Source organism: Diplotaxodon limnothrissa, linkage group LG12 (genome assembly GCF_057381915.1).
Source record: "Diplotaxodon limnothrissa isolate DT_005_m linkage group LG12, D_limnothrissa_male_GT1.1, whole genome shotgun sequence".
NCBI lineage: Eukaryota > Metazoa > Chordata > Actinopteri > Cichliformes > Cichlidae > Diplotaxodon > Diplotaxodon limnothrissa.
This window is the reverse complement of record NC_140607.1, coordinates 20,603,359-20,675,022: the sequence shown is the minus strand read 5'-3', so window position 1 is coordinate 20,675,022 and position 71,664 is coordinate 20,603,359. Positions and strand designations below refer to the sequence as shown.

Genomic DNA, 71,664 nt, shown 5'->3' with positions numbered 1-71,664 from the left:
CACAATTCACCAGTGATACTGGTTTACTGACAAAGTTATTCTCTGTCCTCTCTAGCTTCATCTACTCTGTATTGATCATAGTCACAGCTGCTCTCTACCTGTCTGGCATTAAGGCCTACGTCTCTGTCATGGTGTTTGCACTCGCCCTGGGCTGGATGAACACACTTTACTTCACCAGGGGCCTGAAGCTCACGGGCACCTACAGCATCATGATACAAAAGGTTAGACTGTGAAAATGGACAGCTAATTAAAAAAATGCAAGACATCCAAAGGCTTGTGTGTGTCTTAACATTTGTTTTCTTCTTAGATTCTTATCAAGGACCTTTTCAGGTTTCTGCTGGTGTATGTGCTCTTCATGATCGGTTTTGCATCAGGTAAGCTACCGGGACAACAGCACCTTGAAAAAAATTATACAATCGTCACACTTTTAGTAACTGCTTTCAATCCTTATGATAATCACACATTCTGCTGGCTGTAGCATCATATTTATAATAATCAGACTGGTAGAACTTGCCTCTCAGGTTAATGTTCATGTAAGTGCTCACAGACTCTTAGCCAACCTGCCTTTTGTTTCCATCCCACAGCCTTGGTATCTCTGCTGACAGTGTGCCCAGTGTGTAACGGTAGTTGCCCAACCGACCAAACAACCTACCCTGCATGCAGGGACAATAACACTTTCAGCACTTTCCTTCTGGACCTCTTCAAGCTCACCATTGGGATGGGAGACCTGGACATGATCTACAGTGCACAGGATCCAGTCGTCTTTCTCATCCTGTTAGTTACTTACATCATTCTCACCTTCGTGCTGCTACTCAACATGTTGATCGCTTTGATGGGAGAGACAGTGGGTCAGGTCTCCAAGGAGAGCAAAAAAATCTGGAAGCTTCAGGTGAGTCAGTTGTTTGTGGAAGCCGACGAAAAACGAGGCTCATTTAAACATATAATTTAAATGGAAAAGAAATGAAAGCCTTATAACTGCCAGCAGGGGGCGACGCTTCTGCTAGCATAAACGAGTTTGATTACATAGAAGCCAATGAGAAAATAAACTTCCTGCACTCTGGATTTTTGACTTTCCTAACACATTTGTGGTCTCAGTGTCTACTGACAAGTTTTATTTTAAAGAGCATGATGATTATTTAAAATTATAGAACCATAACTTACTGTAATACAAAGCACCTCTGTCTGTGTCTTTCTTCTTTTTATTTTGTCTGCCCGCTCCTCCTACATGATCAACCAGACTTGAGCACAGGTGCATCTTAGGCCCCTGAAGGTTCTTATCTAACTCAGCTATTAGCACAGCATCATGTTGCCCAGTATCTGCCTAGCAACAGACTAAAATGCTTTCATTTCCCCCGTTTTTTTTTTATTTCTTTCTGTTTGGACTACTGTAGCTCACTTTATGTGGGGGTCAGTCAGTCGTTGCTCTCACGTCTGCAGCTGGTTCAAAATCCCGCAGCACAACTCATAACAGGAACTTGTAAAAGAGAACACGTAACAAAGTACTGAGATCCAGGAGGAAGCTCAGAGCCTTTTCTATTGTTGCTCCTAAATTATGGAAAAACTTGCCCTTGCACATTAGAGCGGCCCCTTCACTGTCCACTTTTAAAACATGTCTTAAAACCCATTTTTATTCTTTGGCTTTTGACCGTAGTGAGACTTAGTTGTTTTTTTTTTTTGTTTTTTTTTTTAAATTAAACCGTTTATTAACTAACTAGTTAATTATTTTACCTTTTTTCTTCTTTAATTTGGCTTTTATTTTTATCTAATGTAATTGTATTATTTAGTAATTTAGTACAGCACTTTGTGTCAGCTGTGGTTGTTTTTAAAGTGCTTTATAAATAAAGATGATGATGATGATAAAATAACCTGTTTTAGCATTTAGGCACCTATAACACCTTATATGACCATTGTATCATTTTTCATTTCACCAAACTAATGTCATATTTAAATCCAGAAAATGGTGTATATTATTACACCATCACTTTACTTGGCAACCACCTAGCAACAAGCTCACACCTGTTTTTTGGCTTTAATGTACCTACAACACTTGATGAAAGCACTGAATCGTATTAAATTCACACAGTAACGTCTCATTCATATCCAGAGAAGTTGAATTATACATGCATAACAACCACCTAACAACGGCCTAAAATGACCCATGTTTAGTGTATGAACACCTGCCACCCGTATTTGGTTACGTTCCTCGTTGTGATTAAACATATCAGTATGCCAACAGCACAAACGGATAAAACGACACGGTAGCATGGGCATACACTGGTGGAGTCAAATAGATGACAGAGTTCAGAATATGACTATGTTGTGATTAAGAGGGCTGCAGCATCCCTCAAACGTGTCAGTGAGATCAGGCTGCAGTTCATCCTGTGGAAATCTTCAGTTTGTGAAGCATATAGTTGCCAAAGATTTATTCTCTAGACATAATGATAATAACATGTACAAATTTTTTATGGCAAACTATCAAGAACTTCTTGATATTTATTTATACATAAAACAGGGACAATAGATATTAACATTGCTTTAAACAAAAATGCAGCTGATGCAGGAGTTCGCTAGTTTGCAGACCTTGTCCCTGGTTAGACACAATATGTCAATACAAATATAACTCAAAAAGCAGCAAATAATAATAATATTGATAATAATAACAGACAGCATCTACTACAAGTAAATCCAGCATTTAAGAACAATTAACAGTGATAGAAGACCCATTTCTGGGATCCCAAATGTACTTTTTTTAGGCTATAATTTTACCTTTACTTTAAAACTTATGAGATCAGTTCATGTTGTTATTTTTGGTGGCAAAGTGCTCCAAATCTGTGAGTATTTAACTGTAAACGAGCACTGACAAAATGTTGTGTTATATTTCCCTAATTTACAACCACCAGTAATTAAGCTGCCCTTGTGGTTACAGCTTTACTGCTGAATTTCAAAATCTGCTTTGTTATGATAGTTTCTGTTTACTTCAAATATTTTTCATAATTTGTACTCCCAGTGGGCAACGACTATCTTGGACATCGAGCGCTCGTTCCCGGTCTGTCTTCGCAAGTCTTTTCGAGTTGGAGAGATGGTGACGGTGGGGAAGAACTATGATGGCACATCTGATCGGCGCTGGTGTTTCAGGTGATCTGTCTGATTCGTAATCTGTGCCACTCAACAGCGCCGGCGCTACAACTAAGAAATCTCATTGCTAATGGGGTCCTTTTATGTAATCAGGGTGGACGAGGTTAACTGGTGTCACTGGAATCAGAACCTGGCGATAATTAACGAGGATCCAGGAAAGAGTGATACCATCCAAGCCAACGGGTTGCAGCAGGGCGTTAGAGCTTTGAGGAGAGGTGAGAGATTCTCGTTGCATTCTCGTGGTTAAATAAAAAGACAGATACAATGTACACTCATCTGGACCACACATTCATTTAATCTTCCTTGTTATCGGCCTTAGATCGCTGGTCCACAGTGGTCCCGCGGGCGGTGGAGTTGAGCAAAGGCTCTCAGTCTCATGATCTCGCGGTGGAGATGGAGCCGCTGTCACCCAGGCACTGATTCCCGCAGATGATGAGTGCTGTCCTTGTGATGAGGAGACAGCAGAAAGCCATCAGCATCAGTGAAATCACTCTGCAGGGAACGATTTGGCCAATAAGTGTACTAATTTGCACGCGTCTCCTGTGCCTTTTGTTCAGAAAAGCTGTCGCGAATATAAAAGCAGCACACTCTGTGTAACAGGACAGACGACATGCAGAGACACTGGATAAAGAATTGCCGAGTTAAAGACATTAAATGCTGTTAGAAACTAACCCTGAGACCAAAAAAGGATAACAAAAAATGTGTTTTGTAAGCAGGGAGCTGTAATTTGTTTTGTACTTGTCACATAAGAATGGAAAATCTCAAAAAAATGTACTGTACCTCCACTTTTCAGACATCAGTGTCAGAATACTCAGGGATATAAGAAAGCGAGAATATTTCAGCATTTACAGTGCCATATACTTTCGAAAACACAATCGTAGCAGGCTAGCAGAAGCATAATTACAATATTATTGCATTTTTTGTGATAGTAATAAAACTTTGCACCTATATTTACAATAAGAGATACTTCTTTATGAAAACATATCAATAAATATTTATAGACTTATAGAATAGAACTTTTTCACTTTTAATTTTCTTACTGTGTTTTGCAAAGTCCTCCCCCGTGTGTTCTTAATTACGCTCCACATGCTGATTTAAATGTTCATTTTCTAAAGTGTAGGGGAGCAGTGTCTGCAAAGAGGACACATCTATTATAGAAAGTCTATTTCTTTCCATTTTTATATGATATTAATTAAATAGTTTCCAAACTTTGACAATCTCAGGCTAGGAATTCCAGCTTAGGCAGACACAGCCGTCATTTGGACTGAAACACTATTTACATTATTACACGTATACAGAGACATTATTCTGAACATGGTGGGCATGATGAGCAGGTTATAGTTGTCAAGCAAGTATGCAAATGGAAGACAATAGCCTTCCGTGTTCTTTTGCAGCTGGGGTATTTGCATAATCAACTCTCAGTCCCTCCATTATGTACTTCCCCTTATTTGCTGCAGTGTTTTCATTGCAATTGGCTCCTTGCCCTATATAGCTTGTTTTTAAAAACACTGCTTGTTTGTGTTACTGCATTACACAACAGCTGATGGGCTGTACATTTCATTTTCACTTATTCATTACTGTTAAAAGTCACATTATGTTTACATTTCCAATCTATGACTGTTCATTTTTATACTGTTTGTACGTTGCTGCACAGAACAGTAAACACTGACTGTGTTTTATATGTTGTTTGTCTTTTGGGTGCTTTTTCTACAGAAAATACTTTCCAGTTAGGTTTTGAATGATTAAAAATCCATGTTGCTATTTTACTCCCAAAGGTAAATAAAACCTGACATTAGACCACAGTGAGTGAGACGACGGTCTAATGTGGTTTAATCCATCTGAGGAAATGCTGAAAGGATTCCTTTTCTTCTGTGCCAATAATTGCTATCAGTTTATGACTTCTGTTGTTTAGTTTGCATTTAATAATAGTCCCCAGCCACTTTATTAGTTACACCTTGCCAGTACCTGATTGGACCTCTTATGTCTTCAGAACTGCCTTAATTTTTAATGCGCAGTTTCAACAAGGTAATCTTCAGAGATTTTGGTCCATGTTGATATGATAGCATCACACAGCTGCTGCAGATTTGCCAGCCGCACATCCATGATGCAAATCTCCCAAAGGTTCTCTATTAGATTGAGATCTGGTGACTGTGGAGGCAGTCAGTAGCATAGTGAGCTCATTATAATCCTCAAGAAACCAGTTTGAAATGATTTGAACTTCATGACATGGTGCGTTATCTCGCCGGAAGCAACCATTAGAAGATGGGTACACTTTGGTCATAGAGGGATACAGATGGTCAGCAACAATACCAAGGTAAATTGTGAGGTTTGAACAATGATAAGGAGTTCAAAGCATGCCAAGAATATATCCCCACCCCATTACATCACCAGCATCAGCATGAACCATTGATACAAGGCAGGATGGAGCCACGTGTTCATGCTGTTTATGGTAAACTCTTATCCTACTATTCAAAGGTTGCTGCATAAATTCAGACTCATCTGTTTTTGCAATCTTCTTTTGTCCAAATTTGGTGAGCCTGTGCAAATTGTAGCCTTGGTTTCCTGTTCTTAAGCTGACAGGAGTGGCACAGAATGCGGTCTTTTGCTGCTGTAGCCCATCTGCGTCAAGGTTTGACGTGTTGCACATTCAGAGATGGTATTCTGCATAGCTTGGTTGTAATGAGTGGTTATTTGAGATAGTGTTGCCTTGCTATCAGCAGGAAGCAGTTTGGCCTCCTCTGATCTCTGACTTCAAAAAGGCATTTTCACCCAAAGAACTGCCACTCAGTGGATATTTTCTTTTTTCTCTTTCCATTCTCTCTAAACTCCAGAGACGGTTGTGTGGGTTAATCCCGGTGAATCAGCAGTTTCTGAAATACTCAGACCAGCCCGTCTGGTACCAACAACCATGCAATGTTCAAAGTCACTTAAAGCACCTTTCTTCCCCATTCAGATGCTCAGTTTGAACTTCAGCGGGTCATCCTGACCATGTCTGCATGTCTAAATGCAGTGAGGTGCCGGGAGGTGACTGACTGATTTGCATTAATAAGCAATTGAACATATGTGCCTAACAAAGTGGCCAGTGAGCATATGTAGTTAGGCTATTATCATAATAGTTATAAAGAATATTCCCTTTCTTTCCATGAAAAAAATACAATTCTACAATCTAAGATCTGCATTATCTACAGTGTTTTAAAATTACATAAAATGTATACAAAAGTCAAAATGAACCTTAATTTTCATAAACTCATGCAGTATTCCTGACCTCTGCAATCCTCATCTGCATCACTTGCAGTTCCTTCTCTGGCCTGCTGATGGCTGCAGAGCTCTAAATTCCTCTACCGCTGTTGCAAGTTGAGATTCCAGTTGACAGAGTGTTAGCCATGTCTACCGTTGTGACTCTAGGGCATCTATATATAGTATATTTTAATTATAGCTGTAAATAATCAATTGTGAGGGCTAACTGTTATAAAAACATATGGTAAAGTGAACAGAATGCGGTTCGCCAATGAAATATATTTTCCCACTGGACCTCAGGTCTTATTGATGCCCTTGGAAACACCTGGCCAGTGATTATGGGCTTTTGCCTTCCTAATGAAAGCACAAGCTGGCAACAATTTATGGACTGGTTCATTGCCTTTCACATTTCATCGTTACACCTCACCTTTCCCTATTTAAAGAGGAGCTGGAACGGCAATTCTCACTAATGATAACCAAAGCCTGACTGGACACCTCTTGTCCTTCTCCTCTCTCTCCTCGCTCACTGAGGCCAGCAGCGCTGAAGGACACAGGGAATCTCTCGCCACCTCAGAGAAGAGGCTAATCCTCTTTGCCCCAACTTTAACTGGGCCACTAATCCTCCAGGTTTATCTAAGCAGTGAGCACCTAGCGCTGCTGACAACTTGGCCTTCCCTCCTCTCTGTAGCCTGTTAAGTAGGGCAGGGCTCGGTCCTGCGAGTGTCACTGTCAGCAACTCTAGAACCGCACACTTACACAGGAAGTGTGAACTGTTAACAAAATGGCTCACTCTCTTGCAGCATGTGCATGCTTGCTGCCACAAATGTGTCTCAACAAACCAAGTGACAGCCAAGAAGGATCATGTCGTAACTGCCCTTCATTTAGTAACCACACAAAAGGAAAAGTTGCCAGTCTCAGCAAAGTTTAAAGTAAACTAACCACCTTAGATACTGGCAGAACAAATTGTTCCGCTATTGTCTGGCCAGTTAAGCTTTAAGGTGTTCAGGCTGATGAGTGGATACTGAACTGGACTTGGGCCAGCTCATTCTTTCATCACCAAACAACAGCCCAGACTGTCTGATGACTTAAAGTACAACATTAATTGTCTGCCTGAGGTCCAGCAGACCAGCACAGAGAAGAAAGCTCATATTGGTGACACTCCCACTAATCATTTCTCCAACTTTCATTGCAAAAGAGATGATAAATCGTTACTGAATGACGCTCTACAAGGGAAGATTATGTCAGGCTCAGACCTGAGAGATAACTCCAGGAGCACATTTTCTGCTGTATTCAGCCAGTGCTAATTGTCTTTTCGAAATAATTCCTTCCATGATCCCCAGTGAAATATTTCACCGCAGTGGGGTGCTTCTAAACGTAGCGAGCAATCACTTGACGCACCGGGCGATGAAGAGGAGGAGCCAGGAACATACTGGTTAGGCGGCGTGTGAGATGACCTTTCAGTTCATCTAAGATGAAACGAGGCCGCTGAACCCGAAATGATTCAGAGTGTCTAAACTGACAGGCGAGGGCATGGCCATGGCAGAGTTTCAGCCGGCTGCCCGGCCTCCACAGGCATCTCTCATGATTTATTGTGAAATTGCCAGGGACTCAATGTGGCGTGCAGGTGAATGAGTTTTGCTAATAAGAGAAGCATTTCTGCTCCACAGAGCTCTTTTTCTATCTGAGCGAGCGTGTATGAAATCAGTGTGCAGTCTCCCACTACCACACGCTCTGGTGGAGGCAGCTGGCTCATCAGTCTACGACTTATCTGATGTTTTAGGTGGGTGGAGAGGCTGGCAGTGAGGAGAGAAAAGAGAAGAAAAGTGTCAATATTGAGGTGTTGAAGGTACCTGTGTTGTTCAACATTTAGATTAAGTGTATGCTGAGTTACTTCGAGTGCTGGAAAATTCTCAACACACAATTCCTATAGATGAGTTGATATTAGACTGTTATATAATATAAGCGATGGAGTTAAATATAGTGAAAAAAACAAGTGTAAATGGTTTTTGGTGTTTTAACTGGAGGGAATTTTTCAGTGGTTATTTTATAGGTCTGTTCTTTCATTATGCCGCAGCTTGTGTGTCCAACCATCAAAGGAGATGCTTTCACTTTGAAAATTTGTGTATACTGTGACTTAGCCTGCATTTGTCTTTGCTTGAGAGCAAAAACATAAGAAAAAAAATCAGGCAGTCCCACATTATTAAATTACTGTTTCCTTTGTGTCCCAAAGCTTGCCTGGCAACAAAAGCACAAACCACACATGCGCCATGAACTGCGAGGCCTTACCGATGCTGCAATAGACTGCTGTAAAGGTGAAAAGGATTGTCGCCGCGGCATATGGCGGTGATGCACAAAGTGAATCCTAAGACTGATATGCTTATCTTCATTACAGCAAGGTCTTCTTCAGGGATTTTAAAAATTGTTTAAGAAAGAAGGAATGAAAGTAAGGAGTAATGCGGATAACAGGACAGACATAGAAGTCATCTGCTTTATTTACTTATGTCAAACAATAATACATAAGAGACGAGAGGTCAAAAGAAAACCAACCATCTACATTTAAAATAAAGAAATTTCAGTCCTGAGATTGACAAAAAGCAGGGAGAACAGACAAAATATCTACTGTGATCGTTGGGATGGAGGAGGGACAGTGGCAGTTTCAGCAAATTGAAGATGATGGTTGTGGGGAGATTAGGGGGAGATTGCAGAACTGGAGAGGGTAAGCAATCACTGGGATGCTTGGCTGTAGGCACATTCAAAAGTTGAAAACCCCACTACTAAAGGATTTTACAGCTTTTTTTCTTTTTTCTTTTTTCTTTTTAAATATTCAGACTTCTTAGTTCAAAATCTGAGTCTCATATATTATAATTTTTCCAAAAAAGAAAAAAGGAAGATATTCTTTACATATTTTCATCCTGAGGAGACAAAATCATTTTTAAACATAAATACAACACTGCAGGGAGAACAATAAGAGAGATGCTTTATAGATTTCCCATTTCCATATATATTATTTTCTCAAGGTTACGGCACCCTCAGACTTTGGCAGCGTTGGTGCATTTGAGATCGTTCGGGAAAAACAGCCCTGTTTGTCCACAGGAACATTCGGAGAGCCTCACAAACAGTGAAAGGAATCAGGAAGAAAATAAGCAAAATCCCCAGACTTTTGAGTTTTGATTGGATACAGCAATATCCCCACAGCGTAAACAAGATGAATATTTGGAGGCCATAAGCTTTCTCAGCTGAACATACATACTTGTGGCGCTGAAGAAATAAAAACGCTCTTGGAATTATGCCCCGCTGCATTGCCTTTCAGAAAAGGGCTCCGAGGCTGTGCCTTTTGGGATAAAGATCCTGATTTATTTCTTCATCTGTGCTGATCTTTTACCTTGCGGTGCATTTAACAGGTGCTGAAAACAAAATTTAAATTCTACGGCGCTCACATGTGACCCATCCAGTTCTATCAGACAGCACTAAAGAGACAGCAGTGTGCTCAACGTTTGTGACAAAACACAGAAAAATCTTTTAATGGTATTGTGCAATACAGCAATAAGGCTGGTGGATTAACAATACAAGCCTCCTCAAAACCAACTGAACTATTGATTAAGGTATTTTCTTGCTAGGTAGGAGCCAAATGGAGAGGAATGGCCTTGTGGATGTAACGTTAAGGAGGGATGCTGGGAAGAACTCTGAGATGAGAGCCCCAGGGGCCCAAGGGCAGCCAGGGGACATGACTGAGGTTGACCAAATCATTGTGGAAGTAAGGGGGTGGGGGGGCGCTTGGGCCTTCTCCCCCTCCTGTCATCTGTAGATTAGAGCAGCGCCAAGACTCTACAGAGTGAGCAGCTGCCTATATATTTTTTTGTCCTTCCCTCCCCTCCCGTTCCCTCTCTTCTGAGAGTGAAAGAGCTGACCCTGCTTTGAACGACCCCGTCTGCTCTCTTTTCTTCTCAGCAGTATTTAAGACGCATAATATGCAACTAGACCTTTACACTGGGTAAAGGTCCTCGTGGACTTATTGGGATTTACTAAGGGATTTTTACAACCAGCATAAGTCATTTCACCTTCGTTCTGCCCTCGGGCCATTCGTGAGAGCATCTCTCTGCCCTTGAAAATGTGTTAACAGTCAATATCGGTCTGTTGCTACAGCGATAAATTACAGATCCAAATGTCCTCATTCAGACTGAGATTTCTGTGTCATTAATAATTTCCTGGACAAAATATTTGTTGAAGTGTTAAAAAGTTTAAAGTGAAGTTTTTGTTTGTTTGTTTTTTTACTTAGGAAAATCAGATTGAGGCTCAATAAGTCTTTCAGCCAGAGAGGTGATTTCAGTTGGCCTTCAATCTGATATGTGACCGCAGAGCCAAATAGGGGAAGCTTCAACCAGGCACCAGGAATATGGCAATTATCCTGATTACTGATGCTTCGAGGCTTCTCTGGCCCCCAAATCCTTGCCCACATCCTTTCCTCTCTCCAAACCCCCCTTTTTTGTTTTTTTTTTGCTGAGACCTGTCACATTGCACAGGACCCATCAGCCAGGCAGAGAACAACCATATAACCATATATAATCCAACAGAAAACAAATCCCCTCGATCAAACACAGCCCAGCCTTTAAAGCAGGCCTCTGAGCCCAGGTGCCAGGGTGCAGTGCTGAGGCCCTCAGAGAAGCCGCGGAGGCTGTGATTTAGCAGCCTCCCCCCACCCACTCACCCACAGAAAACCATTCTATCCTCCTCTTTAACGCCAGCCAGCCAGTCCTAACCTTCAGTTTGTTTAAGCACTGCTGAACCCAGTTGGCCCCGGACAACGGGAGGGTGGGCTTAGATAATGACATGCCATATGCCACTCTGCCTCTGCAGCTGAGTGAGCCATGGCTGGATCAGCCCAGGCACAAATCTATTTGAAATTTAATTCTATTATCCTAATATGGGCTAAGCGTCCATTGTCCAAATCAGGAACAGAGGAATGGACCACAGTTCCAGGGATAAGATGCATCCCATCAATAGAAGCTCATTAATGTGTGTAAAGGACCAAGGGGACAGACAGTTTGGAGCCTGTACATAATGAACGGTGGCCACAAAGGCACAGAGTCACCTTTCGCTAAATAAAACTGTTGTTGTTTTTAACTTTGTATTTTTCTAAATGACAAATGATCGTATTCACGTGGATTTTTTCTGTTTATTCGGCTGAAGTTGGCTTCAAATGGCCAGATTTCTCTCAGTATCTAAGAGGAAATCCTTTACTATTTGAAAGGTGTTTGATTTCAACCCTTTGACTGAATGAATACTCTCTGCTGGCTGTGTCCTGTAGCCAGACGTCACCCAATATTCCCATTAGTAGAGAGGCCTGGTGCCTCAGACCTCCACTTGTGGGAAAGGCCAGACACTAGAAGCTCCACTGCCTCAAGTGTCTCCTCTTCACTTCAACATCATGTGACAGGGTTTAATGCTTGGATGCCGAAGCCAAACGGAAGGGATTTTGGGAAGGGATGTATCTGTAAATCTGTCAAAATATTTCTACAAGACAGAAAATATGCTGGAATCAGACCGCGGCTGGGGCATTAAGCTGTTGAAACAACATGAAAAATTTCACTGGAATGTTAAAGAGGCTTACTGTGCAAATTTAAGCCAAGGGGCTTGGTACTCTTTAGACTGGAATCTCTGTCAGCGTTCAGATACAGTGGCATGCCTACGAACACCATTACCTCAAAATTTAAGGCTCATCGTTAATAATTAAGGGAAAAGATCAAATCATAACGATGCTTCTTCTTCTTTTAAATATCCGTCGCATTTCAGTATTAACGGTTAATGTTTTTCAGCAGTGCTGTCTGTCCCGTATCTTTGGATGGCCAAAGTGTAAACATTTAAAAGACGATCATCTAAATGCACTGCTACTACTACGTTTATCATTACAGCACATTATCCGAGCGATGTCACACACCGTATTCCACTCTGGGTCTCACAGAGCTGCTGTAACAATATCCCAAGCTTCCCACTGCCTTTTAGAGGTCACATGTTAAAAAATAATCACAGACTTCAAAGCCGAAATGTGGCTTCTGAATACATTTTTAAAGAAATTTATTTTACACCTCAAAACAAAAGATGGATAAGGATTAGGGATGTGGTACATTGGGAATGTATTGACAACTGTAGTTTACATTTTTTTTGGTGTAAGCTCAGAGAAAAAAAATGTTAATACAGTCATAATAATTGCACTTCATAAATCTAGACTAATGCCAGTATTTCCCCACAACAAAGCTCTGGTTCTTTCTTCCTCTGCAGTTAATAAATTCAATTTACTACTCAAATTTGACTGACAAAAGAAATGCTAATTTAAGACCAGAGGACTGCTGCACTGATCCAATTTTTCTCTTTCACTTGAGTCCCACTAGGCAATAAAACATCGCAGTAATTTAAGTGCAGTACATTCAAGGGAATCTCACAGTCATAATAAATATTTCACTGCTCTGAATCATCAAGTTAAGACTGGCCTCGGCTAAACGCATCCCAACCAGGGGCTGAAATGGACAATGAAAAGCAGTGAGCTTTGAGTCTCATTTCATCTGATGCCAGAGGACAGGGCATGATTGTTTTCATTTGTTTTTGTTTGCAGGATTAGGGGTGAATAGCACCCCGAAGATATGATCTCCATTTGTTTCCACCACTTTCTCATGATGATAGCACCTGACAGATGAAGAGGCTGTAGTGCTGTAAATACAGTCATAAAGGAGTCACGTGAGAAAATGCTCTCTAGCTCCACTGAAAATCTAAAGCCTCCGAAAATAAAAATTAAATAAGAGGGGTTGAATTTGCAAACCATCTCCCGTACATTATGCAGATATAATGTTTATGGGACCGGTGACTCAGTCTTTCGGTCTTGGTGGTAAAAATCTTGTAATGACAGAATTTGAGAAGAAGAAGAAAAAAAAAAGTCTGAGGATTTTGAAGAACACAAATTTAAAAAAGAAAAAGACAAAGCACGCACGCATGCACTCAGCCACATACACGCATTAACATACATGTAAGGTTATGCAGATAACCTCCCAGTCACATTCTTCATTGTAACAATTCTTTTTCTTGTAATGTTTTTTTTTTCTTTTTTGCAATGTTTTCTTTTTAAATAAGTATTTATTGTATTGTATGATTCCAGTGTTGGTTAGGAAAAAAAACAGCTCTCCAAACAGGTTCTTACAGAACCAAAGCAGCAACTATGCCTCACACCAGGACATAAGAAACTGCACGTCAGCCAGAGGAGAAATTATTAAGTCATCAAAACAAAAAGTGGAAAATAATAAAATTAAATTGAAAAAAAAAAAAGCAAGCATTTGAGACACTTTTCCCCATAGCAGCCAAATACATATAATATACCTACAAATATATCAAACAACAAAAAATAGGTTCAAGTTTTTCAAGTTTCTTAAATATATCATATCCAAACTACCCAATTCCAAACTTCAAAGTTAACAAAATTCAAGCAGTGCAATTTATGTATCAATTATTATAACAGCAATAATAACTAATATCGTACTAGCCTTTTAACTCAACCTTATGATCCTTGTACATAACACCCGAGTACAGCCTATAGTCTTCTCACTTGTCAGTACATGTTTTGTTTTTTTGTCTTTTGTACGTGTTCACGTGTGTGTACTGTTACAGAGTTTGGATTTTGAGAGCAGCCCTAAATATTGGCCCTTTTGTGACCATTTCAGTGACAACCTACACAGTAGCTTCATCCTTAGTATTTAGAATGGGGATACAAGTGGCTTATGCACTTCATGTCAAGCTATGATTCTGGTCAAAACAAGTTCAGGCATGAGAAAAAAACAAAAACAAGAAACAAAACAAAAACAGGAGACCAAAAATATAATTAATTCAAAATCCTATTGGCAAACCACAAGCTGGAACATCAGGAGAATCATGAAATCCCTTTTCATTCCCACTGGCAATCACTACCACTTTTTGTATTTGGGATTTCCACAGCCTACCTTGAAACCACCAAACCTAGGGCCACACAGCACGACAACTGCTCTTCTCTAAGCACCCACACTAGTTAAAGCAGTGGCACTCGCATCAACCCCCTGCCCCCCCTCCCAAAAAAAACATCTGGTTTTTTTTTTTGTTTTTTTTTTTAAACTTGGAGAATCTTCACAAATTCACAACTCTTGATTCGTTTCCTTTACTTCCCCCTCTATCTGTAAACAGGGAGGCGGATGTGTGCATGCTGGTGGTCTAAGAGACGTGGCACAGACACAGTCTCGTAGCCTTTGCCAAGCATCTGCTCCTTGATGCAGGGTGGGTGGATGTCGTTGATCAGGTACTCCAGAGACTGCAAGCTGCTGCTCAGCACAGACGTGTTGCACAAGCTTTTGCTGGGCAGGCTGCAGCACAAACCTCCCCCGCTGTCTATAGCAGGGTGGTGATGGTGATGGTGATAGTGGTGATGGTGGTGAGGGTAGCCCATCTCTCTGTGCCCTGTGGCCGGCCCTCCGGTGGAGGTGCCCAAAAGCTCCTGGGGATTGTAGCAGTCACTGTCAGGTGTCACCAGCACGCTGTTCCACGGCGGCGCAAAGTACTGACCCACTGAGAAGTTTCCGTGCATACCCACGCAGTTCAAAGGGGAAGAGCTGACTTTGTCCAGCCCGCCTCCTCCACTGGCACTGGCAGTCAGGTGGTAAGGTCTAGAAGAAGAGGAGGACACCTGGGCACCCATAATCCCTCCTCCTGGAACACAAGTTTCCGGGGACTTGCTGATGGCGCCCCCTCCTCCACTGCCTCCACTGTACATGCGGAGCACAGCCTGTTGCTGCTGCTGTTGCTGCTGATGTTGCTGCTGCTTCTGCCATAGTATATAGTCCATACCATCTGCGTACACACCAGTCTTCATCGCCTCTGAGTTCTGAGCCGGCAGCCCCTGACCTGTATATACCATGTTAGCCTGGGGACCCATTCCTACCACATAGCCTCCACCGGAGGAGTTAGAAGAGACCCCCATGACAGCCGCGCCCTGCTTGGAAGGGCTGGAATTCGATGGTGCGGTGGCAGCCCCTTGACACACCTGCTGCAGAGCCTGGGCCTGGCAATGTTGGTTGATCTGGTAGATGATGCTCTGAATGGAGGGAAGGTTGGATTGCGTGGGCAAGGCCAGGCCTCGGCCCCCCGTTACAGGAATCACTGAGCCAGCTACAGTGACATTTGGGGGCACTGACAGTCTGGGGCCTTCTGGAGGCTTTGAGGGCCCAGTGTGGTATACCATTTGGCCATGGCCACTGGCTAAAGTGCTACTACTAGGGGGCGGGTATGGGGCAACAGCTATGTGGGCTGGAGAGAGCTTAGTCCGTCTGCCTTCGGAGTTCTTGAGAACACCTTTTGAAGAGACGAAGGTGGATGTTGACGATGATGACGATGACGAGGAGGAGGACTTAACAATAGCAAGGAGACCCTGGTAGCCCCCTGTGTGGAGGTGTGGGTAGGGACTATAGCGTTGGCCTGTGGTGTCATATCCATTTACAGTCCGGTTAAGGTGCTTGTGCTGGGGAACCCTGATGTTGGTGGGGAAGATCTTGATGGACAGCGGGCTGTTGGCTGTCTTCTGAGCATAGGCATCAAGTTCTGCCGCAGTGGGGTAGCGAGGGGAGTGTGTGGGCACTACTAGTTCACCTGCAAGACACAAAAAAGAAGAAAAAAAAGAATGACTTAAATGAACAAATGCCCGTAGAAGAAGCGAACAGCAGACCTGGGGTTTAATTACCAGAAATATCAAAGAGCCTGACAGCAATGGCATTCACAAAGCCGGGTCAATCAATTGTAATAACCACTGTTCTCCTGGAATAGTAAGATCTGGCAGCAGCACCACGGCTAGATTGAAAGCAGGTTAAAAGATGTCATCGTGACACAAGAGCAGGCGAATAACACAAGATTACAAACAGCAGAAACACTTCAGAGCAAACCCACACAGAGTTTGAAAATTGTAAATGAGGGCTGGCATTCATTTGCGTTCTCTCTCTCGTCCTCCATCTTAGCTTTCCTCCCATCTCATTTTCTCACCCTCCTGTGGAAGTTCATCCCTAGACAAATGGATCTTTTTAAAAACTCATTCTGTCAAAGCCTGGTACCTTAGGCGCTGTTAAATCAGTGCATTGTGAAATTAATCCGGACTCTCTTTAGCATTGAATTGGGTTAGCCTTGGATACCAGGCAAGGAGGGATGAAGGGGAGGGGATAAAAGCTTGTTTAATTGCAGTGGCACATTTGAGATTTATAAGTGCTATCACTTACTGGGTCTTACCCTTGGCCACAGAATTTTCACATTTTTTATTCAGTCCAGGAGTACATGAGAGGCCCTAGCAAAAACCTATTAAAAATCCATGGGGAATTAGTAGCCTGGTTAAGGTGAACTACATGAGAGCAGAGCCAAGTCCAGAATACTTGAGTGATATTTTTTTTTTTTGCTGAAAGTATTTGTTAAAAAGGCAGAAAAACATAAACTCAGTGATGAAATAAATCAAACATTAGTTTTACAAATGGTATGCTCATACGTGACAATGAAATATTTCCAGTATGAGGTTAGAGAAGTAAAAAGCTGGCCTCCGTATCCTTGTAATATAAATTGATGTTACAAAAACTACACAAAAATGCTTGATTGAACAGGAAAAAAAGATAAATAGACGCCAGTATAGCAAATGTCTTCCTCTTACTTTACGTCCAAATTCTCTCTAAGGTTTGACCAGTGAAACCACTCATTTCAAAAATCAATTGGACACTGGTGTTGAGTGAGACTGGCGATGGTCCTCGGTCGTTGAACCAAGGGTTGGCCATTGTGAACTGAGGTGGCAAACAGGAAAAAATGCAATTTCTAAAAACCCCACCATGTGTCATTGTTTGGGGGGGGGGGGGGGGCTGGGCACGGAGGTGAGGCACTGCAGTGAGATTGGATTTAAACAACATTATTCAGGCAATTTCATGGCTACTTAGCTCAGTGCAACAAAAAGGGTATGGGGGTGGGAAAAGAACTCAATTTACAAGCAATATATCAGCTGCCACAAATGACTTGCAACCCCTTCAAAAATGACTTTTTTATGCAAAAGCTAACAAAATGCACAAAAATTTAACTGCCATAACTGTGCCGTCAGCAAATGTCCTGGCGACCCAAGGCAGTCTGCAGGGTGCAGGCTGTGACTAGGACTCACTCCATTTGCTTTCCGATTGCAAAATCATTTTAAAGAGACTCCACAGCCAAGTAGTCACAATTCTCATTTCTTTGCTCCCATTACAGAAAGCATGGGGAGTTCATTTCAAAAACCCTATGGGTCTCCAACTGTGAAAATGATTAAATCTACAAGATCCATATCATAAAAGAAATAAATTGGGAATTTAACAGCAGACTGGAGAAACTGTGAATATTCCAAGCCAAATTTAGTGCCTGAACTATTATACGCGTGTTGTTTCATCCGACAGGCAACATGCTTTCCAGATCAGAAACTCTATGGCATCAAATTAGGCTTTAAATTTTGTAAAAGAAAGAAAAAAAAAAGTGCTGACATTAATTATTTAATTTTAATTTAGAGTGTCATTCTAATGGGCTTGTCTGAGTATGCCAGGCTAGCCTATCTAAGATCTAACCAACCTTACTGAGGCAAAGCCCTGCTTCCCTGGTGACAGCAGTGCCATTTGCTTTGATGTTCTGACTTGCAGAGGAAAACTGACAGAAGACTTATTTGCTCAGAAGAAAAAAACATGCTCATTTCAAAGCACATTGCTGGTCCACATGCAAATGGATGGCAGCATTTTTTCTGATCATCTTTACATGAGGGCAAAAAAACATCTTTGATCATCACATGGTCTAAATGAGGAAAGATACTTGGCTTTCAGGCATATCAAGGGCCTGTGCCCTGCCGCCCCTATAAGCCCCCAGCTGCAGTATGCCCATCATTCCACCTAATTACTGCCACATGAGGAAAAAAACTATAAAAACAGCCAGGAAATTCATTAAAGGGTGGCTAATTCTATTCCTTCTCACTGACTGAGCCCATATTTTCCATGCCTGAGCCTGCATTTCTTCTGAGAGAGAGAGAGAGGAGAAAGCCTTCTCCCTCCGTCTTTTCCCAGCTTGGCCCTTGTTTGTCAATAGGCAGAGCCTTTGGCACACCAACCTGGCATCAAAGGGTTTCACACTTCACAGGCCACAGGGATTAGAGGCCTTTCAGGCCTACAAAACCCATCTCAGCTCCACAAAGGCTTCCGGTTATTAGAACCCATGGGCATAAAGGAAGAAGAGGAGGAGGAGGAGGCAAATGAGCATCTGGATGCTTCTGATTCTGGCTTCCTCTTTAAAAAGTTCCACGGTAAAAATTTTATAGCAAAGTTGATTACAGTAGCCTAAGTATGGCCACAAACCAGAGCATATTTCACTCTCATACACACATTGTTATTCACACTGTGTGTTTGATGTGCGGGGTCTCTGCATTTCTCTCCTCCAGAGCAGTAAGTCTATAAGTGAGGACATGGAGGTTAAAGGAGTGAGTCTCTTTTTAGGCTGGCGCTCTGTGACTTATTGGTTTAGGCTGCAGTAGATCATAGCAATGAGCAGCAGCATACAGATGGTGCGGGCTGATAAACACCCTCTGAGGCCGCCAGTACTGCCTCCTTTGTGCGAGCCCTTACCTCCTCATAAGGTGGGAGGGGGGGTTTCCTGCACCTGTGCACACTCTCTAGCGTGGTCGTGCATGCAAACATCATGCAGAAAAACAGGGGGAAAAAAATGGGGGGAGGCACATTCGCATGCATACACACACCTGCATCGGCAGTTGTGTGTCTCATTTGCCATCAGTGGAGCATGTTGTTATCCTCTGCTCAGCGCTCTCTCATGAAATGTAGGGCAGGGACAACAACAGGTGCCTGTGCGGGCGACAGCCTGCAATGCCTCCTGGGCTAAATGCTTCACACTCGCTTCATTTCAACATGCGACAGCCTTGTAAGGATTAATTATTTCCCCTGGGGATGGAAGAATATGCTATTTCCCTTCCTGAGAGCAGGAGGCTATGTGCACTCACAAGCACATGAAATAGCTCACAGTAAATGAACAGCAAAACCTGGGCAAGCGCTGCTTTGAAAAGAAGTAAGAGCGGAAAAAAAACTTTCACATGAAAGGAATGTAAACAAACCAAGCATAGTGTGATTGAACTGCATTGGAGATTAGATAAAAGCTCAGGCAAACACATGCATTAGTACTGAGAGATCACGCGCCAGGGAGCGGAGATGGCAGGGAGGCAATTAATGGGCTGACCTTCGTCCTTAATCACCCAGTGCCTGGCACACAATGCCCATGTGTCAGAGCAGCACATCTCTAAATGCCACCCCTCATTAGCACGATGCACGCCGTGAGAGAGGGGCTATCTGTGCAGTGCTCCACTCTCCAGCGGTCAGACAGAGATAGCAAGGCAGGGATTGGATAACATGGCAGCACAGCACTGAACTGAGCTGCAATAGGCCATGATATGATCTAGAAATCCCATTTCACTTGGAGGATGGGCACTCTCCTTTCTCTCCATTTTTGATTGGCATGAAACTCCCCAAGCGCAACGTCCTTGGTGTACCCGGTGCTGTCACTGTGATTGCGTGTGTGCTTTTTGTGTGATTGCTCTGTGTGTGTGTGTCTGTGTGCATTTGGTGAAGGGGGTACCCAATTCTGAACACTCAATTAACACTCCTTTAATTAGCCAGCAGTACATTTTGAATTCTGATGAACTAATTTTCTTGGTGTGACGGTGGAAGAGGCGGCAGAGGGGGGAGGCCTGGTAAAGATGAGGTCCACTGGGTACAAAACAGCAATAAAGAGGGAACTGGTTAGATTAGACTGTAAAAAATCCATTAAATTCTGTGCACTTCTTCCAAGTGAGAGGTCAAATTGTGTTGATCACAAGAAGCAAAGGCAGACAGAGAGAGTATGAGAGCATGGAGTTAGGTGAGGTGAAAAGAGGAGGGGTAGCAGGGGAGAGGAGCAAAAAAAAGGAGAGGAGATAGGGAGTCAGAGGCTGTGCGAGAGTGCAGCACCAAATCCAGAGGACCACGAGAATGCTTTGCATTTTAATTAGAGGTTTAAATGAATAAGCGGAGGAAAAAGTCTGAGAGAACTGCCTGAGATGCCCTTGCTCCCATTTATTAGTGTTCCAAGTGTTCTAAAATTATGAGCAGGTTGGAGAAGTTTCTTCTTATTAGCGGAGAAAACGCTCCAAAACATCAAAAAGCCCTCAGCATTTCCTCACTCACTCCTGCAAAGTCTACGTCCCTACTTACCACACGCTTTGATCCCCTCTGACCATGCACACTGGTGAGCAGGGGAGAAGAGCGCTTGTTTAGATGAAGGAAGAGGACCATTTGGTTGAACTGCAATTAGGTTTTCACAGAACAACGAGTGTGTAATACACTCAGACTACGGCCAAACAAACAGAGCAGCCTGTGATGAGGTTAGGGCAAACTACAGGAACAGAGATGACCAGGAAGACGAAAGAAAGCGAGAGGTCAGTCTTAGTTCAGCACCCGCTACTTTCGCTGGGAACCATTTCCCCTCATAATGACAGTCCACATTAAGTAAAAGCACGTCCTCGAAATACTCAGCATATATACCGTAAACCTATATGCACTCATGTGTGCTGGGCCTCTTTTCTTCGCCTTTGCTCTTCATTTATCTGGGTTGTCTTTTTGAGGACTGGGCTGGCGGGATGCTCCTTTTCCACACTCTCGCAGCCCATTCCTGCACTAATGTACAGTCAGCCATTAATCTCACTGTAATAAATTTATTCAAATTAATAATTCATGGCAATTCAAATCCTTCACATCACAATCTCCCAGCTTGGAAAAGGTTTGACCTGTCAAGCACAGGGCAGGCTGAACAGCATTGTCCCTTGAAGGAACCCTTGACCTGTGGCTATTGTTTATCTCTTAGCAGATAGAATCAGCGTCCCTTAACTTGCTGTAAAAGGATGGGCAGGCTGGGGAAAGCCAGAGGCAGCTTCACGTCCTGAACAATACCTGCCTTGTGCTAATGGAGGTGTCATCTGGCACAAGGCTGATTAGTCAGCGATTACAGCCAGGCCTCAATTGCCGTGACAACTGCTGCAAACACAATGGGCCCTGATAGAGCCAGCTGTTTGGTCCTCTGCAATTAACCCTGCATCCCACTCGTCTCCGGCAGAGCGCTGCCTCTAATTGACTATCGGGCACACAAAGCAGGGGCTTTCGTCCAGACCCCCTGGACATAGACCCCCGCCCCTCTGCCGAGGTAGAGATGATAATAATAGAGGCGTCCTGTGGACTCAGCCGCCAGTCAATCAAAGCCTCGGTGCCCCACAGGAGCTTCCTGAGGAGAGGGAGAGAGCGGAGGAAGCTCATGTATGAGCCACTGATCAACAGGGTAGAGCAGCCTTGCAGGGGGGCAGACATGTTGAATATGCCCTCAACCAAAGTACTAATCAATTCAAGTGCACGTGAGGGGAAAGGAAACCCTGCTGCTTGCTTGATATCAAAAAAGCATTTTTTTTACAAGCACTCATCTCTCTCTGTTCATCTCAAGGTTGATTTTCTGTGCAACAACACAGGGAAGGAAAAAAAAATCCAGGCAATTATTTGTCAGGCCTCTGCTATCTATAATTGCAAAGATAAAAATCAATCACTGCAATGATTTCTCAGAGGATAGAGCTGTCTGAATTCAGCAGCTGCTTGTGTCATCACAATCATCAAACAAATGCATATTGTGAGGCAGTGGAAACAAAAATGTGCTCACCAGATAACTCTTTTCTAAATACTTCATGACTTATTGATTGGATGTTTTTTTAATACGACTTTGTTGAATCAAAATCGGTTTATTTAACACAGCTTTTTGTTTCCAGTTGCCGTCACTTTATCAAACATCGCACACAAACTTACAAGAAAATTATTTCTCTAATCAAATTAATTTCTATGTAAATAAAAGCAGTAGCTGGACAAGATATTTCAACAGGGGATACCATACTGCACTGCATATTGGGCTTTTAACCTGCCAACATGTTTCACAAATAGCAAAGCGGATAATGAGAATGTTAAAGCAATCTGCACACTGATCCTTCACAGGCACGCAGGCATGGCACCATGTCAAAAATGGATTTAATTGTTAAAATAGATTTAAGCAAAACTTGGACAAAACTCCCACATTTAATCTTTCATTTCATTAAAGACAATCTCATCCAAGATTTAATCTATCTATTTTCCACACAAGCAGATGGAAGAAATACTAAACTGAAAGACTAATCTGGGCTTCCTCCTCACTGCAGCATGAGGTCATTTGTTTAGCCTGCAGTGAAGCGGCACACGTGTGCGGTAAATACAGTACGCTGATACAGAGATGGGGTCCACAGGTACTGGATAACAGTGAAAAGGAGCAGCAGAAAAACAGAAATGTTTTTCACTTTCTGTTCCGCATGTTGTTACACGTTTTTTAATGTTTTACATATGCGGCTAACGTGTCCAAATCAAAACTGCTAATTGGATTTCTATTATAAAGGTTTCTACCAAAGAAATGTGAAATATTATACCATCAGGACACTGTCGTGTTTACATTTTCTCATTAGAATTTATCTCCAAAGCCAGATGTTACTGAATCAGCTATGAAAATTAATTAGCTGGTTTGATGTGGCAGCCTCATGCTCCTTCTAGACAGACCTGGCTTTTATGGGCTGTAGGGGAAATTACTGAGAACTGATTGATCCTGAAGGACTCCTCTGTACACATGGCCTGCCAGCCAGACACACACACACACACACACACAGATCCCACTAACAACTAATTCTAATATTTTACCCTCCCGATGAAACTGATGTTTTTTCTCTTTAATAACATCAATAGCAATTCATCAATAAAATCCATAAATCAGAATTAGCTTCAAGCTAACTGATTTCTTATTAAAAACCACCAAACAGGTGAATAAACACAATTTAGTCTGAAAAAAGGACAACTCTCAGCCTGAGTGTGTTGACCTCTAAAACCCACCACTCTCTGAAATAATAGCGTTGCCCTCTGACCCATAAAAAAACATTGACTCTCCCTCTGCATGTCTTTGGATCTTTTTTTCACCGCTTTCTCTTGTTTCTCCCCATCCTTTTCATTTCTTTGTGCTCCTCTCACGCTTCATCCCCCTCTCTGTCTTTTCATCCTCCTCTCCGTCTCCTCTGTCTCTTCATCCCCCTCTCAGTCTCTTCTGTCTCCCTCTCTGAGTAAGTGAGTTTCATCTGGGGTGCTTGCCGGGCGAAATCACCTCAGGGCGAACACTTTATTATCTGTAGTCAAAGCGTCACCACAAATACCATTCTACACACACAAGTGTCACTTTCCATTTGTCTGCACTCTGGCTGCATTAGCAGAGCCTTGCCAGCCCAGAGCCTCATCTCAAACGCACCCAGCAGAAGAAAACTAACAGCGTGGGAAAGCACTCGCCCTGCATTCCTGCCCCATTAACACCACTGGCAGCACCAGAGCAGACCTGCTGCCTCTCAAAGGAATTAAGACATCATTATCAACACTGACCTTTCTGAAATATCTTACAATATGACAAGCTATTTAGGCAGGAGCCTTAGAGTCTAGGGGAAGATATCTTAATGTGCATGAAAGGGAACTAAGCAGATGAGCCTCCCTTTAATTCCGGAGATCACTGCACATGTTAATTACTAATGATCTAGCTGAGAGTCTGGTCAACACAACACCAGTGGGTAGTTTAGTCCTCTTTGAGCCGCAAAGGAATGCAGGCCGGCAGCAGCCGTGTCAGGCCTTTTGTAGGACACCCGTGCACCAAACAAACAGAAAAACTGGGGCAACATGTTTACCTCACACTACACGCTGAATTTCATAAACAACAACAACAACAACAAAATTAATATAAAAAAAAAACACCCAAACAAAAAGAACAAGCTCCGTGTTTGTTCCCATGACAGCCAACACCAAAAAAAAAAAAAAAAAGGCATTTCAATGGAAAAATAACCGTCCTGAATATTTCACACTGTGAAGAGAGCTGCTCACAGCCACAGCGTCATTTCAGGAACAAGTTTCACCAGGCTCTTTCCATTTGCAATAATTTATGGGGCTGGATGGGCAACATAATAGATTAATGGAAAAAATAACTATATTCATCGCAAAAATTGCTTTCTGTTTAATAATCAAGGCCTGCCAAAGGGCTTAGTTGAGTGCACGGTTCTGTATAGAAGCAGGTTCTGTGATGAGCCAGCCCTCAGGCCTGCCTGGGCCACCCTCATTGTGCATACAGCATGGTCTAGAAAGCAGAGCTTTATCAGCAAATACCCCGAGTCAGCACAAGCAGCGGGGTGGTTATGTGCTGCGACTGGCACACCAGCCGATATTGTCATGTACGATTAGGCCTGTGCTCATGAGCCTGTGAACTCATTCCTATGGCATCAAAGTCAACTTCACCTCCTACTCTCCTCCATTTACATCCATTCCTCTCTGCTGCCCTCTCCTCCTTCCTTCCCCAGGTTCTTCCCATTTTACATTCAGCCCTGCCGCTTCACAGCGTACCTTCAGTGAACCTTGTGAAAAGCTGTGCTCTGCTGAAAACAGATAGAGAGGGAGAATAAAACAGCAGGTTAAACTGGTTTGATTTCCAAAACAAATCTCGACAGCTTAATTAACTCCAGCCAAAAGGGTCATCCACAAGTTAGAGCCAGCCAGAGCAACAAAGGAGCAGACGGCTCCAGTTGTTTTGTTTTGTCTTGGTACACCTCTCCAGATGACAAGGCTGATAGAGAGGAACAAAGCACAGCTCACGGAAGACAGAAAGACAAACTATGAGGCCCGTTATGGGGAGACATCAGGAAGAGGAAACAGAGATTAAACCATTCAGCGATGAGCCAGAGAGCAATGCGGGACACAGAGCCAAGAAAAAAACCCAACAAGCTAAAAACCTGACCTGAAAGATTTATGTCAGGCCCTCCTTGTTCTGTCTTTAAGAGAATATGCCACGCTGTGACACCATTTTCTCAAAGGGCTACATGTACAGCAAAGAGCCAGCAGCATTCAGAGTCATGCACAAACACAAATGGACACAGCAACAACACACACACAGTTTTGGAGTAAAAAAGAAAAACCCAGAGGTAAAGATCGTAAGCACATAAGCACAAGAAAAGGAACCAGTGCACAGAGCAGAGGAGACGGGGAGGTAAGGGAGAGAGAGCGGGAGAGAGATGGAGAGATGAAGGAAGGCTGGAGGGGCCTGGGCAGGCCTGTCAAACTGGAGGAAGTGCTGGTGCGCAGGCCTGCAGGTAAATGGAAGAAGAAAGGCGCCTGCAGGCTGCCTGAGGCAAGCCTGGGCCCTTCTGTTCTATCATTTAGGAGACAAGTCCTCCACTGATTCCCAATTAATATTTAACACTGCACAGACAACAAGGCAGTACACATGCCGAGGAGAGGAGAGGAGAGGAGAGGAGAGGAGAGGAGAGAACCATTGAAAGGACATGCATAAATGAGAACGTTGTCAAAAAGATTAATCAAAATTTGTAAAAGATTTAATGTCAGTGGAGTTTTTGAAGGAAGGATTTAATAGATGCAGTGTTCTATAATGTTAACCATCGCTTAAAGCTGAATGTTTTAATGTTTATTTTTCATCAATAAGGCTCCATCTTATCCAACTATGGGTCTGTGGTCAAACTTAAAAACTTGTTTTAAGTATTAAAGTTCAGTTCAACGGAATTCAGTATGCTTTATTGGCATGAATGATGCACAACTGTGTCAAGGAACCCCGTCACCAAAGCGACAAAATTAGTTTATATAGTTTATGTGGTAAGTTAGATCGATGACACCTTAAAGTTAACAGAGAAAATGAGATACAAATGCATTACAAGAACATTGTGAGTAGATCGTCACCCACTATCTTGCTGGCGAGATTCACCAAGCAGTCTGAGTGCAAGTGAAAGCACCATTAGATGATGTAACAGGTTCAAGTTCAAGTTCAACTTTATTGTCACTTCAACCATATACAGTTTAAAAATACACAGTGAGGCGAAACAACGTTCCTCCAGGAACCAAGGTGCTACAAGACAAGTTAGTGCAAAAAAAATAATAATATATAATATATCTAGTAATAATATTGTGCAAAAGAGCATTTACAGGTTGGTGTGTGCGATGGTTTGGTGGTGTAGGTCAGTGTGTTTGCGCTTGTGTTGGTTAGTCAGTCCAGTCTCAATGTTTTGAGGTATTTGAGTTAAGCTGAGTGATAATGTTAGTGTATGTGTGTGTGTGCGTGTTTATCAGTCAGTCCCTTTTTGCTGAGGAGACGGATGGCTTGTGGAAAAAAGCTGTTGCACAGTCTGGATGTGCGTGCCCGAATGCTTCGGTACCTTTTTCCAGATGGCAGGAGTGTAAAGAGTGTGTGAGAGGGGTGTGTCCGATCAGCCACAATGCTGGTGGCTTTGCGAATGCAGCGTGTGGTGTAGATGTCCTCAATAGAGGGTAGAGAGACCCCGATGATCTTCTCTGCTGTTCCCACTATCCGCTGTAGGGTCTTGCGGTCTGATATGGCACAGCTCCCAAACCAGACAGTGATGCAGCCGCTCAGGATGCTCTCAATAGTTCCTCTATAGAAGGTGGTCAGGATCGGTGGTGGAAGCCGGGCCTTTCTCAGTCTTCTCAGAAAGAAGAGACGCTGTTGGGCTTTCTTGTGCAGGGAGCTGGTGTTGAGGGACCAGCCGAGGTCCTTCTCCAGGTGTACGCCCAGGAATTTGGTGCTGTCAACGATCTCCACAGAGGAGCCGTTGATGCTCAGCGGTGAGTGGTCGCCTCGTGTCCTCCTAAAGTCAACAACCATCTCTTTTGTCTTGTCAACATTCAGAGACAGGTTGTTGTCCTTACACCAGTCCGTTAGTCTCTGCACTTCCTCTCTGTACGCTGACTCGTCGTTCTTGCTAATGAGACCCACCACGGTCGTGTCATCAGCGAATTTAATGATGTGATTTGAACTGTGTGTTGCTACACAGTCATGAGTCAGCAGTGTGAACAGCAGAGGACTGAGCACACAGCCTTGTGGGGCCCCAGTGCTCAGTGTGGTGGTGCTGGAGGTGCAGTTCCCGATCCGTACTGACTGAGGCCTTCCGGTCAGAAAGTCCAGGATCCAGTTGCAGAGGGAGGTGTTCAGGCCTAACAGGCTCAGCTTTCCGATCAGTTGTTGGGGGATGATCGTGTTAAATGCTGAGCTGAAATCTATGTACAGCATTCGGACGTGTGAGTCCTTCTTGTCCAAGTGTGTCAGGGCAAGATGGAGTGCAGTGGAGATGGCGTCGTCCGTTGAGCGGTTATGGCGGTATGCAAATTGCATTGGGTCCAGTGAGGGGGGCAGCAGGGTCTTGATGTGTCTCATGACGAGCCGTTCGAAGCACTTCATGATGGTGGGTGTAAGTGCGATAGGGCGGTAGTCATTGAGACAGGACACAGAAGACTTCTTGGGCACGGGGACGATGGTGGTGGCCTTGAAGCAACATACTGACTGCTGTATGGTCTTCGCAGACCCATGGCTCTTATTCATTATTATTTAATAGATTCATTTTTATTGCAAAAGAAGTGACTATAGGCCACTACAAACTATTACTGATATCAAATTTGAGTTGTATTCTTGCAAGTAAATGTTTTGTTTCTTACTCAATGCACTCCTCTAAATGAAACCTGTATATTTGTATCACTGGCACCATCTGGTCACTGCCATGATCAATTTCCTGAGAAGCCACTTTCATTTGAAGACCAATCTGACAATCTGAGTTTGCAGATTGTCCTTTGAATTGTGATTGGTTAGGGGAAACTGATTCTTGGGGATAGTCTCTAAAGTCTTTAAGGAACCATGGAAGAGGGTTGTAGCAAGAGGTCTAGGATAAAACCTTAGGGTCAGACCATGGCGTCAAATCTTTAACTATGTAAGTAAATATTCAAATATGAAGATCCTAAAATGACAAAAATGGGTTTCATTAGAATGAGTAAACAGCAGACTGCAGTTAAATGTCCCAGTGGAGCAATGATTTGATTATTGTGCTGTGGTCAGTTTGCACTCCCATGCTCTCTCTGCCAAAACCTCTGCACTGCTTAGGCAGAATGAAAAACCAAAGGCAGGAGTGGTATTAAAAGTGCATTGCTGGTTCAAACCAAAACTACACACTGCTAATGGCTCTCTAATTTCAAATTGCTCACACATGACTTCTTGTGCATTTTCTAATCATGTTTACACCCTTCAAAGAACTTGTGCAATAACATACTGATCAATAAGTACTCTGTGAATCTCAATAATAGCTATGAGGTTAAAATGTGTTGGCTAATTCACTTAAAACTAAATGCTGGTGAATCCTCCAAAGAGGACTACTTTTATGCAAAATATTGCCAGTTTAGTAGAATTTAAGAAGGTAAATAATAATATCTTGATTTAAACTTTCGAATCTGCTGTAGTATTTTCATTTGGATGAAGCAACTAGACAGAAATAGAGCAATTAATGGCTTGAAGTTTGGTTAAAAAATAACTCAAACTTTTCTTCCAACTCGCACACTTTTAAAGTCCAATTACTGGACCAAAATTCCGTTTTTATTTTAAGTTTTGTTAAGACGTCCATGCTCAAAAACAAAATATCCTGCCAGGAGTGTGCCAAACCTCCTGAACGCCTCTCACAGCCAGGCTGTGCTGGGTTTAGCTTTATGAAGACACGATCATTTCCTGTGGGACAGCTAGAGCCTGCAGACACTCTCTGTACCCTCGCTCAGATCGTCCAACCCACCCCCACTTTCTGGCAGGCGAAGACAGAGGGTGTCGCTGCCTTGCACCTGGGACGCCCAAATGCCAGCTCGGAGGCTTTGGAACAAGGAACCTGTTTTTGAACCCAAGTCCTGCTGCGACCAAAACTACACCAGAGTCCCTTTTCCTCAAGCTCACCTCTCAAGGCAATAAGATTGCTTCACCCCCTGTGTTCACAGCAGAAGGCAGAGGGCAGAGGGAAGGCATGGCTCTGCTGGATGTCACCATCCGGAAATGATTCTCTGTGTGCCAGCAATCAGACGCCAACACGACAGAAGAGGCTGTGGTATGCATGAGGTAAGATATGTACAACTAATATCATATGGCCGTCTCTCTGAAATAAACTGCGACTCAAAATTCTCCGCTTTTCACAATCTAGCAATATTACAGAAGTGCAAATTACACAATCAGTGCAGCTATGCAAAGCCAGCGATTCCTCAAAATGAAACTGCATAAATAGGAATCGTGGATGAGTTATGGAGGAAGACGTGGATAGCTGTCAATCACCTTGCACTGTAAAAAACACCTCGTGACCTCTGCTTCCTTGCTGCAGACAGTGGAATAATGACAGTCTCTGTGGACCCTCTGTGGAATTCCAAATGGGAGTTAGAAATGAGGTAGTTCAATCAGCGGGAAAAGGTCAAGTGCATGCAGATTTGCTCTCCCTTGCAGTCTCCATTCCTTTTTTCCCAGTTTCGCTTTACACCCTCCAGCCCCCGCCACCTCCAGGGTACTGAGGCAATCAGGGTAAAGGCTGTTATTTCTGCTGCCGCAAGTGACCACGTTTAAATATTCAACTAAAAAAGTCCCTTCCCTCCCCTTTCTTGCCAACTCCCCCTTTTCCCCCTTGGATAGTAGTTGTTGAAGTATTGTGGTGCAATTTGATACGGCCAGCTAATTCCACTGTTATGTCTCGTACTGCCTCAGACAAGTGTGGAGGAGAGGTGGCAGCAGGTCATTACCTGAGCATATTTCCCTCCCAATGGCAATGTGGCTTAGGAAGAGAAGCAGCTAAAAGCAAAGAAAACTAATGGCTTTGGCAGCTCTGCCTGCAAAAGCATGGGGCTATTAGGAAAACTACAATCCCCAGGTGTACCTCTATGTCATGTCCTAAGGCTGTATGTGACAAGGCCAGGTTGTCTCTGTCGATCAAGCTGGAAGAGGGCCGAACCTGGCCTGACATAGCATGAACCTGGGATACCAAGCCTTCTGGGAATTTTTCATCTACACCTGGCTGATTGGCACCCCCGGGCCTCCCGGGTGGTGTCACACAGGGTTATGGTTGCAGGTGTGCTTGTGTAAATGTGTGTGTACACATCTCTGCTACAAGAAAAATTCTGGGCTGTACAACAGTTGATTGAAGAGTGGCTTTAGCTTTAAATAATAATTTAAAAAAGTAGCTTTATGTTTTTGACATAAGTAGAATTGCGTTCATCTTTAAAGGAAAATCATTTTTGTTTTAATTAGGCTTAGGTGCAGTGACACCAAAAGTAATTATAAATCACCATTGTGTGCTCATGAGTCGCAACCAGGCCCTGTTGAGGTTAGAGACACAAGGGAACACCCAGGTTTAGCCCAAAGTCTGATCCAATCATTGGACAAATATGGGAGTGGCAGTAAGCTGTTTTGTTAACAAGGGTACTGTAGCATTGACAGCATGTCTGCACAAAATGTGCAAATATGCACACCCATTTTGACAACTGCATCATTACAAAATGTCATGCTGGCACAAACGCAACTGCTAAGGAATGAATAAACAAATTAAAACCTGCTGAAATTTGAAAAGATATTATTTTGGAAAATAGCCAGCAGAAATACCCCCATCAACTACTCAAGTGAAGGATTCTGGACCTGTTATTCTCTAGCTGACATGCGACAGAGTAATTGCTGTCTGGGCAAGAGGGGAGGCAGGGTAGTGGTGGGGGCTGCTGGGCCTCCTGTCCAGCCATCTCAGTGTTCACTGGACTGGTCCGCCTCCCGTTCCCCTCCGAGAGCGGGGCTTTAACGCTCACCCGTGTTCCCTGGACCTTCCGGACCACATCGAAGGATGATCAAGGAAAGGAATGGGTGGAGAGGGAGGTCACCACCGGCTGAGGGTGGCCAGGGTCAGTGGCATCCATTCACCCCTCTCCCCCTGCAGGGCCTTTCTCTCTCATCTGCCTGGATGGGTGCCCTCTCTGTGGGGCACAACACGATGAGAGGTCCTGGCTCCGCTGCCGTCTCTGCCTTTCATGTCTCCATATAGGGCAGTGGTAGATAGACGCGGAGGGGGAGGACGAAGGAGGGGGCAAGCTACAAATGTCACCCATAAGGGGGGATTTAATTAAAAATGACAGGGGCTGGCGCTGGAGAGTGCAGCCACATATGTGCGGAATTTGGGCGCAGTGAAAGCAAGTGCCTATGATTTATAATTCAAGTAATGCTCCGCACTCCTTTTAATTCTACGGCCAAAGAAAAAAAACTATCAAAAGGCTGCCCTGTGAGGCTAATCCAATATGATATTTTTAAGGGCAGGCGGTCAATAGCTTTTTGAAAAGCCAGCTTCTCTGTCTCCCTTTCTGCTTCTCTCTCTCTCTCTCCTCTACTTGTCTGTCTTTCCCCGTCTCTCTCTCTGCTCCTGCCTCCTTTCTCTCCCCGCTCTACAGTACCTCACCCCACCCTCCTGAGCACAGACACAGAGCGGGCTGTGATAATGGAAACATCCCGCTCTCCGCCTCCTGTTTCTCCTGCTAAGCTCTGTGCGCTTGGGGGAAATTGATTGTCTGGCGAGCCGATCTGAACGCTTCCAGCTGATGGTAGAGCCAGTTAAGTCCTTTTTTATTGAGGGTATGAGGGATTTTTAATGGGATTCAATAGGAGTCGCATCAATGAACTGTGCAGCCACTCGGCATCTGCACGCAGGGGCTTTTTCTAAAACCCTCCTCGCCCTCTTATCCCAATGCTCTGCCACCCCACCTCCACTTTCTCTGACACTGAAGGAAAGCAGATGCAAATGACAGAGCTCGCCTCTACCTTCGCTGCCACGTAATCCCCCTCCTGCACTTTTACTTACTGTCCATTTCAAGGGTGTATTCTTATATTCAGCTTCCTGTTGAGAGCCCTGTCATTTTACCCACAAACCCTTTCCATTCTGGCACAAACTTGGCCACGACCAATCAGTCATGGGACCTGCTCAGCATGGTGACCTGAGTGTGCCCACTTCTGCAGCCAGACCCACTGTCTGCTTTTCTGCAGCCTTTCTAGGCCCGGACAAACAATTGCCTTATTGAGGCCAAGTGGTGCACGATGGTGGAAATCCAACACTTGCCTCCCCCTCCCTCCAGTCCAAGGACAGAAAGGAGGTTATTATGTTCAAACATCCTCATTATGAACCTCAAGTCAGTCACTGCGGTAGTCCTTCAATCAAAGGGTTTAACAGGTGGAGAAGGAGAGGGAGTGACAGGGAGAGTTAGACAGAGAGGGTCAGCGAGAGGGAGGGCAAAGGGAAAGCTGGAGACTGTTCTTTTTCTCTATTGATTTGAGTCCTGACTCCCACTGGCTGCTCTTCAATAAAGGACCTTGAGAGGAAGTGGGCTAATCCTGCAAAATTGGAAGTAGGGAATCGATTAAGAAGACTGCTGAAGACTCCTTCCATTTCTCTCCCTTCCTCTTCATCTTTACCTTCACTAATTTTATTTTCACAATTTCTCCTTCCCCCTCCCCCTTTCACTGTGCCTCTTTCTCTAAAACCTCATTAGCGATTTGTAGTTGGTTCACTAATCTAAAGAGCTAACCCTTCCAAATGCACCCAAGGCTTTGTTTATCTCTCTGTTCCTCCCTGTTTCATGCACATCTATACACCTCCATATCCACACAGACTAGAAAAAACAACAAAAAAAGTCTGAGTACATATATTATACAGTCACCTTTTTGTTTATGATTCTTCTCTCCTCTGCATAAGGAATTTGGAAAGTGATGCTGAGCTGAAGAGTAGCTAATTGGACAGTGAGGAGCTGAAAAAGAATTTGGGCAGTGCTTCATTTCTTCGCCAATCAAGAGTTTCAAGCCTTTCACAGGGCTAGTTAAAGGCTTGATACAATGCTCCTCTGATGAAGAAGCCCAGATCCTTCTATTTCCACTAAGCCTTTGTAAGCTTGGGTAAAAACTGCAAGGTTAGTACTCCCCTGCTCTCCATCCGCCAACCTTTTTAATCAGCTTGAGGTAGCTCGTAGCCCTGCCATGTAAACAAAAGCCAATAAAGAGTCTAGGAGTGTTAAATAAGCAGGAAAGACCTTTCCTCCACTTGTCAGACAAAAAAGGCTTATTCAAAGCTTCAGCAAAGTTAACGAGAAGTTCACCTTCCAGAGGCCTGACCGCTGCAGCTCTCTCTAATCCCAAACTGGTTAGAGCTAGTTTCGCCAGCACTCTTAGCGGTTTTCAGCCCTGGCTCATCTCTGTCCCTTTACACCATTTTGTGGGTGGACAGAGGGTGGTGCTAGGGAGCAAACAGAGCAGCTGTCACACTTTACATGCGGCCGGCACAACCAGGGCCAGACACTGTAAATGTTTACAGACCCTCAGGGTCACCCAGGGCCACTGAGGCACGTTAAACACTGTCTGTTCGGCCCTGTTGCCACGACTGCACAATCAGCACTGCTAAACAGCCTCCCTCACAATGAGTAGCCAAACAACATAGCATTCCAAGGCCTAAGTGCAAAGTGAATGAAAGTGTTTAGAATTCCTCAGAGTATTGAGAGAAAATAGTGCCAACAACAGAAACTGAAAAGTCTATTTTTTGTAACTTCTCAGTTAGGGTTAACAACAAGTTTCTGTCCTTCAGCATGAAGATCAAACACAAACGTCGTTCTCATTCCACTGCTTCAGGCAAGAATTCCTGACCTCCATCGCACCCTCTCTTTGTTAACTTACATTTCCGTCCAAGGGCTTGTGGTGGCTCCAGGGTCTTGCTGGCACACACTGGGTGCTGGGGTTGAGGGTTTTGCCTCCTCTGCAAACAGGCCAGCATGGCGAGGTGGGCACAGTACAACAGCCGGGGGAGTTCTGCGGCCAACCTAGAGTAGAAAAGGAGCAAGAGAAAGAGAAAAAGAGGAACACTGCAGTGAATTAAGCAGGATGATTCGAGGTCATGGCCGTGTCTCGTAAGGCTGCAGGAACTCACTCTGGGCTAGATGGGCTAGGTTTCTCACTCACGATTTAATTGGTAAAGCATGCCTACGGCTGCCTGCCCCTCAGCTGTGTGTTGAATGATAAACACACACCTGCATCGGGGCACCACAGTTGACACGGGTTCAGAGCACAGTCCAGGCCAGTCACTCTGCAGCTTCAAACAGCACATCCACAAAGCCATTCAACCGCATCTCCTGTCCATGAAACCATCGTCAAAACAAACACACGGGCTCACACACAAAGTAGCAATACTCAGGCACACTGAGACACATTCCTTCCAGGCCAGTGTGTACGTGGTGATTGATGGCGTTATCTATGGACAGCTAAAAAAAAAATAAAAAAATAAAAAATGGGAATGCTGAGAAAACAGCAGTCTGCCTGCAACAACTTAACATGCAACAGCTCTGGGGGACTGTCAGGAAAGGCCTGGGGGGGACTGAGTGGTGTCTGCATGTATGTGTAGCCGTGTGTTGAACCGTATGGTTGCATGTGTGTGTGTGAGCAAATGCGATGGGCTAGGAGGGGGAGACTGCCAACCGTACATCAGGGCTAGTGACGGCACTAATCAATCTCCCTCTAGGCTATAAATCTCCAGCTCTACACTTCCATTTTTCCCCCACAGCCACCTTCACTCAGGAACAGGGAAGCAGTTGCTGCTAGTTTCTTCTGAAAAAGCCCATCCTAGTCCTAGTGGAAAGCACAGGACACAGTTTTACATATATTATGCAGATACAGGTTATCATTCATTAGAAACTTATGAGTGTCAATGATGACTGATTACTTCTACTGGTTTTATAGGCCAGATGAAAACAGCTAAAGCAAACCGCTGAGGTTCCAGAAGTGATTTTATATGATAAGGATCGAGATTCACTTCACCATTGTTTACTCAGCAGATACCGTTCATTTCCTGGAACCACACGCTCTCGCTGTATTGAACACTTTTGCAGCCCAGTCTCACCTACAATGGATAATGGCTGTGTCTATAAAAAGGATTGTGGCCTTAATCTTAGCTCAGCCTGTGTTTGAATGTCTTGTCCAAAATGCATCAATATAAAACACTATTGTTTCCATCTGGGCTGGTCTCCTCTCATATTAAAACAAAGAACAGAGGCAAATATTTCATCTATGCTGTCAGCGCCAGCGTCTCCCGCCATGATGCGTGGCAGATTATTGAAAAATGATTTCTCATGCGCCTGTCACAGGCTTGTCCCCTGTTATTTATTTTCTCAGTGAATCACTAAATGAACATTTAGCCACCTGCCATCAGTCCATTACTTAGTTTTATAGATTATCATTTTAATATGAAAGAATGCAATTACAATGATTACAAGATAAATTAATGGCAGCAAAGCGCCGGCTCCTGTCTCATTCATTTAAAGAATAAAGCAAAACACAGACCAGCAGTGAAAATCGTCAAAAAATTAAACCAGTCATTGAAGAATCCAAACAAATCAAGCTTGTAAATGACCCAATGTTCCTGTAATATTTGACCAAAGTGAAAAACCATCATCTAAAGCAGGCTACGTTATGACAAACACTTACAAAGTCAATTTTGTAACTTTTATTGAATATCTGTGACAATGACTTCCAAATGCACAAATGCAAATTTGTGCTACGTTATCTGGCCTTAAAACAGAACATCCCCAGCACAGTTTAGGTGAAAAAGAGGAAAATTATAGACAAAATCCTTCCTCTAAGTCTGGCAGTAATTAACTTTCGATTTGTATTTACAGGTGTATTTGTATAAACTTGTGAAATTCCCCACATATATTTTACCTTTTAAAAACAGGAGATTTAAGAAGTGCATCCAAATGTTCTACAGCCATTTAGCTTTTCGAATGATTCAAGCAAAATTTGATTAGAAGTGTGAGGGTGGAAAATGCAGAAAGGAACTACGATATGCAAACACATCTAGCTGCCTGTAATTAACACTGAATGACTTCCCTGGTTTGAATAGGCAATGATCAGAAACAGGTGTTAAATGCATCCTCCCCGCCCAGAATGCAGTCTTTCACCCATAAAAAGCCTTTTAAAAAAATAAAAAAATAAAACAGTTTTAAAGAAATTACATTTGACCTCAGACCCCGAGGCTTGTATAATGCACTTAACACTCGCATGTATTTTTAAAGCATTTTAGAAGCAGCACAAAACAACTCTTTTAGCCTGTCGGTGTGAAAAGGGTGTTCACTAAAAATGCATCTCTCTAATAAATATGAGTAAACTGCATCTTTAGACTCCGAAGACTCCACTCCCTCTTCCTCTCTCACACACATTTGCAGTGAAGAGAGGGGCCACTCTCTGTCTCGCCAGGTGCTTGAGCAAAAAAAGGTCGCTTGCAGTGCCATTTCCTCTCACACACAGGCAGGCCTGGCCTAAACACACTGGCACTTTGAGCTCATTACTGGCTATTCACATAATCCTTTCTCTGTGTCCTCGCTGTGAGGATACTAATTTCACAACAAGCCCATCCTCACAGTCCATTTGTTCAAAGATAGTGGTTGAGAGAGTGGAAAGGGACACATGGTGTAGATTGAGACTAAAAGCTAGTCTTAACGGGGGATACCGCCACCGCTTTCCCCTCTCTGAAATAAAAGACAATCGTCTAACTACCCTCCATTTTTCTCCATTTGCTGCTCACCAAATGTATTCGGAGGCATTATACTTGCTGAAAGAGACCCTCTTTTTTTCAATTCAATTTCAAGAACCAATTTTCCCCTATTATTGCCGTTAAGAGAGAAGCCGAAGGTGCAAGTCTTCAGCTTGTTTGTCATGTCCCTCTTTTCCCCTCATCTCCTCCCATTAGGTTATTGTACTACTTAGCAGATGTCTATCAGTGGCAGGAAATAATCTCCAAACTAAAACCCTGTGATCCATCGTCCAGCTGCCCAAAAAAACAGCCTGTCTTCCTGAGGTCAAACCCCGTGGAGCTGCTGAAGAATGTGCGAGCACACACACTCACTGCCCCCCCCCCCAAAAAAAACCCCACCTGCACTTCACTCACTCATCAAATCCACTCACAGGTCTCCTATTACACCAGTGCAGGGATATCTCAAAAGCCAGGATGTCTATCGGCTCTTTCTCGTTCTGCTAACGCTGCTGCAGGGTTTGCAATGGGGGCGGAAGATCAGTCCCATGAGATGAGGGAATAAGCCGGAATCAAGAGGCGGTGGGCTTGGCAGAGGGCTATTTCTTAGTTAAAAGGTTCTTAAACTGCAGAGGAGATCAGAAGAGATGGCTCCCTGCGCCCAAAGCTGTCTGCTCAGATAAGCATCCTGCCAAGTGCGGGGTGTAACAGGGTGGTCATGGATGAATGAACGGTGTGTGCGTGTGTTTTTTGAGGTATACATGTTCCAGGTGAAAGAGAGAGTGAGGCAGCTGATACCCAGGACATGTCCGTGCTAACAGGTTTTCATCTTAAAATTAAAATGTAAAACTTTTGCGGCTTTTTGCCTAACATCCAAACTACTTTACCTTTTTTTGGGGGGCACTGAAAACAGAGATTTTATTTTAATTTAAAAACTCTCAGACTGTGTTTTAGTCTGAAGTAGAGAAACGATGTTGGAGACAACATGTGCAGTTTGATTTGAGTCCTCGTCTGATTCATCACGCTGCTGTCACATTACGCTTTTCATCAGTCTTGACTACCAGCGGTTATTTTAACACGGTACATCAGGTGTTGCTGACCTTGATTTCTGTACCATCAGAAATCAAGATCAGCAATGTGCTTATCATGCTGGCTCTATGTGCCGGTGGCATGCAGTGTTCATTTTTTCAGGAGTTTATTTATGAACAAAGGTTATTTCTTTGCTGGTGCAAAAATGCTGATCTAGTTATAAATATAAATACATTAAAGTTAAAGTAGCCTCAGGGCCGGGTACTTATGGCTCTAAAAATATATCTCAAGCGGCAAAAACTATCCAAATTAAATGCATGTCCAACCTGAACTGTTGGCTTACTGTGTAATCAGATGGGTGCTGGTTTAAAATACGTTTGCATTAAATGTGAACCGCACTTCTGCAGCTGTTTGTGTTTAAACAGCATTTATCATGTGTAAACTCTTATTTACTGCTATATGAAAAGTTTATCAGTATCACAGGATTTACGCTCATATAAGCCAGTCTGCATCTCCAGCAGCAACATTCTGTATTAATACAGGGCACGCGTATCAAGACTGAAAGCTAGCATCTGGCTGTTGGGGTGATTAACAGGTTTGACTGCCATATCCAAAACCTAACTAAACTAGTCCGTGGCTCCTATAACTGTAACCGCTTTCTTGTAACAATTGATTGGAATAATTAACAATGTATTGATTGGATATCAGCCCGATTCTGACAAAAAGCTGCACTGGTTACGGCCATAATGGCTCCAATCAATCACTCGAGTTCTATTTTGTCCCGTGTTTACTACACTACGCTTCAGCTGCAGCGCACTCGCTCTCACTCACTTACGTTCAGTGTAACACTTGCTGGGAAGCTTTTATTGCACTTACAGCAACATAACTTCTTGTTGTCAACTCTGCTTCTATTATTTCACTTCACCTGTGTAGAGTGAAACTGCTTCCTTCCTTCCCCAAAGAAACAGGTGAAGTCGTAAGTGATAGCCATATACAGAAGCTTATTTATAATAATTTTTTGTTCTCATTTTAATACTTTATTCCCACTGGGTTATTATTATTATGATCATTGTTTTACTAAGAAATACTGAAACAGTAAATTTATATTCTTGGATGTATCTTATTTAATTTTCTTGTATTCAGTGTGTTGCAAAATAAAGGTTTGTAGTATGATACAACATCAGCACCGCTATCTGCGAGAAGCTGATTTCATGTTTTGCCAGTGTTAGCGGGCAAAATAAACTATTTTCCAGCTCTAGTTAATGTTGCTGTTGTTACCAGTTTACAGAAAACTTCTCATCAAGCTTCTACAGTTAATCGTCTTAAGCGTCAGCAGTGAAAATTTCCCCTCCCAGCAGTGGTTCGGGAGCCTGGCAGACAGCCTCGACAATAAGCGGGGGGCGTGGCTTCAGCCTAATTGAATGGTGACCCTGCAGTCTCACTATGGGACGCCCCATGCAGTGCTTTTAACAAGCTGCTGTGTCTCCCCTCTTAATAAGCCCAAACAAGTTAATCCAATCGACACACTCAAACCCTTTCTTTTTCTTTAACAAGGCACTGCCTCTACCCCGTTAATCCCTGGCTCCCCCCTTCTCCGTCACCATACCGTCACATGAATGGAGGGAGAGTGAAAGGCTCCATTAGGGAGGACTGGCAGTAAACCCCTTTCGGCTCGGCACTTTCCACACACCAGCATTAAATTATTTGCACTCATACTGTATATTCAAACACCCACTCACTAATGCTCACATGTATCCGACAAAAAAAAAAAGGGGTCTATTTGGATTTGGCACACAATGAGAGGGTTATGTTCGCCGACCCTGATCCACATAGACAAACCAACAACAAAACCACACACAAACAAAAATTCTGAGGGGACGTTTGCCGACAGGCACGCACTCTGGGACATGAAAAAGGCATTGTTAACAAACCCTCCCAGCTCCACAAACAACAGCCACTGATTCCCTAACAATACAAGCCCCTGGATGCACTCACCCACCAGCTCTGTACAACCTCACACCAGCGCGATAAATAACCTGCACAACAAAAGGCCATTGTGTGTAAAAGCCAACAGTTTGGGCATTATTGCCATGATATACAGTGTTGGAATAACATATTGGCAGCAGAGCCTTATATATATAATGCAGCATGTCACAGTTATTGGGGCTTATACGGCCTTGTATGCCGAGCAGTCATATTTATAAGAGGTTTCCCTGCAGATGAAGGACAACTTGGCAAAAACACTCAGCTGTTAGCTTTCCATATTCCAGTCAGCTTCAATAGCTTCGCCCATGGGATGAAGGGTGAGGAATGTCTGGCAGTCCAATAGCAGCGAGTCGTCTGTCATCTCTAATCAAAACACGCATGCCTAGACTAATGTCAAGCCTATAATAGCAATGAGGACTAATTGACTTCACAGCCAACTACTGCATCTTTGTGCTGAGCTACGTTTCATTAGTGCTAAATAACAGCCTCACGAAGCATTGAGCTGTTACGTGGCAACTAAACTCCAGTATTTAAAAAAGAGGAAAACAGACTGAAGTTCAGAAGATAGTAAATGTATGTCCACACAGACTAAGGAGCATTTAAACCAGTTATGAGTGGACATATTAAAAATACTCTCATTTCTCCAAATGAACTGCAATACGAGAGTAAAATCTGAAGGTGGTTCAAGTTGACTTGTCAGGCAGTGTTTCCACCAGTTTGCGCTCCTATTCTAGGAAGGTGCACTGACAGACACCTGCCTAGAGGTTGTTAATGTTTACCATTTGCTGGGTTTAATGTCAATTATTATAAGTATGAGATCTAACCAAGCCGTGCAATCTTATAATCAAGCTGTAAATTCTTCCTGATCTTGTTCTGAGAATATTACATAGCAGGCTGTAAAAGATTATTAAGACTTTTTTAAGAATGTGTCTATTTTCCTGACTTATTTGGCAAATCCCGTTTAGTCATTTTGCATGCACATCAAGCTTCATTTGTCTTTTCAGACTGTTTTTAGCTGCGAGAACTTGTTTTGTGCCAATCCGAGCTAGTGAGGACAACAATGTATAGTGCGCCGCAGTACTAGGAAGCAATCAGTCTCCAGTTCTCAGAGGTATTACCTGTGCAGCTTTCGGTGGGACTTACCAAAGCATTAGTCATGTAAGGCTTAACATTACTGCTCTTTTTACACCTACAGAATGAGTGATCACCGCGGAGCTGTTACAGCAAGCCAAGCACGATGAGTATGACCTTCACATCACATGTGACAGTGAAGGGGCCTTGAGCACCGAGGGGTTAAGGACATTGTTCTTGACAGAGTCTGCCAACTTGCGAAACGGTTTTCTTTTCAACAGGCCTGAGAGCTGAGACAGTTTCTTCAGCCTCGATAAACATGAGTAAAATGTAACTGAAATATATCTAATCAACGGTTAATGTATTCAAATAATAAATCATTAAGGGAAATGTGAATATATACCAATCAGATACATTTCATTTGAACAGATTTTATTCAATTTAACATTTTACTACACAGGAACTGTAATTTTGGGCATAATTTGAGTTTAACGAATTCTGACCGTGCTTACTGATCAAACAGTAAGAGTTTGTGTTGATTGAAGGGTTTGTTTATTTTGTGTAAACAACAGTACAAACGGAATACCGTTTTAGCCTTTAGAAAAGCGTCCTTTGCACTAATAGCCGACCGGGAATCTGCCCTCATTCATTTCAACCAATGTACTCTTCCAAAATGACAGAGTCCCTGCGCTCCTGCTCAAGCCTGTGGGGGACTTTGAGCAATGAGAGTGTGGCTTAAGATTGTCAGACAAACCACAGTGGAAACACATCCTGTTCCCCGCTTATTGTCTCAGCCGTTGTTGTTTTTTGTTATATTGTTCTACAAAGCAAAAGGATCAGTTGTTGTTTCATACCACTTTCACACACAGACCCAGCTAAATGATTATCGAACAATGTAGAGGCTGACTGTAAAGTTGATCCTGAAAAACACAGGGCAACTGAAATGGATGATCTTTAATTAACTAAAGTTTAATCACACATTCAAACTGCATATCAATCCAAAACAAACAAACAGAATGCTTCTCCATGCAAAACCCAGGAAGCATGTCCAAATATAAACCAGCTCCCTCCCTGCTAACTTCAGCAATATGTGAAAAAAACAACGATTTTTTTGGTTTTAATGCTGGGATTTCTGTTTTCCTCCATAAACCTTATTACACACTGTTTGTAAAGCATTGTTGATGTTGCAAAATTTCTTATCCCAATGTGACACAATCCTTTATTGTCCCAGACAGGTCCATTCATGGCTTAACACAACAACAATAAAACAAGGGCTCTTTTTTTCCCCCCTTTCTAACCATCCTATAGTGGCTCACTTGAATATTCAAATGTTCATTGTCTTTTCTGCGTTTTGTTCATTGTTTGTTGTGCTGTCATTCCTCAGCTTGGCTCCTGAACTTCAAAGAAAGGCTTATGTCAATTTATGATGAAATGGAGTGAGCAGGCGAGAGGCAAGACGGAGAGGGAACGAGCGAGAGAGAGAACCTTCATGCAAAACGGCCCTGCCTCAGAATGTATGCTTATTAATGGGTGTTCAATAAATCAATGGAATATAATTAAATTCAAACAGTGTGATTTCTTCTCCGACTCCAAATATCACTCTCTCTGCAGGGCCTAAGGTGACCCCAATTCCCATGGTCCAAAGGACAACTCCGCTGTCTTTCACTGGAGGGTGTCACAGATCCAATACTAAGTCATGCATAACATTAGCGTGTTTTGAAGCCCACAAGGCAATCAAATAGTGCACCGTTGAAATGTTGACACTGATCTCATTTGATATATCTCAAGTGTGACAAAGCCATTTTTGCTCTGCTGGATATTAAAGACTTTAAAAGAGAGGATGACACGAGTGCTCACAGCTAGTTTGGAAAAGGAAACAGGCAGTTTTTGCCACATATTTTCTCCGTATTGCAGTTTATATCGCTGAGGCTCAGCAGTCTCTCTTTTACTCCATAATGTGTGCCATCCAGTTGTTGTCATCTTTTTCCCTCTCGAAGCTGGCCCCGACCATGCCAGCAAAGGGAATCCAATTGGACAGAGTGGGAGGTGAGTCTGCGGTTGGTAATCACCTGCTGGCTAAAGGCACAGATGGCACAAACATCAGCAAGATGTTCATGCAGCAGCGATCCAAGAAGTCTTTCTGACAGGCTGACAAACAAATACAGAAACCTGAGAAACCCACAGGAAGCTGAGGAAGCACTGCAAGCAGGTTTGATGCAGAAAGTTGGCAACCTGGGAGTAAGTGAGCAACCTGAGGTGCCAAGCACTGATCCCTGTGCTGTTTTCACAGGCAAGATGCTGATTGCAGATTGTAATGATTTAAAAATTTAGACTCTTTGCTCAACAAGAGTAGCCTAATAACGTACTGTGCTGTGAGCCGATGGCAGAGTTAGCAGCACTCATGCAGGCTGACTTCTTCTTCTTCTGTGATTTTATTTAGCAGACCAAACACTTGCATTCTGTTTCAGGTTTTAGGACTGCACTTCAACGGGAACACGACTGTAGTACATCTGTTAAGATTTCTCCCTGAGCTGCCATGACTTCTCCTGACACGCTGGAGAGAGCCCATTTAAGTTTTCACTAGGATTAACAGGCGATATATTTAACTACAACAGTTTGCACAAGCATGCAGCTATCGCTCCAATCAGGTGTAAAGCCTGTTAGCTCTTCTCTCTCAGCTCTGGATGAAGGAAGTTAGACGAAGTCATTTAGTTTATTGATGCTGCTGGCAGAGATTTTTTTTTATTTTATGGTAGTCAAGGCTCCCAACACATCAAACATATCAGAGTAAAAAGGCCCCAGAGACATCCCTCTTCTTGAAGACTCCCCAGCAGATGAGCTCCTTCTGCTCTCTGTGTTACTGCTTGGTGCCGTGGTTTGTCCTTCACAAGAGACAGGTAACACTGCCAAGACCCAGTAATTAGTGCAGATGGAGACTGTAATACTCTCTTCCCCTCCCTGCAGAAATGCCAAGGGAGGCAATCTATAAATTCCTGCATATTAATGCAATTTAAAACCACTCCAGACACCTTGCTGGAGGCATGTGATAAAAAGGGTGAAAGCCAGACTATGGCACAGAGCTGCGGATATGTCGCTGACATCAGTACCGTCTCAGCAACTTTGTGACCTAACACAAACCGGAATAGAGTCCCAATCTGTCTCCTTTCTTGGAAAAGGCTTTCCAAATCCTGACCTTAGGCCTTACAACTGGGTCTCTATCAATAATTAAATGGTAATCTAAAAACCCATTTTAGTTAGGTCATCTTTCTGCGCCATTGTCCCCGCTTCTCTTCTTCCTCCGTCTATTTTTTCCCGTCTTTCCGTAAGATCTAGTTAGAGATTCCATTAGCATGAGAAAGCAGGCTGGTAATTGTCTTCACCCTACTGAGTGATCCCTGGATAGAGGATTAGGCAGTGAGAAAGCCCTATTTCAACTTGGAGCACAGATGCTGCCCACAGCCACCCACTCCAGATTAGATTAGACTGTGGAGGGATGAAACCAACTGGTAACTTCAAGCAGCATTAAACAAAAAGCGTGGACAGGAGGTTAAAACCAAACTTTTGTTCACCTTTCAGCACCAGCTGTGGCCACCTTGTTTCCTTTTCTCTCTCTGTGTCTCTCTCTCAGTCTAGTCTTTTTCAAAATTTCTCTTTTAATCTACTAATATGCTTTTCTGTTGAAAATGGGGATTGTGGGAAAGGCAGCTTATAGTTTCTCTCTCTGATATACACAGAGTATTTAGAGCTGAATCTCCCTAAATCATCCCCCTGGGCCACCCTGTCCGTCACTAATCTGCACGCCACCACCCACTCATAAGGAGGTGTCACATTTCTGGCACTCCTCCATGGGATATAAGCACTTCAAACACCACAGCTTCTCCACTTGACCTTTCCACGGAGATGATCGATTAAGCCAGTTGGATTTATTCCATAAACAGGCAACCATTACATCAGAAAGGCGAGGAATTTACCTCTGAGGCAGAACTTAAAATCCATATAAGCTTCATGAGGATTCCAATTTTTATTGGCTTTTTCAATCCACGTCTTGGAGAACATTAATAACCACTGAGCTTTTTCGGGAGGCTGTTACCGTATCCGAATCGCAGCAGTTCTCCGGCTGTAATTATCGAAGCAAATCACAATGACAACAGAGTGAAATTCAACCGCTATCTGTACTCCATAAACCTGATGATGCAGGAAAACGATTGAGCTCGCTGCACTGCCGGGGTAGTACGAGGCGCATTATAAAACAAGGGGAAATTTAGCCCTGAAAAATTCAACGCCGCAAATGTGGCTTCCTTCTTTTAAAAACGTAACAAAAAAACAGAAAAGGAAACAAAACACAAACTGATACTTCTTTAGTTTGCTGTTTAGGAGGCTCTGCAGGGTAAACAAAGGAGTATAAGCAACAATAAAAGCTTTATTACACTCAGCAGAAACTTTATTAGGTACACCTGTGAAATCTAATGCAACAGCTCTACCATAAATTTGTCTGGAGACTCTATTATGTTGCACCCCTCACATTAACCGGGCTGAAAGCATATAAGGAACAATGTAGTCTAGCTCAGGTGTTGGGCTACATCAAAAAAGTGTAAAAGTAGACTTAAGGGTGGAGCTGCTGAACTGCATTGCATAAGACTTCATTGTCTCTAGTGAAGAAGAGCTACAACCCTGTAGCTTTCTTGTTTTTATGCTTGAATACCTTTTGTATGCTTTCAGTACAGACAAGAAACAATCTGAAGTGAATCAACAGGGTGAAGACACCTAGTAAGATGAAAAGTATTTCGGTGGCAGTACGCTCGAGTTAACAAGCTCAAATTTCATTTGTGAAAGTTAAAACAGGAAATCTAAAACCGCTTTCATTTAGCCAGAAAAGCAGAGACCTCCATCGAGGAGCTGGACTCCTCCTGTTAGTGATCACAGTAGCCAGAGAGCTCTGCTTCAGCTCTGAGGGACTCCTGCTCTATGGTAATCATATCCTATTTGAATAATGAGGCAATACCACCACTCCTGCTGCCCATTCCCCCTGCATCCTTGACTGGAGTCTTTGATAGACACTAATTCTAGCTCCATCTATAAAGCTCCTCTCATGCATTTTTAATAGAATCTATTACTTTAGGATTAAATTATAAAAGACTGTCCTCCTTAAATTTTTAATAGTTTGCATAATTGGTATCAGGGCCTGAATGCGGACCATAAAAACCCAGTTTGTACAGGGCTAAGCTGCAGAACGAGTTAGACGAAAGCACAAAACACTGTTGCACAAAAAGTGCATGGCTATATGACACTATTGCATGCAAGCACACATCTGCACACACATCGCAGCGTGCATGTGAGCGAGGCTTTTACAGCTTTGGTTTCACTGTCGCTGTGAATACGATGGCGCGACCTCTGAGGGAAGGGCACAATAAGGTCAGGGACCATGAGAGATACTCTTGGCTGCTGAGCTCCTGAAGCAGCCTGAGGCAGGGGGAGTCACTTGAAGGAAACTGGAGACATGAACCAGGTGTCCACAGACACCTGCTGCCAAAGATGTGACCACAACACTCACCAGGGCAAACAGCAAAAACTACTTAGCAGGTTTACAACCTCCCTTTGTCCCCACAGTCACTGATAACTGTGTTCAGTCAGCGTAAATGGAAATGTATTTCCCCTCTCTGTTCCTCGTCGCAGGCAGATCAGCCACAAGTTAAATGTCATCTGCGCTCTCTCACTCTCTACATCTCTAGCTCGGCTCCTTCCAATAGCAGACAGAGCATACAGGAGAACAAATGTGTCTGAGACATCGCCTCCAAACTAAAGCCCCCTTAGAAATCTATGCACGTCACCAGTTCCCAAATTAGCACCACAGGGACACCCTCCTCACCGCCCCCGCATGCTAGCGGCAGCTCTTTGGCATATCTGTACTGGGGAAAATATTTCACACTGTATGAATTATTAAGTGAGGGGCCAGTGCTAAGCAGTGTGGAGATAGACCAGTTATTCACAGCTCTATTGGGACGGATGCGTCGGAAACCCGGGCCGCTCGCCTATCAGATCGTTTGTCACGAGCAATAGACAATTTACAATGAGAGAATTTTTCAATTTATTCGTTCTGCTGTCACTGCACTTTTCCACCTCCACTCATTCCACTCGACAACCCCCCCTCCTTTAGTTCCGTCTCTTCTGGTTGAGGGGGCTCCATGCCCGAACCACCCGCGCGCTTCTCAGTCTGATACTGTTGCTCACTTTGTCTTCTGCGAGGGGAAGTCTGGGAGTGTAACACATGCGTAGAAGGCACGAGGAGAGGGACTGTGCTGCTTTAATCATCTTAACTGAAGTAAAGGTGTGTTAAGGACATGCTGTGTTACCTGAGGGCTCTAGGTGATGAAGCTGATCTGTGGCTCTGTGACAGGGGAAAGAACAGGAGACTAGGGGGGAAGATGCTTGGCTGTGCCTCTTCAGAACTTTTTGAGTACTTCAGCACTTTTTTTTTGTCCCTGTGTGATAGGGGCAAAAGAAAGAGTTAACTGAACCAAACTGCAAGTCAACAGAAAAGAACCTTACAGAATGCATAGATGTGACAAATACTATGATTGGACCTGTATTGTAATAAAAGACTTAAAAAGAAAAACACATCCAGAAGGATTTTTTTTTTTAAGTTAATGAGAATCTTCTTCAGGAGAAAGAAGAGGATCCCACCGGGCATTTCCTCTTTCACTTAAGTGGAAATGCCAAATAACAACTCCCACACAGAAAGACAGAAGACCTCAGCACAAACGTCTGGCAGAATGCAATTTTACCATTAATTACCGAAGGTGAACCAGCTGTCAAAACAGCCACACATTTCGTTTTTGTTCACAAATACCCTCCGTTAAAGAGGATGAACTGCAGAACAGACCATGCCCGAAAGCCCAAAGCAGTACTCTTGCACCATTTCATGTTTCCAAACCTTAAAAAAAAAAAAAAAAATAGATTCTGTCTCTCTAAGCTGAATATACAAGAGAAACAGAACATTACATGAGCAGCTTTGTTGGTCTAAATGCTTACGGAGTGCACTGAGAGCAGCAAAGCAGCCCAGAGTGTTTCTTTATCGGTGATGTCCTTTGAAAACCTGATGCAGACGGGTTGCACTGAATAGGTCTTGATGTGAAAGGCAGAGATGTTAGATAAATGTGCTCATAGCCAAGGCCTTTGCCCTCTTCCCGATGACGCGTTCTTTTACTCAAATACCTACTCCCCCTTTACATGCAAGCGCACACACACACACACGGAAACACAGACGAACAGTGCCAATAATCCCACTGAGGGCAGCATTTGTTTGGGGACAAGGTGACCCTGTTGCCTTGGGGCCTGTGAACAGGCACAATGAAGGCCTCTCATCCTGCACACACCCAGCTGGCTGTGTTGGGCTGACGATGGGTGGAGAGGTGAAGGGGAGAAGGGTGGGGTTGTGAGAGGCATCGCAACACCCTTCGTCTGCAGTTTTAAAACTCCATTCAGGAAGCCCCCCTGAGATAGCTCTTTTCACACCCTTCACAGACGGAGCAAAATCCCCGCTTGTAACCCAGAGTCACGCAGTCAACAGATGGAGCTGCTATTGAGTGAAGGATCGCGGCAGCAGAGGCGGCTCCCCATCCATCCCCGCTGGAAACAATGGGGCAGCAGGTCAAGAGTGCCGTCTCCAGGAGGAGGGGTCAGGGAGGAGGGGCGTGCTTCGACACAGTTGAGCTATGCGAGCGCTTTGAAACCGGAGGAACTGAGAATCTTTTGGGGTAACGGACAGAGGGGAGGAGGCTCGCGGCTACGTGCAAGTCGCCAAGTTCCCGGGGATCAGGCTCAGGTGGAGGAGGATTGCGTGTGAATCTGGGACAGCAGTGTTTGTGTTTAACCTGCAAACAAGAACAAAAAGACATCCCTATGCACACACATTTGCCTGTTCAGAAGAAAACACAGACTTACAGTTTAACATACATTCCAAGGACTCGCACTTATACTCGCTCATCTCGTTGCAAACACAGCCACGCGTAAAGAAAAGCGGACCTCATTTTTGATCAAAAAAGAAAAGGAAATACAGAAAAAAAAAAAAAACTCAGTGCAATGATGCTTTATAGACAGAAAGGCGAGAAAACGATTGAAGTGCCCCGAAGACATTTTTTTCCATAAAATACTAATGTGTATACTTTTAAAGTTCGTGTCAAGTATTACAAAAGTGGGTCAGAGAGCTTTCTAGTTTTGAAAGCACACAATTAAAAAGCAAACACTTCTATTCAACTATTCCTTATTGTTCAAGCTCTCAATTTTCTCACAGAAGCATCACATAAGATCAAAGTTCCAGACTAAAGCTTATATAAATAGTGACACTAAAGTGCTCTGAATTTATTAATGTTTTGTGTGTGTGTGCTTTTCAAATGTACCGAGTTAACTGTGTGAACCACAGAGGAAAACTATGAATAGCTACATGCTGAATCGCTCATGTGTGCGTGCATGCACAGGTGCATGACCACACAGATCAGAACAAAGCACTCGTGGCTTGCTTTACAGGGGAAAGTATATCCATTTTCATTGACCAGAACTCTGGCTATTATTTTGCTCTGACCTGGAAGTCAATTAGTCAGCTAGGTTGCACTGCCTCGCTGGATTTCTATGACTGGAGCAGAGACAAAGACACAATCAAGGTATACAGTGATCCCACAATTTCAGTCTCTTTTATATGGCATGAACATTTCTGAGGGAGAGAGAAGCCAAAATACTGCTGCCACATGCTCCTCATCCTTGAAAGGTTTGGTTTATGGGGCCATTTTGCACAGGAAGGAACTCATTATAAAGCAGAGGGTGTCAAGAGCATTGCAGCAATTCTCCATTAACATCCACTTGACAAGAAAGTGCAAAAAAAAGAAGAAAAAAAAAAGAAGACTTCCTATCACTCGGGATGTTCACAAATCGCACCTAATTAAACACAAAAGCCTAAGTCCATGAAATCAGAGTGCAGAAAGCCATTTGAAGACAGAGGTGAGAGAGAGCGTTTTCTTGGTGGCAAGAAACATACATTGCAAGGAGGCCACAATTTCATTCATGTTTGCGTCTCCTTCAAACAAATTGTCAGCTAAGTACACTGGGACAAAGGGCTGAACTGTTATTCTACCTTCGCTAGGTCACATCACAATACATCAATGGGTTGCCATTTCAGAATATGCTGCTGTTATGCTATTTGAGCCCAGAATTGAAAAAAATAAAGACTATTCCAACCATGCTGAAAAGGATCAATAAGCGCATAGAAAAAGAAAATGGCCATAAACACAGAGGCTTTTATTCAGAGTGCCACAATGTAGATGAAAGCACAGAATGCACCTGGAGAGCGAAGCTGAAAGAGGCAGAAGACAACAGAGCCCACAGAGTTATCAGGTGGGTCCAGAGAGCGTTATCTATATTCAGACCTCGGGATCATCCATCTCCGCAGCACCTATTAGAGTTCTAATATTGTAGGTTTTAAGGAGGCTCTGCTTTCCTGCCACAGTGAGACAGATTCAGCACTGTTGCCCCCTTTCCCTTTTCAGTGTGGTCTCACAAGGTCCTCTTGGTTTTCTACAAACAATACTGCTGGGCTGCGGCCCTTATTTAAAAGATTAATAGGATGCTGTCTTGGCAGAGAAGCAATCAGTGAGGTTTCTGTGACAGCAGAAAATGTGTGAAAACAAGGGAAAGAGGAGAGACCATTGTCACGGTTACCAACTGGCTGCTGGAGCTCAATTGAGATAGCTGTGGCTTTCAAGCCCAGCTGTCAATCACAGCAGCGAGCATCAATGGGGTAAATTTAAATGATAAAACGATAAGTCACGAGCAGGCGATTTCGCTGTCATCAGGACGGGGGCTGCTTCAGAGTAACTCACTATGGGTGCAGAGATTTCACTGCAGCCATATGGAATTTGGTTTTGCATCGAGTTGCTGGCTTCACCCCTCAATCATGACAGAATGTGTAATCACCAAATGTCTTCCTCTCAATCCCTGTTACAATTGGCAGCACAGTGCTGCCACTAGAGATGGGGGAACAAAATGGAAAGCTGACTAAATGACAAGCTTTAAGTGACACTTAATTTGAGATACCCCGGCATTCTCTCAGCTCCAGTAAACAGGATCTATCAAACTTCGCCCACAGACTGTATGACTCCGCAGCTGTCTGTGGGGAGAGGCACAGTATGCCTGAGAGGCCCCCAGCTACTAAGAGTGATGATAAAGAAATCAAATCCTTAATAGTTCCTAAAACACTCCAGAAGAGCTATAGGAACAATTAGCACACTTTCAAAATGTGTACATTTGCATTGTCTGTGTGTCTCGAGGATTTTCGACCTCTGACGATAAGCATAGACTGTATAAAAAAGATGAACAAGGCCACTGGTTTGTGCACTCCCTAAATGCTGATCATATCATTTTTTTGAAATCAGATATTACATATAAGGTGTGGATCTGACTGAAAAATCCAGGGACACTGCTGGCCACCATAAAGCATAAACTTGACGTTAAAGCACGCTAAGTATAACGGAGCCGTAACGTATAAAATTCACATCTTCTTGTATAAATAAGATTTGAAACCAGCGACTGACACCAAAAAACAGCTGGAAAACTGCTAATCATGGTCACAGATCAAGTGAGAAGTCGGTTTGTTTACCCACAGACTTTATACAAACAGACTTCTTTTTCCACCCCAAGAAGTCGCCCCCTGCTGGCCATTAGAAAGAACGTAGAGTTAGAGCAACTCTGCATTGGCCTCACTTTTCAGACCCAGAGATTATGTCCATCTTTTATTTACATTCTGTGCAACAAACCCATTAAAAAAAATTAAATAAAAAAAAAAAACAAAAACAAAAAAACAATACTTGGAGGTCATATCACACAACGTACAAGGCACATCTATAACCACACATAGACACACAGAGATACACAGAACCTCTGTTATCAAATGCCCCTAACTGTTCAAAAAGTTATTTAAAACCCGTGTAACAGAAGCTAATGACAGCCTTAGAGGAAATGACAGAGTAGGGAAAAACACAAGTGAGCTGGTGAAGAAGTGAGAGAAAAACACTTAACAGCTGTTTTCTCCCTTCTTCCCTTTGCTCATCCCAGGAGAGAGTTCCACACGATCTCCCTGATCCTAGTTTGTGGCTGACAGAGGGGACCGCAGATCTGTTCATCTCCCCACTCACATGGCTCTGTGCGTCCCCCCCACCCCCGCCTGCCTCGCCATCGTGCTCTGATGCCAAGAGGGAAAGATGGTAGAGAATGAGGAGGGGAAGCGGGAGTGGGGGGGGTCTACATCAAGGAGAGACTCTCCCAGTGGGTTCTCGTCAGTTCCAGGCCATTGCACCTTGTTCGCTGGGATTTTGTTTACACACACACGCACGCACACGTGTGCACAAGAACTCACACACACATACATGCGGAGGCAGATGACTATTAATGGATACAATAATGCAGAGTCGCTTTTCAGTTTTTTTGGGCTGCACAGTCACGTGTTTTGTTTTTAACTACTGTTGTGACAACAGGAAGCTTCAGCGGCAGATCACTGTAAGTCACTGACAAAGAAAAAAATAATACAACAGTCTGAAGCCTCGCAGAGCTCATTTAAGTGGCACAGAAGCAGATGACATTCAATCAAAACCCAGTGATACGGTTGATGTGGTCAGCGGTAATGTGTAGCCAAAAGGCCTGACACACTTCCACGGTCTTCGGGGACAAGCGGGGAACGGCAGGCTGCCCTTGTGTGTTCAGTCTCTACAGATGTTGCCTTGGAGAGCGGCTGACTGGTGGGCTGCCGTGACAGCTGGACAGCTGTTCTATAGATGCAGCTACAGAAGCATGGCACTGAGATTGAGGGGGAGGATAGGGATGTATGTTTAGTTTATCTGTATGAAGTTCCCAGGACATACGAAGCTGTCAATTTTAGCATTGGTGCATGAGCCCGGATAAGAAAAGATGGCACCGAAGAGGATATGGAGAAAGAGCACAGATGGGCAAATATCAGACGCGGCTGACGATCTATAAAGAAGCTCCAATAACAAAACAGATTTTTTTTTTTTTAAAGTGTAGATATAATACGTCAATCCAGAAATGAACAAATACACCACCAACTGGCTACGCGAGCGCAAGACAAAGCATTTAATTTGATCCACAAGGTCTGTTTAAGCAGCCGTGACTTTTTATCATCATAAACAAGTAAAAGTTTAATATGAACTTCACAGGCGTGTTCAAATGATTCAAATCTCATGAAAGAGGAAAGGAAAGAAAAAAAAACTGGGAAGATTAAAAAAAGAAGAAAGAAACAGAAACAGAGAGAATAACTGGCAGATAATTTAAAGGACTCTGGAATTTGTGCCAACACCGAGGCTGCTGGTGATGAAAGGCAGCTTAAATTGGGGGTCATGTTCAGATATTACACCTTTATTCTGCCACTTAAAAATCCAGTAACCTAAATTCAAACCTGCAAGAGAACAGTGCGAGTAGACTGTATCTATTACAACAGAACTGCTTCAGACTAAGATCTGAAAAAACAGAACAGATGAAAAAAAAGAGCTGAAATGTTGGGAAACACTCCGCTGTATTAAATGTTGTCACCTGCTGAATAAACACGCTGTAAATCATGAGTTAAATAGCTGGGACGGGTGCCAGTCACCACTGCCAAAGCTCGAATTTGTCCATAGCGGGCCAGACTTTTCATTATACCATAAAAGGTCAGCAATTTGTTCAACTCAATAAAAAATGTTAATAAAACTAAGAGCTCACATGAAGCAGCCCTTGATAGCTTCTGGTCGCTCATCAGAAAACATGAAAGTGTGTGTCTGTGTATTTGTGCATCTGCACCGTCACCAGTGTGGCATTATGTCGGTCAAAGGTCGTACAGCGGCAGGAAATATAGCTTTGGCCTAGTCGTAATCCAGGCCAAACTCCAACAGCAAAAGCACATACAAACACTTTCCTACAAACACACATGAATGCAAGTGCAATTTTGCATTGCACAAAAGCCGGGAGTCGATAAGCACCACCACGCAAAAATCCCCAATTCCAGCTCACACCCTCCACCCTACTGTGCTAAATAAATGAAAAGCCCCATTATAATTATATATGAAATCTTTTAGAGGAAAAAAGTGATTACTGTGGATGCAAGTCTGGAAGTGGGTGGGGGTGGGTCATTGCTAAGCAACCAGTCATTATCCTCCAGAGTAGAGAGCGAGGTGACCGGCCATCCATCTAACTCCGGTGGCTTGCCTGGCTCCTGTGTACCCCCCCTCGCCCACACCACAAACACCTTCTCTTCCCCTTCTTTCCTCCGCCACTCACCCTCTCTGGCTCTCCCTCTTCCTTGCTCCCTCACTCTCTCTCTGCCGTCTCCCCGTCCGAATACAAACAGAGATAAAGAACGCTGCAATCGCTCTTGACACACAAATAGGTTAACACAATAAAGCCGGCTTTGCCTGGCTCACTCGAGGGAGGAAAGCAATTCCAGCAGCAGGCAGGAGGTAATAAAACAGGGCTAGGAGTGTGTGTATGTGTGCGTGTGTCCATACATGTCCTCATGTCAATGTTCCTGTGTTTTTGTATGTGAATGGAAGCAGGCAGGCACACAGAAGCTCTTTGGCCCCAGGGCCTAATATCCCAGGGATTTTCAACCCTTTCTTGACACAAATAATACCAGGAGAGAAAATGACAGAAATTCCAGGGTGCTCTGCCATTTAGATTAAAGGAATGGTGGTTTTATATTAACAGTATAGCTGACCTGCATGATCCCTATAAAAACATTCTCCTACGGGTCATATGGCGGCTCTTTTGCAAATGGTCTCTGCCTCGCATGGTTAAAATTCAACAAGTAAATTGAATGAGTTTTATCTGTGCAAGCCTCGGCTCACTCTCCCTGATGCGGCTGCCAGGCCTGGCAATAAATGATAAAAATCTCCAGAGTTTTATTAAATCGTGTTGCATTCACGCTGAACTCGGGGAAAATGGCGAGGTGGCTTCTGCAATTACAGTGCAGACCAGACAACATTGTTTTCTCCAGTCAGTGGAAATTTCATTACCTTACAGCAACCGCCTTAGAATTGGGTAATAGCCTCTTTTTGTCACAGACGTAAGCCGTCTGCGGGAGGTGTGACACCCCCTTAAGTGTTATCCATTTGCAACAATATGCACCAAGCCAGTCGCAGTCCGGATGCTGGTCAGCATAATGTACAGCGTTATTCAGTGATACGGTGGAGGAAGAGAACGGACCAAACAAAAAAAAAAAGAAAAAGGAAAGCGGTCAATAGCTAATTCCTGAAATGACTGTGGCGTAATCAAAAGCACTGAACCTGGATACATCCATGCAGCTGACATATCTCTCCTCAGGCTACGCATGCCCCCCTTCTCTGGCGTGTCAATAAATAGAGAGAGGGCTAGCACATTTGGCTGTGGATGGACTGAACTGTGAAGAAACCCCAATTAAAGCCTCTAGAAAAGTTTCACACATTTAGGTCATACAGGACAACCATTTGTAAGCGTCAATCAATTCCCCCACGTTTTTACCCGCGGCTTCTTCAACCAGCTAATCAAACAGCAGAGATGTAAAGTGGTGGCCATTGTCAACAGGGAATAAATTACCAAAGCATGAAGAGAAAACATCTTATCTGTCTGATGTATTTCCTGCTTCTGCAGAAAGCTACAAAGCCCAAGGGAGAGCAGTCAACCAAAATGCAGGGAGAGATGGAGATTAGGATGATGTGCAGTTCCTTGTTCCATTAAAGTTTGATCTTCCTCAATAGCCGAGGAAAATCAGATATCTCCCATTCAAGATTAAAGTACACCAGCAGAGAGGCAGAGATTAATCAGAGGCCTGCATGAGATAAAAACAGCCTTGCTTCTGGCATGGAAAACAGTGGCAATAAAGAGTTCAGCTGATAATATGAAACATGGCGAGGCACAATAGCAAATCAAACAGCATGTAGGGGCCTCCAAAACAAATCAAAGCACCGACTAGACTGCGATACAGTGGCTGAAGAAGTACAGCAGGGGCTGATCTGATAGTAACCAAGGCCTTCATTTTATTACTGTTTAAGGTTGAGGAGGGCACACTGTGGATTTTCCCATGTTGCTCTCTGTCGCCAGCCTTTCATTCCCTCTCCTCCTCTTCTCCTTGAGATCAATGGCGCTGGGGTGATTTCACAGCAGCCTGCACTGTCACCCAGAACAAATCAATGTGACCATGAAGAAGGCAAGAGCGGCATTGTTTTTAAGGAGAGCAAATTCGCTGTTGGAGAGCTTGTCAGATTTGCTTTATTCTCCTTCTTCCCCCCAAGAAGTCTTTGCAAGGAGCATGCCACCCCTCACTTTACTGCCTGTGCTGTGGAACAAACTATAAACTGCACAGTACTCTGGCTCGCCATATGACTGTACTCATTAACCACGTTTGAACAGCACAGTTCCCGCTCACGATATTGCACAAGCGCCAAAAAAAGAAATAAATAAAATGGGCTGGGTGTCCCTAACCTTTAGAAATGAAAGACTAGACATTAACCTCGAGCCCTGCTGAGACGTGACTTCCATTCTGCCTGACGGAGGGGCGAGAGGGGAAAAGAGAGAGGAGGTCGGAGGATCATTGCTGTCCGTCATGCGCTAAGTGGTTGCAGATAACCCTGATGAGGAGCTGCCAAGGTCTCATGAGCAGAGTAGTGAGCAGGTACAACTCACAAAAATAAGTGAAAATGATCAGTGGGCAGAGAACCGACACCCTTACCAGAAACACAGAAAGAGTGCATGCAATCACACTGCTGTAACTTATGTTAGAGTAGTTCTTCTGCATCACACAAAATCAACTTTCATGTAAACGCTAGAGCGCCTGTTTATAAAACCAAGAAGCTTGCACTGTATTTAAAATTTACTACCACGTCTCACTTAATGCTTTATGATGTATAAATGGAATCTCACTCTGGCATCACATTTCGCACAAGTGTTGATGTCATTAGGTATAAAGTGCTGTGATTTCATTCGTTTTTACAAGGCTAGCAGCATGAAGAGGTTTTTCTCCTACCATATACTGTATTATGGAGTATATGGTTGATAAAATGAGTATTTCTTCTTCTTCTTGTTCTCATTTTTTGATTACTGTAGTTCAGCATTTATAACCATGACAGTGTGGACACACTGGGAAGAATACTCATTTCATTTGACTTCCTCAGTACAGCTAATATAACCATGAAGGTTAATCTTTAAGCGCTGAAATAGTCATAATAATGGTCACAAAAAAGGGCGATATAGATTAGATAGCATTAACAGCTAGCAGTGTATGGGGGTGCTACCTGCACACAAATGTGCTAAATAGCTAAGTAGAAGGACTCTTATTAATCCTGCCTGCAAAGTCCCACCAACGCCACCAAGTCTGCTGGAAACTGGACATCACTTTTCACCTGTATTTGTTCACGCCGAGTTGCTGAAAGGTGTCTCTGTTTCTCTAGCCCCACTTCCACGTAATGCTTTTTGTTTTCTGTTTCCCTTTTCATGTTCTGTCACTACTGTTCCAGGTACTGATGTGCAAAACAAATCTCTGTACAGGGACAATAGAGTTTATATCAAAACAAGTAAAACTGCAAAGAACAAGAAAGGGCAAATTTTCTGTTGTTTGGCTTAACATGAAAAAGCGTTAAAAGCGTTAAAACAAGAACTGTTATAGACTTTCGCTGATATGAAACACTTTGATCAGGTACCTAATGAGCTGCTGTTGACGTGGCTTTGAGGGTCCGATGATGTTTCCAGGTAAGAAGCTTTGTGCTTTCCTGTGATATCAGTTAACGTAAGAGTTGTTGTCTTTTCTTTGGCAGGAAAAGAAGATGAATTTAATGTTTGTTTTCATCCAAAGTGTATTATTCTATAATTGGACTTGGTGGGAAAAAGCTATTTAAAAAAAAAAGATTTAATTTGCACTTTCAGTAATGAAGTCCGCACAAGAATGGACATAAGCTTAGACACTTGAGGGGTCAGTAGATCTTGAGTAAGGCGCTCTCTCTCCCACACACACACACACACACACACACACACACCTACTATTTTAGTCATCTTAACTGTCAAAATGAGTTTTGGTGCCTCTGGGTAGGTGTTGAGACAATCAAACCATGCAGGGATTAAAAAAGATTAATACACAGCACAGGAAATTAAACTTCAGCGACTTTAACGATATTCATGAGTGGAGCTCACTTATTCACTCCAGGCAGGCACTTTAATAAGCAAAGAATACAGCAAGGAGCCCAAATGCAATCAATCAATCAAGCTGATACGCTATTTGAGTTCCAAACTTATAAAATTTCAGGGTTATTTTGGCGTGTTTCTGTTAACTCATTGCTCAAATATGTTCACTACCTTCCAGCTGTTGGCAGCTCAATTAAGTACAAGAGATTACATTTTACTCAAGTTGGCGACTTACGCCAGTTTCATTTTATGATCAAGTAAAAAATAATGTGGAAAACACGTGAAATTAACTTTGAGCCCACAAAGCACCGATATCCTTTTGTCAGCTACCAACGCAGAGAAAGCAGAGCAAAAGCAAACATGGTGAAAGCGAGAGGAATGAAATGTGGATCAAGTCTTGAGCTGGCAGCGGGACCCTTGAAGCTCCAGTGTTACAAAAAAAGAAAAATCGAAAAGCAAGCCAAAAAAAGCAGTCAGAACAACAACTACAATCTCAAAAAGGTAATTCAGTGACCTAAATATTAAAGCTTCCCTGCCATTCCACTCCCCCCTGCCTTGTCCAACCATCATGTTGAGTTAAGGCAAGCATTATGCTGGGGAGACTATTTGTTTAGGTGAGGAGCAGCCGCAGAGCTAATATGAGCACAATTTGCTCAGCAGGTCATAGACGCAGAGTGGAGGAAGTAAATGAGGCAGTTCTGCCCCCTCGGGTGCAGCTCCTGCCTCATACATCACTGGATGTTTTATTCAATACAGCCAGGAAGGCTCTATGTCAGGTGCCCTGACTGTGGGGGCGCCTGCCCTGCTGTAGGGGCCCATATTACATTCTGCAAGCTGCCTATCTGCAAGGCTGCTGGAGAGAGAACGACTGGAAGATAAGAATTTGAGGATGCTTGTAGTCTAATGATAAAACATACAGTGTGTGGCTTTTTCACTGCACAGTCAGCATAATGTGGAGGCTCATTTACGTGCAATGCGAGCAATGGAACTAAATATTGCAAAGCAACCTCAGCAACCAGCGAGGCTCAAAGTTCACGGGAAACAATCCAAACTTTATCAGCTAATTCACAGTCGAGTCAAATTTTCAGACTTCCTCTGGCTGCACCAGAGGCTGGGGCCGCAGAGGGCACGTGAGCTGTGGAATTCACGGGACAATGACAAATTGTCTCCCGACCTTAGTGCAGCACTGAGGATCATCCATATCACCGAGCATAAAGTGAAAACTTTTACAGCGCTAGGCACACATGCTCGTGAATTTTATGAGTCTCTCTATGAAAGCCTGTCACACCATACAGGCACACAATAAAATAAAATAAAAAAGACAGAGATTGTGTATCATTAACACACCAGGGTGAAAATCTCTAATTGCAGCAGGCACTGTAGTTACCCTACCCGTGCGCGGTGACGCACGGGGGCGTACAGATGAGAAATTCGCACCTTTTGCTCTGAGCCGCAACTCTTCCAGTGCCACACATCCCCGTGTCTGTGATGCCTGCCTGCAGTGCACTGGCCTCGACAATATACTTAATTGCTACCCATACTTGAAAAGACCAATATTACACATCAAAGCAGCTCCTCGAGCAATTCGGCAGCGGCTCTCTAACAAGTCGATTTTTACAACACTTCCTATGGGTCAAACAAAGGGTTTAAATCCGAGACATCATCAACCGTGTGGGCAGCATCCTGGGGGGAAAGGAGGGGGGCATTTTATAAACATTCATTATTTTCAGGCGTTTCTCTGTTTCGGCGACAATCCTCCCCAAACATTGAAGCGAAGCTCTGACACAAACTACCATGATGGTTACAAATAAATGACCCGTACCATTCAGAATCTACACGACTGGGAGAGACAGACATGCAAAATATATTTACCATAAATTGCTCCGTAGTGTACACTAGAACTCCATGCAGATCGTAGCATTCACTGAGCAATCTGCCTCATACTTCTGCGGTCCAAATTAAAACGGATTCATTCTGTTGCCCCAAAATCCAGATGCTGCTTTGTCGATGTCAAATGTTGATTAAGTTTATCCTCGTCTTCCGACGGTATGCAAATGTAGCGGTAACCCTGCAAATTAGATTCCACACTCTAGCCTCTAGCATGCAAAGTTAATAAGCTTTGCCTTTTTTTCTCGATTCGGCTGCCAATTTTTGTCGAGGGCAAAAGCGCAGGTCGGCAATTTCAAGAGCGTCCTCAGAAGGATTGCGCACCAAGTGTGCTTCGGGTTTTCACCGTTTAGCCTCCGAATCAAAGTAGGTACAGGGTCCCGGTTGATCTTCCTCTCGCTTGAAGATATCTCCAAATAGCAGAACTCTTAACCGACACACTGGGTAGGTTTAGCGGCTACGCAGTATTCCAAAAAAATCCCCCCGCTGTTACGCATGGGTTTCGTGGTCCGCCTGCTCAATTTTGACGACCTTATGAGAAATGTATCATTCAAATGTTTTCATCTAGGCAATATTGTGTGAAGGTACCCTGAAAGAGATCAAGGCTGGGCCAAAGTAGCTGCCTGAATATCCTAAACTGATGCGATGTAAAATCCCGGAGAGCAGGCTCTGCTCCGTCCGTCACTTTATCCGAGGTGTCGGCAGACGCTCTGAGATGTGTTGCCTCTCGATTCAGACTTCAATTTCCAGGTGAGGCTGTGGAGTAACCTTGACGGCAAAGCCCCGAAAGGCTCTCTTTGGTAATATTAACCAAACAGGAAAAGGTTACGTCTGGATAAAGAGCTAGCTACTTCTGGCAGCTCCGGGATGCGGTCCAGCCCTTCTGCCGAGCTGCCGAGACTGACAATAACCCGGAACGCTGCAGACTGTCAGGCTGCACAGACCGCCCACCGACCAATCACCGCACTGAGGGAATAGAAACATTCCCACGGGTTAGCCAATCATTGGTAATTGAGGACTGTTACCATAGAGATCCTCGGCGTCTAGGCGTCTGAAACCACGTTGTTTATACGCAGAAAAATAATAATAATAAAGAAAACGTAATTATAAATTTAACATAGCAGAATTCATATTAATATCGTAATTACTCTTTTATCCATTGTAGGGTTTCATCCATTCCCCCCAGCAGTCAAAGGTTAACAGCTTTATTGGAAAACCTGGGCTCAAACCCGAAGGCATCTCTAAAGTGCCCTTGAGCAACAATGACCTCAAGCTGCAGGAAGGCCCCCCTGTAGCTGAAATTAAGTATTGTTATGCAGCTTGAATAAAATTAAGTGTGATCAGTGTGCTAAAATTACTACACTGTTCATAAACGTAAACGTTTCAAGTGCTATTTAACTCCATTGCTTTGTAAATTGCTTTGTAAATCTAATAGAACAGCTGTTACATCTTTTAAAATTCATTTTAAACATCCAAAGTTCTCTTCTTTTCTGATCGTCAACAGCCCGGGAAGCATGGAGCTTGCTGTTTTCTACATGATATATTAAGACAACACTTTTTTCCTACCAAAATTCCCATATTTCCAGTTGCTTCCCGTTTTAAATTACCCACATTTCAGCAAGAACATCTTTAAAAAAGTATGACATGTCTGTGACTGTCTGCTTAACTTTGCAGAATTCCATCACTGACACCAGAAGCTTATGAGTCACTGGAAACCTCACAAAACACCTATTTTTGCCAAAAGAAAAAAAGGGGGAAGAGAAAAAGAAAAAAAATGTCACTACAACAGTGGGGAAGTGGACTGTTTACTCTGACAGAAGCCCTTAGTATTTTTCCTCTTCTTGCCAACTGTGTCCGGTGCACACAGACCCTGGGACACACAAAGGCAGTACAAGCAATCACACATCATGGACTCTCATAATAAGCTGACGCTGGGAAGTGGGTGATGCAGCACTCAGCTTATGCCAGTGCTGATAAGAGCCTGAAAGTATTACCTCGGTCTGGCAGCCCGCTCCAAGAAATCCATCGTGAGCCAGGTCATCAATTCTGCCCTATCTGATTGCTCACCAATCCCTGGCAGCTCCATGTCGCTGTCCTGGCTTCTGCCTTTGAAATTTTCTCTATGACTTGCACTTTTGTGCTAGTTCTTTCACAGAAAAACAGACACATACTGTATGTACACACAGGATCTTTTATGTGATCTTACACCTACATGTCAAATAATAAAGCAATGTGTGTGTGAGAGAGAAAGCAATGTAGACTTTCCAGAACAATGGATTGCCTGACTTACTTAGTCTCAATCAGATCTCCTGCTTATTGCTGCAGTGGACCTAAAAAGCATACATTTAAAACTTGTGGAGTTCATTCATATCACACATACTGTGTGGCTGCGCAGTCAATCAAACAGATGAACAATTAATTGAAAAATACTCAAGCAGGCCTGTGCTGTGCTCCAGTGAGGCAGTCGGGCAGGCAGGCAGGCAAATAAGCCATTTGATTAGCTGATAAGCAGATGACTCAACAAACATTCAAGGCATGTTTACTGTGGTTTGATTAGAGTACGTCCAATACGCAGAAGATTGGACACAAATACGTTGTGAAAACACTCAGCTGTTCCAATCCCCAAGGCAGCATGAGGGCACATAAAAACAATGAATTATTTATGGGGGAGACTAGTGAAATATCACAGTGGATAATTTTCTGTGGGCTATATTAAATGTAGTTTTCAAAATGATATGCCTGAGTCTGTGCATTTCCCAGAAATCATTCCCTCCCAGTGACAGGATCTAGAGCCTGGAGATTGGACATGAAATCATATTAGATATTTCCCCTGCCAAGAAATCTATGAGCGTTTATCTAAAACACCAAAGCAAGGGTTATTCACATGCTAATTGGGCCTCCCTCTTTCTTAGTAAATATGATCAAAGGATATTTGCTTTGTCTCTGTTTTAGGTATTAGCTCTGGTTCAAAATGAAAGACCTAGAATCAAGGCAAGCCTTTTGCATGCCACATCTGAAAGAGGGTTCACAATACCAGTAAATCCAGGTTCTGCTTCAGTAGAAATCACTGCAGCATCTCTTTGAATGGGGCATCTCATAAATAAAGCTCTTATACTCCCCATCCGGAGCTAACATTAATGTCTGTCTCAGAGCTGAAAGCCTTACGCTGTTACAATTTGTTCCTGAAAGTCAACTCAGTTTAATTGAGCAAAGTTCAAGACTCCGCAAACAGCAAAGTAACAGGGAAAAAAAATCGATGGCGGCAGAGGCATGGAAAAAAGAGATAGCATTGATTTATCTGCCATTGATTCACGAGGATCGCTGCATTGTGCCCTGCGGTTGAAATGCACGCTGTCTGCCAACTGATGGGGATGAATTTGAAAAGGTGTCAAGTGGTTGGAGGACACAGAGGTGGAGGATGAGATCGGGCGCAGCGAGCGGTGGCTGGGGAGGAAGAGTAGACTGGAGTGGGAGCAAGGGCATGAAGTATCAAACAGAAAGAAGGCGGAAGAAGAAAGGCTTGATAAGAGGGGATAATGTTGCAAGGATGACACCACTACCATGTGGGCCCCAGTCTCCATAGCGTTGTGTTAAAATGTCTGACAGGAGCGAGGAGAGATCAACTTGAAAGCAGAATACCGAGTGACCCGAAGGACCTCAAGTTAAAACCACCGCCATGACACCTGTTTAAATCCACTCTGCTCTATCCGTTTGATAATAAAAAACATCTGAGATTAAAATAACACATCAGACTCTAATATTTCAGAGTATTATAAGCAGCTGAGGCAGCGGGGCAACAACAGTTTAGTCAGTGAGAAGTAAAAGGTTGTTACAATAACACTGTGTGTAAGCATTTATCAAATCCCGCTGTTGCAAGTACTTGACAAGAAAAGCAACTTTTGCAATATTTTAAGTCTCAACTATTGGCAAATAGATGCCTCCTCAGAGACTAATACTGACAGCCATATGTTGTTGAGAAGAGGGGAAGCCAGGACAGAGATCAGAGGCCAGAGCAGCTACACAGGCAGAGAAGCATTATTGCTCAACTTTGGTATCTTTACAACATCCCTTTTCCTCTGCTGTGACTGCTGGCAGTCTCCTGTTTATGCCGACGCTAAAAGAGAACTATTATTTTCTGTTGTTTGATGTTAATTGTGTGTTTAGGGGTATTTTAGAAAAGCAGACATAGTTTCTTTTCATTGCCATTGTGGCAGCATTTTTAAATATTTTGTTTTACTTTCCCAAAGTCTGTGCGTCTGTGTTCAGTGTGTAGTAAAAATGTAGCTGTTCGACCAGAAGCCCGACACCTATTTGTGTTTTAAAACGAGTCGTGTAATCATAGCGTGGCTTCAAGTGGTTCCTGAGCAGCTTTAGCTAAGAGCGAGTCTATTTTATTTTTTTCCCTTTTTGCAAAGTGCAGTTTAAGTCAAGATGACACTTGTTTGACTTAGAAGTCTGCTTTTTTCTCAGTGGCGTTTTGGTTCAACCCTGGAAAGCATCTTGGTTTCCTGTGTGTGACCAACCAGTGATATCTTCACGAGAAACCCCCCCAGTGCCTCCGCACACACACAGGAAGCCGTTTGCAGGGAGGCTGAGTTAAGGTTATCTAATGCATGCCCTGTGTTTGGTGCAACTGTGCTGTGCGTGATGACTGTTATTATTCATGCGACCAAGGTTGATTTTTCTAAAAAAAACAAAAGTTAAATCCAATTACTGTTACCACATAAGGGTGTGAAAAGCAGAAACTGTGCTGTAAATGAGAAATAACAATGTTGAGTATGAAACAGATACCCACAGATGATCAGAGATGAAATATGATGTTTGTTTCACGTAGCCAGATCCTTGCACATCTTCATTAAAGGGACTCATAAAAGCTCTTGAGTGTGGGAAGATCATTCACAGCGTGACCCCCTGTCACACCCTGTAAAATCTCACGGCATCTCGTCCTCCTCATAAAAACAAAAAACACGGGGAAGCAGACGCCCAAACTGTTTGAATTTGCTACACCTAAGGTAGGAAACCAGATTCCAGTAATTGGAAGGCTTTGAAGCAGAAGTTGTTCCTTGTAGCTGTCACTGCAGTAAGAAAATAAAACAACTTTTACCACCTCCACGGGGTCTGTCAGCATCTTTATAGTAGCTGCACTACCTAGCAGGATATCAAAAAACGACAAATTTAACTATATTCTTTTATTCGTTAATCTAAATGTGGTGGATTTAAATATTTTACATCTACTTAAAGCTTTTCAGGATCATATAGAAATATCAGAATCTTACAAAACTGGAAGTACAAAATATTAGCAACTTACCTCACACTCTTGTCTATTAAGAGGCGCTCTTGAAATCACACATTTACAGTGTTTTCCTCCCCACAGCATCTGGTTAAGGCAGGTCTGCCGAGAACACAGCTATTCTTCCTGTTGTTTGACAGCTGCACATGCTGTATCACCTCTCCCCTCATACAATGCAATGTCACAGCAGCACCACTGTATGTAGCAGCCAAGGGGCCACTGAATGTAACCTAAGTAAAGGACTGCTTTAGAGAAAGGGGCCTAGGAACAGCAATAAGAAACATAAAGATTCATTGTTAATATGTTTGGGGAAAAAAATCAGAAAAATACATTAAAAAAGTTGTAAATTACAATTTCCTCCATTTTACATATTAATCTTACAAGATCTCTATGTAGCACTATCATTTACTCATGTAGGTGGCAACTTGTGCATTGTTATTCATTCCTAACTCCACATAAAATCAACACCATGAAACCACTTTGCATGACATATAATACAGAAACATCAATTACAGATGAATTGAATGTACAAAAATACCTCTTAATCTTTGATTTCAGGTGTTTTCAGTCCCAGTGCCACAGGTGCATAAAATCAAGCACAGAGTCATGTACTCTTTACAAACATTTGTGAAAGAACTCTTTGCTCTAAAGAGCTCACTGAATTTGAGTGTGGTACTGCCACACATGCTAAAAGTATTGTGTGGTACTGCCACACTCAAATGCCACCATTGCAACAAGTCAGTGTGTGAAATTTGTTCTGTCCTAGATATTCCACCATAAACCACAGAGGTTACAGAGCGAGGTCACTGAGTGCATAGTGTGCACAAGTCCCCAGCGCACTGCTGACTCAATAACTGCAGAGCTTTGGCATTAATATCAGCACAAAAACTGCATGCCAGGAGCTTCATGGGATGGGTTTCCATAGTCAAGCATTATATCTGTAAGTATCATTTTCAGTTGGTCCAGTACATTTACTCAATTTCATCTGTGTGTACATTCAAAAGCAACACTTTCTGATGGTGTTTGCACTAAAAAGTTAATTCTGTATTAAAATGATTTTGATTAGATTTGACTCATTCTAATAGCATTTCAAGTATGCAGTGTGTTCACTGAGGTGGACTCAAAATGAGCGTGTGTACATATGCTGAATTTTCCTTTTGAGTGTGGTTCTGTATGTATAATTTGCAATACAAATTTAATTTAATACGACTGCAGGAGGTTCTCGCAGTCATCAAAAACAGTGAAAGCTGCAGGAGCATCTCGAAAAAGAATTTGAATTATGTGTTTCTGCTATTCAATTGAGTTGCAATTCTCCATGTCTGCCAAGGCGTGACCTTTAACCTCATCACTAACCCATCAATTTATGCTATTAGACATTTGTGCGAAGTGCCATCATAATTAACCTATGGATCCTTGGCCTATGGTTAAAATGTGCTTTGTAAGGTCACAGTGACCTTTGACCTTTGCCCACTACACCCTAATAAGTTCATTCTTTAGTCCAGGTTGACCTCTTTGGCAGATGTAATGAAATTTCCTCCAGGTGTTTCTGAGATATTGCATTCAGAAGAATCCGATTGACTGACATACCAAAAACATAACTGCTCCGCTCACAGCTGTTGCCAACACAGATTTTGCATTTTGGGGCATTTTCAATCATGTTCTTCAGCAACCTTTAGATGAATCTCTTGACATCCAGGCTCAGCAGTTGCTTTCTACAGTCATTATTTCCAAAGAGTACTTCGTTTTATGAACACAGCAAGTACAACCACAATTCCAAAACAGCAGCAATGCCATGTTAAACGTAAATAAAATCAGAATGCAGTCATTTGCAAGAATCATAACCCAATTTTTTATTTTTAACATAGAAAATAAATCAAATGTTTAAATTGACAAAATGTACCATTTAAAGAAAAATGTTAGCTTGTTTTGAATTTGATAGTGGCAAATTCAAAACATGTTCTTTTACCAACAGTTTATAAACATGTGGGAACTGAGGAGACCAGTTTTGGGGCTTTTAGGAATGGTGTCCCATTTTTGTCTAAAACAGGATTCTAGCTGCTCAACAGTCCTCGGTCTTCTTTGTTGTATTGTTTGGAGTTGGTGAAAGGTTTGAAATGCAGGCAGGCCAGTTCAGCAGCCGGATTCTTCTACCATCAAATCCTGCTGCTGCAGTATGCCGTTTAGCGTTGTCCTATTGAAATACGCAGGAAAAAGACGACATCTGGATGGGAGCATATGGTGCTTTAAAACCTGTATACATCTTACAACATTTATGGTGCCTGTCCAGATGCGCGAGCTGCCAACTCCATTGGCAATAGCCCCATACCATCAGAGATGCAGACTTTTGAACCCAGTGCTGATAACAAGCTGGATGGTCCCTCTCTCTTTAGTCCAGAGGATGCAGCGTTCATGTTTTTCAAAAAGCATTTTAACTTTGTATTCAACTGACCACATAATAGTTTCCCAAATCCATTTTAATGAGCTTTGACGAGAGAAGATGCCAGGGATTCTGGACTACTTTATTGTATGATAGATCTTTTACCTGCATTTGTTGATGGCACAGCAAGTGTTCTTGAGCCCATTCAGTGATTTCCATGACAAAATCGTGCCTGTTTTTAATGCAGTCCTGCATGAAGGCCAAAGATTTCGGGCATCCAGTGCTGCACACAGAGATTTCTCAAGATTTTCTCAATCTTTTGATGATAATACGCCCTGTAGATGATGACATGATGAGTTTTCACAATTTTATGTTGATGATCCTTATTCTGAAATTGTTCTGCAATTTGTAGATGTGGGTATTTATTAGTGAACCTCTGTCCTGTTGTTCCTCCAGGTGTTTCTTTTTGTGCAACTTTTCAGCTTTTTTGTTGCCCCTGTCCAAACCTTTTTGAGACATCTTGCTGCAATCAAAGTCAAAATGAGCCAAAATATTATTCATTAAATAATAAAATGTCTCAGGTTTAAGCATCTGATATGCTTTGTGTGTTCTACAGTAAATAAAATCTGGGTTTGTGAGTTATGCAGATCATTGTACTTGTATCTCTTTTTATTTACATTTAACACAGCACCCCAACTTTGTTTAGAATTGGGGTTGTTGAATAATGTCAAAATGCTTGTAGCCCATGCACTGCAAAGGGGACCAAATTCTTTTTAACTTAACATTTTAAAGCCATATTTAAACATGTTGTGTAATAAGTCTATTAGTGCTATCTTCTTGCCAACGCTGTTTTTCTGCTCATGAAGCTGGAGTGAGAAGTAAGCTGTAAACAGATACTGAAAATAGCCATTCTGTCTGTCTTATTGTGACAGCACATATTGAGTTCATTAAATATTGTGTCATGTTAAATGTACAACAGTTACAAAGAACAATCCAAGTAGGCGGAGTTGTGTGTTGTGAAGACTGTTTTTCTTTTAAGCAAAATTAGCCATTTCCCAGCTGAAGCTGAAGGATTAACGTACAAATATGGGACTGACATTGAACTGTTCACCTAGCTCTGCAAGAAATTAATCATATCGTGACTTCATTGTAAGGTCTTGTAAAGTAGCAAAGTTGTCTGTCTGTTAATATTAGTCTTGGCTGCGCTCAGTTATTTGCATTAATAGATTCACATGATTTTGTAATCCCGTTTGCCAGTTACCATATTCTGAATTTTTTGTGTCAATTTTAGAATTTCCCTGGCTTGTTCAATTCAAGTTGTGAGGTAGCTGGCAGAACACTTTCCGCGTCTCTCCATCTCAGTCAGTCAGGCTCCAGTGGACAGAGGGACCATCATCCTCTGCTTTGCGCAGTGCTCAGCTCTGCCCAATTTTGCACCTCCGTTTGCAAGTGATAGAGCACTATCAGTTCTGACAGCTCCCCAGAGCCACTGGGATTTGAGTGCTCCCTCCTTTCACCCACCCTGCACCCCAAAAAACACACACACAAGCACATTTTTCTCTACTGTCTGTGTCTTAAAAGGATGACGGCTGAAAATGAAAGGCGAAACAAAAGCTGTCAAAGCATAGAAAGAAAGAGAACTGAGGATATCTGTAGTGATGTTGAGGACAATGGGATACTTTGTCCCTAGTTTCATTATTGGCTTGTGTTTAATTTGAAACAGACAGCTAATCACATTAAAGACAACCTCTCAACAACACTGGGGCACTGCTGTCTCCTGGAAGCAATCACCACGCTGAAACTGTCTCATCAGATTCTTGGTTCAATTACTTAACTCCATACAAATTGTCCTTGATGCAACTGGAATGTGAGCTCTGATGACTGCATTTCTCTGACACTACAGGAGCTTTAGCTGCTATACGGTGATAATGATAATGATCATCATTAAAATACTATGTTTAAGTTAATTGTTCGTATTTACATTGTTTATATGATAATTTTTCACTATAACAGCTTTACAATAAACAGAAATCTGTACTTAATACCACATTCTTAAATATTTAAGGTAAACATTGCCATGTTATTGCAATGAGTAGACAACTTTGGTAAATTATAGTATATAGTATTTATGCTACTGTCACTATTGTCTTATGTGGCTTACATAATTTTCTTAAGCTGAATGTCAACGCGACATTGATGTGCATATTTTAAAGTTGATATGGCTAACTTTTTTGAAAGCTATAACCTCTGTGACTGAAAAAGAAACAACATGAAGTGCCAAAAATGGTTTTAGTCTTTATAGTCATTTTATGTATTTCTCCAGTGAAAACTGCACAGGGCATAAAATGTTATATACTAACTCGGACTTCTTTTTATTAACATCCCGGACCCACCCAGGCTGCCCCTGGGTGGGTCCGGGATGGGTGTGAGGTTCTGGGGGCGCTCCGTCTCTGGGCTGGGGCCCGGGCCGGGCCTCGGGGGCTTGGGTCCAGGTTGGTGTGTTGCCGGGGTTGTGGGCGGGTGGGTGCATGGGGGCCCAGCCCTGGAGCAGGGTGCCACCGGTGCATCAAGCCACCTGGGGGGCTCTTCAACTGGTGGGGGAGATTGTCACATCTTGCAGGAGCTTTCCTCTCTTCAGGAGCTCTCTCTGCAGGAGGGGGAGATACAGGAGAGGTGGAGGAAGATCTCAGCCTGGGTGTTTGTTGTCTTATGTAGTCTGGAAGATGAGTGGATGGTGGGGTGGGTGCAGTTTTCTCTGTGGTGGGGTTGGGTGGACTGTCCCGGGCTCTGTGGGGCCGGGAGGCGCTGCTGCACTGGGCCCCGGTCTGGATGGGCCTGGGCCCCCTTTCCCTGGCGGGTCGCGGAGTATGGGGGTGCCTACTGGGGTCAGCGGGGGAGCTGGCCCCAGGGAGGGGTCACTTGCCCCTCCCTTCCTTCCCTCCCCATCTCCAGCTGCCTCCCTCTTCCCGCTCCACCACAACCACCCACACATGCAGGACCTTGGAGTAGGGGTATGTCACCAGGGTGCAGAGGAGGCTGTGCCCCCCCCCCCCCCCCCACACACACTCTAGCAGATCATTACATGAAGGAACCTTTAAAAAAAAAAAAAACAAGCGCGTCCATGCTCACAGGTGTACACACGGGTGATCACACCCACAAACTACACCCTTTTTGGCTCCTACCTCAAAGCACACTGTGTTCTGTTGATCTTATGTGCTGCACAATAATGTTTAACATTTAGTATTTACTGTCATATTCCCATATATCATTGTGATGTTGTTTATTCTATTACTCTTGTTCTCTTCTGCTTGTTTTCTTTTTTCTTTCTCAGCAGGTGATTGATATATGCATTTTTTTCTTTCTTTTTTTTCTGCCCTTTCTGTTGGTTTTTGTCTTTTGCCCTTCTCCCCCGTCCCTCTTCTCAGCTGTTTCTCTTCCCCTCTTTCTTTCTCCCCTTCTTTCCCCCAGTCAAGTCTGTCCCGTATTCAGTAAGTGAAAATAAAATAAACAATAAAAGGTGAATCAAATGGACCATTACGGCAAGGCTGGGATGGTCAATTTGGTAAAGTAAATCCGTTGGGCATCTTTCTTTGCCTTTAGACAACAATTCTGATGGCAAAAGAGCCAAACGGGACAGGCACAAAAAAAACAAAACAAAAAATTACGTATTTCGAGGGGTGATGCCAACATATGCAAGCTACCAGAGGTGGCATAATTACAGACATTTTTTACTTAAGTAGAAGTACAGATACCTGTGTTAAAGAAAATACTCAGTATGCAGTACAGTAAAAGTACTGAATCAGTTTCTTTCCTCAGGTAAAAGTGAAAAGTACAGGCTCTGAAATGTACACGAGGTAAGAACTCCTTGAAGAACAATTCTATTTATTTTTATGCAACGTTAGCTGAAATTAATATATATTAATATGAAAA

The 71,664-nt window shown here is 43.1% G+C and overlaps 2 protein-coding genes across 3 annotated transcripts in view; one reads left to right on the top strand and one right to left on the bottom strand.

Annotated features, from left to right (window-relative positions):
- trpv4 (transient receptor potential cation channel, subfamily V, member 4) overlaps positions 1-3,555 on the top strand; it is a 10,561-nt gene extending 7,006 nt beyond the window's left edge. For both annotated transcript variants that reach the window (XM_085368238.1, XM_085368237.1), the window contains exons 11-16: positions 56-221; positions 308-374; positions 585-889; positions 3,008-3,135; positions 3,229-3,350; positions 3,455-3,555. In XM_085368238.1, coding sequence (XP_085224364.1) covers positions 56-221; positions 308-374; positions 585-889; positions 3,008-3,135; positions 3,229-3,350; positions 3,455-3,555 — 889 coding nt within the window. The remainder of the gene's footprint in view (positions 1-55; positions 222-307; positions 375-584; positions 890-3,007; positions 3,136-3,228; positions 3,351-3,454) is intronic.
- Positions 3,556-14,554: 10,999 nt separating this feature from the next.
- On the bottom strand, positions 14,555-60,953 carry fam222aa (family with sequence similarity 222 member Aa). The gene is made up of 3 exons (XM_085368235.1): positions 60,053-60,953; positions 34,072-34,214; positions 14,555-16,023 (listed from the first exon to the last, which is right to left on the bottom strand). Exons 2-3 carry the CDS (start codon positions 34,166-34,168, stop codon positions 14,555-14,557), a joined length of 1,566 nt encoding a protein of 521 aa, XP_085224361.1. The 5' UTR covers positions 34,169-34,214; positions 60,053-60,953.
- Between the last annotated feature and the right edge of the window lie 10,711 nt (positions 60,954-71,664).

Coding starts and splice junctions, on each gene's coding strand:
- fam222aa (XM_085368235.1), bottom strand. CDS start 34,168: ATGCTGGCCTGTTTGCAGAGGAGGCAAAACCCTCAACCCCAGCACCCA. Junction 16,024..34,071: donor ACAAGCCCTTGGACGGAAAT/GTAAGTTAACAA, acceptor TGTGTCTTGCAG/GTGAACTAGTAGTGCCCACA.